General features: G+C 48.2%; 4 protein-coding genes, 1 long non-coding RNA gene and 1 pseudogene across 14 annotated transcripts; 4 read left to right on the forward strand and 2 right to left on the reverse strand.

The window, feature by feature from the left end:
- Positions 1 to 2416: 2416 nt before the first annotated feature.
- LOC103629081 (uncharacterized) lies at positions 2417 to 7984 on the forward strand. The gene is made up of 5 exons (XR_554108.2): positions 2417 to 2733; positions 2940 to 3802; positions 5478 to 5570; positions 5772 to 5854; positions 7062 to 7984. It is a non-coding gene; the product is annotated as an uncharacterized lncRNA (long non-coding RNA).
- A 3637-nt stretch (positions 7985 to 11621) lies between these two features.
- LOC103629082 (abscisic stress-ripening protein 5-like) lies at positions 11622 to 12627 on the reverse strand (annotated as a pseudogene).
- Positions 12628 to 20315: 7688 nt separating this feature from the next.
- LOC103629085 (apomucin) lies at positions 20316 to 23496 on the forward strand. Of its 4 annotated transcripts, XR_004850079.1 has the most exons (4): positions 20316 to 21163; positions 21239 to 21765; positions 21834 to 22473; positions 22553 to 23496. XR_004850079.1 is itself a non-coding variant. In XM_035959885.1 (3 exons), the coding sequence occupies exons 1-3, from the start codon at positions 20909 to 20911 to the stop codon at positions 22339 to 22341; spliced, it is 1290 nt and encodes a 429-aa protein (XP_035815778.1). In that variant the 5' UTR covers positions 20316 to 20908; the 3' UTR covers positions 22342 to 23496. The 4 variants fall into 4 exon arrangements, 2 of the variants coding, with proteins under 2 accessions (XP_035815778.1, XP_035815777.1); XR_004850078.1 differs by having other exon boundaries at positions 20316 to 21765; XM_035959885.1 differs by having other exon boundaries at positions 21834 to 23496.
- Positions 23497 to 24502: 1006 nt separating this feature from the next.
- Positions 24503 to 25762, reverse strand: LOC103629084 (uncharacterized). Of its 3 annotated transcripts, NR_158542.1 has the most exons (3): positions 25203 to 25445; positions 24987 to 25132; positions 24530 to 24898 (listed from the first exon to the last, which is right to left on the reverse strand). NR_158542.1 is itself a non-coding variant. In XM_008650293.4 (2 exons), exons 1-2 carry the CDS (start codon positions 25419 to 25421, stop codon positions 24808 to 24810), a joined length of 522 nt encoding a protein of 173 aa, XP_008648515.1. In that variant the 5' UTR covers positions 25422 to 25762; the 3' UTR covers positions 24503 to 24807.
- Positions 25763 to 27064: 1302 nt separating this feature from the next.
- Positions 27065 to 28781, forward strand: LOC126913097 (uncharacterized). Its single transcript, NM_001412166.1, has one exon. The coding sequence runs from the start codon at positions 27535 to 27537 to the stop codon at positions 28048 to 28050; it is 516 nt and encodes a 171-aa protein (NP_001399095.1). The 5' UTR covers positions 27065 to 27534; the 3' UTR covers positions 28051 to 28781.
- A 467-nt stretch (positions 28782 to 29248) lies between these two features.
- LOC100277837 (uncharacterized) lies at positions 29249 to 31657 on the forward strand. 5 transcript variants are annotated; one of them, NR_178055.1, is made up of 4 exons: positions 29249 to 29972; positions 30089 to 30196; positions 30568 to 30901; positions 31451 to 31657. NR_178055.1 is itself a non-coding variant. In NM_001412168.1 (3 exons), the coding sequence occupies exons 1-3, from the start codon at positions 29617 to 29619 to the stop codon at positions 30573 to 30575; spliced, it is 435 nt and encodes a 144-aa protein (NP_001399097.1). In that variant the 5' UTR covers positions 29249 to 29616; the 3' UTR covers positions 30576 to 31657. The 5 variants fall into 5 exon arrangements, 3 of the variants coding, with proteins under 3 accessions (NP_001399097.1, NP_001399098.1, NP_001399096.1); NR_178054.1 differs by having other exon boundaries at positions 30126 to 30196; NM_001412168.1 differs by having other exon boundaries at positions 30126 to 30196; positions 30568 to 31657.
- Positions 31658 to 70037: the final 38380 nt, after the last annotated feature.

Genomic DNA, 70037 nt, shown 5'->3' on the forward strand with positions numbered 1-70037 from the left:
GACTGTGATTTTCCTTCTAGTAAGAACTTCCCGGTTGGTCACCCATCCCAGAATTGCTCCAAGTTGAGCACGCTTAACTTTGAGGTTCTTTCGAACCAGGCTTCCAAAAAGAAAGGCAAACCATATTTATATGGATACGCTGTCAATCCTATTAAAACCTGACCCAAGATACCACAACCCATCCAAACCAGGATATCACAGTATTCCAGTTGTCTGGGTCCCACCTACCTGTTGTCTTATGTGACACAATAGGTAGGAACAGTTGCCACCAACATAAACCTCTGCTTAGGAACAGTCCAAAAATAATTCCTGGCACTCCGCTCAAAAATACATTTGTATCTTTGATTTTCCAAATATCCCCAAATATTCAAATTTTGGAATATTCCAGGAATATTCCTTTTTCTCTTTTTTCTAATTCCTATGATTGTAAAATCCAAAACTCCTCCGTCCAAACTCTGATTTCGACAGTTCTGATGTATAAGTTCTTATCAAATTACCCCCTATCCAACCAGGTCATCCCGTAAGCATGGCTCACATTCCAGAAAACTCCAAAAATACCCTTGTCCCATATTCTGCCTATAATTTCCCCATTCGAACTGAGTCAGACAGTTCTTTCACCGCTATTCTCATAAACAGTAAACTCTACCGTACTAAGCCATACGCACCCAGCTTTAAATACACCCAGAGTGTTACCCTCTCCCTTCCCACACCCTCAGCACCCTGAGCCAAGGCAAACCCCCCCACCCACTCGGTACCCCGCTCTGCCACTACAGTTCTAGTGTTAGTTCACCTCCAATATACCTTTCGGGTAAACATCTCTACTCCGTCAGCACAAACTCTACTCGAAACTATATTCACCCATCCACCACCATTCCTGACCACTATAATGAATATTTGTTATACTTGCTGGTTTGTATGCTTGTTCTTGTGCGTAGTTATCCGAGCATTCGTGCTGTCCCGAGAAGGCCAGTTCCGCGAGTCTACGTCAGACAGTGGAGCTAGAAGCTAGTACCGCGAGCTCTCACCCTTTCGCTGGTTAAAGCACGGCAAGCTCACTGGATCCCTTTGATGCATAAATTACCTATGTTTTCAAACACATCCCTCAGTCTGTTATTTTATGCATTATATGATTTTGCTACTAAGAGACATGTTAATATGGCCACCCAGACTTAGAACTTTGCCGCAATTCATCTTTATACTCCTTGACATTTTTATTACAAAAGGACTTGAGAAAAGGTGTGAGTTTTTCAAAAGAAAATGTTTTTCAAAATGAGTATGATGAAAGGTTGTCACCCTTGTCACCTTTGAGCGGGATGATCAGGGACTCCCTGGTTTGGGAGGGCCTTAAGGTGATGGCTCAGCCGGATTAGGTGTGAGCATGAAGGATTGTCCCTCTCGCATAAGGACCGGTTTGTCATCACTCTTTACCTATACTCTTATCAAGTACAACCACTCGAGACTGTATGGGCAGTCGCTTGATCCGAACTTGCACGGTCTGCACCCTAGGGTTATGGTGGCTAGGGAGCACCGAAAGGACAAGGAGGGGGAATAATTCCGTCCTAGTTTGGGCGAGGAGGTGGCCTTGTTCCTTTCGGTATAACCGTTAAGGTAAAGTCGTGCAGGGGAGGAAAGAGTTTTGGATTCGGGTCTCATTGGCCATGAGATCGCAGAGCTGGACTAGTGGGTAAAGTGTACACCTCTGCGCAGAGTTCAAAAATCTATTCGAATAGTCCGTGTCCACGGATATGGATGAGTTATAGCATGGATTTGACAATTAGTGTTTTGTTTTCCAAAATGTTTTGAAAAATGGTTTTAAAAGGTCCGGCGGTTGAGCCATGAGCTATGGTGGACGGAAAGTCCAGTAGCTGTTTTTGAAAATAAAAACCGGTGGGAAACTACCGAGATTCCTGGATGGTTTAGTCCAGGGGATTTGGTTCTATTTTGAAAAACTTACTGCTCCCTTGGGAGAGGATGCGCTTTGAAAATGATAAAATGTTTTACAAAATAGGCCTGCATCAGAAATTGCTTTTTCTGCAAAATACCCTGAGCTTCACATGCTCCATGCATTATATCTGAATTTCCCATTCCGTAGGTGAAGGTGGGCTGCCGGGTACGTAAATACTCACTTTTGCTTATTTGTTGTTTTTCAGAGAAGGAGGTCGCTGATCGGGTAAGAGTTACGCCTGTTTCCAACCATGCATGTGGCTGTTAGACCGCTGATTTGTTTCGCTGCGTATATTGGGCTGCTTCAGCCCCACTCTGATGATATGTCTCGAGTTGTGGACCAACTCTTAAAGTTGATCGCCACCTGTATAGGTTTGTCTCGTTTCAGCAGATCTAGAACCATCTGATGTATAAATAATTAAATATGTATACTAGTCTACTGGGATTAGTATTTCAGAGGATTGGGACGCTTCACAGGCCCACGCATCGAACCCCGTGAGTGTTCGCCGACGTGGCCCGGCGTCAGCGTCGCGTCGATCTCTCTGCCGAGGACCTCGCTCTCCACCAAGAGGCGGTCAGCGCTGCCCGACGGCACCGTCGCCTCTAGGGCATCGAACACCGTCGAGTAGTAGCCCATCGCCGCGGTCACCCGCTATGGCAGGTCATCGGAGCAGTCGTCGCTGCCGGTGCTGTTGGCTTCCTTCTCAACGATGGTCACCACGGCGGGGTTCATGGATTTAACCCACTTCAGGAATGTACCTTGACTTCGTCCGGGAGAAGCAGAAACTGGTACGGATTTGGCATGCTTTGGGGGCTTGGGGTTTTTGAGGCGTTGAAATGGTTGAATTTCTCCAAAATCTCAATGTGTTTTCAAATGTTCGGTAGAAAATTTGCTTTGATGCTGTGAGGTGTGAGCTGGGCACTATGAGTGGTGGGGGATTTTCGTGGGTTTCAGTTCAAGGACATGGCGCTGAAGGCATTGGGTGTGTGTACAGGCACTACAAGCTGTGCGTTGGCCGTTGGCTCGTCCTCCCCGCCTCCCCGGCGACGTCGCGGGGGCAGCAACCGTACTACCACGGCGCATATGCGGAGTCCGGGTCCGACCGCTTCCACTATGCGTACCAGCGCGCTGGTAGCTCCACAGCATCGGCGCTGAGGCTGCGCATGAGGGGCGCGATGTCCAACCGTAACATCACGCTGTCAGTCAGCGCGCACACCAACCTCCTTGCCGGCAACGAGGAAGGGAACGGTGAAGTGGAAATAGTGGCTGGCAGCAGTGAGGAGGATGAGGCAAAGGAGTGGAGACGGCGTACATCCTCCTTGTCGGGTGCCATGCGAGGGTGAAATGGGATCTGCAAGCCTACATGGGCCCTGATTGTTCTTTCCTTCTTCTTTTTTCAAGTACATCGGTTCGATTCAATCTCAGTACCAAGAAATGAATTTGCGAATCTGATGAGCCATCATGTGGTTTTCCCTACCTGTCGTGACATGGTCTCTGCAGAATCTGACATTCCTGTTTACAGTACATGTACTTACTGATCGACTCTGGTTCAGATGGCTTGATATTTTTAACGCTGACAAAATTTACCAGGTCTCGTGAATCCTTCTAAGCTCCTGACCAGCATTGACGAACAGATAGCGGAAAGCCAGGGAGGAGCCGTCCAGGAGAGAAATCATGGAGAAGATAAACAAGTGGCTGCTGGCTTGCGAGGAAGAGAAATGGCTGGATGAGTACAATATGGTAGGTCCAAAATGTGGGTTTGGATACATCGAACACTGATTTCAAATGTGGAAGACAGATAAAGACCAGGCAAACTATATTGAATGGGAGAGGATAAAGCCAATCAACATATGAGAGGTGATTATTTTAATTTGCAATTTGTCTACATAATAAATTAGATACGAAATTGTTTGTCATATATTCTTATATGTTGTGTTGTACGAATCATACTTTAGTTTTACATTTTACTTTTATATATGCTTACGCCTTTGCCATAATTTTTGCACCATTGATGTGGTGAGATTATGAACTCTTCCGTACATTATTATGCTTATCCCAAACATATGAAATCAAATAAGTACAAATTGATATGAGTCCGCTTGCATATTCTTATTCTGTACCTAGGGGTGAATATTCGGTTCAAGTGTATTGTTGGGTATGAGCTGATATCAATAAATTTAGCATTGCAAGTGAATGAAATACTGAATTGCATCCAAAGGGTCAGAATATAGGGTGCGGTTTGAATTCAAATACAATCTTACAGATAGCTAATGGACAGGGTGTATGTATTTTTGTCTAGATCGACTTACCATCTATGTGCTGATTCTTTGACTATCATTATGCATTCATACTTTTGACAACAGCTGCAAGTTCGGATAATAACTGAATCACAGATTGCTGTGAGCAAACTAATTAATAACAGCCCCAAAAGTTGACACCATTTTTGTGCCCGCACACTGTTCTGTGAATCAGAAGCAGTTTGAATTATCGAGTCCTGATGTTTTTGTCTCTGCTACCTCCAAGCCTGCAGATTCTATCAAGAAAAATTGATAGAATGTTTTTGTCTCTGCTAGCCTTGTCCATAACAGCCCCAAAACGTTTTTGTCTCTGCTACCATGGACCAAGTCTTTGGAGTCATGTCCTGACTGGACCACGTGAACACATGATACTGGGACCGCGTGAACGCAAGAACACTAAAATTGACATAGAAAAATTGATTATGTCATACTCCCTCTATTCCAAAAAATAGGGCGCATAATTTTTTTCACAAATATTAATGCAGCTCTTTACGATACTTTTCTTTTCTCTAATGCCCCTATGCTAGATTAATGGACATGGTGTATGGAATGGAAATTAATTGAGAGGAGGGCCTGTAATCGTTCCTGGCCTGCCTTAACGGACAAAGGACAAAGCATGCATGAGTGGAAAGAATATTGCGTCACGTTGTGTGTTCAGCCACATAAGGAAACATGCATGCACGGTAGGAAAATAATCATACATGCAATTAGGCTCCCACCACTTACTAAAATAATGCAAGGCGCCCAGCATCCAGGTAGAAGGGTAAGTGCGTCTAGAATAGGATACAAATACTAATACGCCTTGTTTTTTGAGACAAAATCCAAAACTTTATACGCCCTATTTTTTGGGATGGAGGGAGTATATATTATAACCCCAATATTTCCCCTTCATATAGGTGAGAATCCGATACAGATTTATTGTTGTATCATATTGTTTTGTGCCTTGGACAAATGCAAATAACAGTTTAAAATAGCTGTCACAGGCCCACAGCACTTAATGAAGTGTTAGGAAGTTTCACTGATCTTGTGAATGCTATGGACAACTGCAAATCTAAAGTGTTATGAAATTTCATAGGCCCTACTTGACGTTAGAGAAATGTTTTCTTGGATGTCAATATTTTTGACTTTCTGTATATTATGGTGTTTACTTTTGATTTACTTTCCTGATATTTTGTTGTTGTTGTTTGATTTGTCAAACTTGATCAGAAGTGCTGCACAAAATTATCTTTTGGCAGGTCGCCGTCGCAGGCTGCGCAGCAGGTGTCGCCCCAGCAGCAATATAGGCGGTGGTGGCTGTGCGGGCCCAGGCACTGGCCCAGGTGACGCGGGTACGAAGCCTCGAGATGGAGTTCAGCTTCCTTGTTTTTTTCAATTTTTGTTGCTTGCTCAAAAGCTCTTCTCATATTTTCTCGGTTCTCTCTATTTTTTTGTATTTTGTACATAACATTTTTATTTCGTATTACCTTGTTCAAATTCTGCAACTTACTCCCCCCAAAAATGCAAAATTTGTTGTTTTGTCGATTATACAGGCAAGCCAAAGAGGTCGGGCTGCAGGCTGTAGCTGCCGCCGAGCTGCTCCTGGCGCTTCTGGTTCCAGTCGCCAACTCATCAGGTACTGCTGAAACCTTAGCACACTCTGCAAGTTCAGATTTGCTTTATACTGCTGTGGTGGTCTGGGTTGTGATTGCTTTTCTTCGTCTTGAGATGCTCGACCTTGAGAGCTTTTTCTTTTTGACATTGCCTTTGCTTCTCCTTGCTCCTTTTTCTCCCTTTTATTTAAGGAACATCTCTGAATATATCGGCTTATCAACTGCATGCAGTGCATTTGAGTTGTATATAAGCTGTCAGCAAGATGCAGCTCTGCTCTTGATCTTTTCTGGTTGACGAGCATGTATGGTCCTTGCAAAGCGATCATAGGTCCAAAGCGACTTTAATCTGAGGAGACCTCCTCATTTTTAGTTTTTTTGGTATTTAGAACCAGAAGAATTTGTGCATACTCATTACTCCCTTGGTTCTGAAACAAATGTCGTTATATTGAATGAGTGGTTCTCTGATGCACTAATAACCTGATAGCCGGAGAATCACTAACATAATATGCAAGATCTTGATCTAAAAGCCAGTCACCATGGCCCCCTCAGAGCCCCGACATGCGGCAACTGAGGCGGCGTGTTGTGCGCAAGATCTTGATGAGTTATTCATTTAGAGTACTACTATGGCATTCTAATTTAAAAGATTAGGCTAACCCATTCCATTCTGAATCAGTTTGTTTTCCAGTGCATATTAATTATTGCTTCCATGCAATTGATCTAACTATTCGAATAGTGATTTTCATTATATACATTGGATTGATGCCACTTAACTGAATTCCAGCACCATTTGCAAAATTGGTTAGTTTAGTGCAAGTATCATTTTATTCAATCTGTTGTTTCTATTAGAATTCTGCATAAATACATGCAAGTGAAGATAACCACTGAAAATAAAAGGAATGGTGGATAGGATCAAGATCTGTGTAACTGTAACATACCATATTGAAATAAAATGAACACAACAATACCACTGAAAATTTATCATGATTTTTAGTATTCTTGTTCCCTTTTGTTTTGTTTTTTTTAAAAAAGGAGAATAGTATATGTTTTAGCTGCATCTACATCGCCAGTCTGCACTGCATCTGATGATTTGTTCAATAACTGGCAGGGATTGAGTTAGCTGGCAATAGGCCATTTCATTCCATCCCATTTTTTTGGGTGCATGTAGTGTATCATGTTTCTTTTACCATCTCTATTGATATCTTTAATAACCCTATCTTACTTTGCTTGCAGATGTACTATATAGATATAGACCGTGAACTTTGTATTGATGATTTTCTTTGTGGTGATGATTACAAAATAAATATTTCTGAACTAATGAAGATCAGTTCAATAACCTGCATGGGATTAGCCAATTGGAACATCAAAAGTCTGATGCCCTCGCCTTGTACCGTCTTGAGTACAAGTCCTCTAGCTCCAAAAGAAGCGTCAGGTCAAAACTGTCCAGTAGTCCACTGAATGAAATCCAGCAGCAAATGGGCAGGCTGACTGCAGACAGTCCTGTGGAGAACAAACGGACTGCTAGGAGCAAGCCAAAGGCTAACCAGAAGGATACCAATGCAAATATTCATCCCCATGTTAACGCCCCCAATCAAGTTAATGCTCCAAATGCTTATCAAGCAACACCGCAGGTGAACCAAATGACACTTATGAATGGGAACGTTGTTTATGGACCTCATCTCCCACATTCTGAAGACGTCATCTATGGACCTCATCTTCCACATGGATACTCAGCTGAAGGAAGCAGCTTCTTTTGGAACACAAGTGACTATCAATATACATAAAAGTTGCTAACAAAAACTATCACATTTTTCTCAAAGATCAGTTCAAATTAAAGTGCTCTTATTCTGTGTTTAAGCGACTTATTTCTGTATATTGCGGAATGTCTGAAGCTTATGTTCACTGTTTGATCTGCTGCTGCTGAATAATGTTGCCAGCCTAGGGTTCATGTCACTTTTCATCTGCATTTTTACTACAAGCATCCTAGAAATGAGATGGAGTGGTGTTGGAATTGATGACACATGTGTGCGATTTGAAAAACACCTGTTTTGTGTTGTGCTTCCTTGCATTCTCTACAACAATGTAATAGATTACTATGCCTTTTCTGTAATACTTTTTATCTGAATTTTTTTATAATATTTATATCTTACAACAAACTATCGCATAAATTTGGTGATTTTCTTTTTAATTTCCATGGCAAATTAATTTCCATGTCAAAGTACGAACATATACGAATATATTTTTTAAGGTATGTAAACCTCTTTAACATTTAAAAGACGCTAACAAGAGCATAGAATGATAATTAGTCCTTGTGTATCTCAATATATCTTAATATAACATGTTGACTCCGTAGCAACGCACGGATATATATCTATACTACTTATTAAGGCTGCAAGGGGTAGGCTGCCATTCCTTGTTCTGCCATTCACATTCCCTGTTCTGTCATTCATATCCTTGTTCTGTCATTCTCGCCTCCAAACCCTAGACCGTCTGCGGTTGCATCGCCATTCTCCCACGAACCCACTGTGCGCCGCCACCTACAAGCAGCTGCGCTCCACCACCGCGGGCTTCGACCCGGCACGCAAGCTCGGGGACGGCGACTTCGGGATAGTTTTCCTCGCGTACTACCCGCCGCCGTCAAGCGCCTCCACGTCTCGCTGCTGTCGCTGTCCCCTTTCTTCCCCTCCGCCACCATCACCAACATGTGGACCCTCCACCTCCTCCATCCGCATCATGGACTCCATGGCTAGCTATGCCCCGAGCTCCTCCTCATCTTCGTCGATCGGGCCTAGGCGAGCGCAGGCTCCGGCGAGAAGATCTGGCAGGAGGCCATGGCCACAGGCGGCAGCGATTCAGCCTTCTTCCCCGTGATTCTTGTTCTCCTCGCTTGTCGGGACCAACACGGCCTCCCCGCACCGCCACATCGCCATCGCAGGCAAGTGGACCGTGCAGAACTACCTCCTCCCCGAGAACGCCGTCGTGCTACTCCACGTGCGCCCCACCTCCGTCCTCTACAGCGTCGACTGGGGCTCCATCGCGGTCTCTGTCGCTGACGAGGGATCTATTTATTTGAACTGTAGGATCTATTTTTTGTATCATCTTGCTCTACCCTGTAACATACTACATCTTTTATTATCTTATGCCTGCTTTGTAACGCGTGGTGTTTTGATCCTTTCATTGCCTCATTTCACTATCAAGAGACGTTCAAAGTTTGTTTGCATGATTTATATTGAACAATGGTCTAAATATGTATTTTGTCAGTGCTGTTTTATTTTACATGCTGAATTTACCATTATTTCCTATCATCTTTGCACATTGTGCTATCCTTATTGCTTGTACCAAAGCAGACAGTAGTGGTTCCTTTCCTGGGTTCTATATTTGTTTTGTCAGAGTTGTAAGTCATGATATTTCTAACGCTTCTATGCTCTGCTTGCTGCAATGATCCAGAACTCATTTGCCTGACAGACGGTGCCAGCAAAGGTGTTATGCAAATGCTGAACACCAACACTAGAAACTAAGGATGGGGAAATAATTGTTCTTGAAAAACTAAAAGATGGAATGACAGGGTAAGATATGCTAAAGAGAAAACATGATGCGGCTAAAAGAAATAGCCCTTTGGACTTTGTAATGCAAAACTTTATTTCACAAACAATCATTTCCTTGTTGAACATCTGTTGTTTGAGATTTTGGTTTAGTGCATTATTTATAGGTTGAGCATTTAAGGCAGTAAGAAAATTGATATTATTCATAAAAATCATATCTCTACTCCTATTATTAAGGGGCAAAGGAGGGCAAGCACAGGGGCGAGGCCATGCCCTTGCCCTGGCGCCCCCTCGCCCCCATCCTCCCGATTGTCGTCCTCGCCCGCTCGTCCCCCCCCCAGAAACCTCGTCGTCGCCCTCCCCCACGAACTCCGCGTTGTCAATTCCGCCCGTCCCGCCTGTTCGGCTCGAGCGCTCGGCCGTTCCGTTCCCACCATTCTTCTCGTACACGGCCGATTGCGACCCTCGCCCTCGCCTCCCCACACCACCGAAACTACCCTGCCTCCGCAGCCACCGCCCGTGACTACTCGTCCTCCCCACACCGCCTCGGGGACGCCTTGGTCGGCGATGTGGCGGGAGCATGCTAGGCCTGCTCCTCAGGCTCCTCTCGGCGTGCGGCGGGGTCTGGCCCACCTCGCTAGCCCCCCGTGCTGCGACCTTCTCCGAGGACGACTCTGAGGGCCGCGACGGCCTGCTCTGGTGGCGCGACCTCACGCGCTGCCACACCGGCGACGTCGCCGTTGCCCAGGCCAACCAGGTGCTCTTGGACCTTTTCTCATAACAGTATAACACACATTTGTATATAAGTTATCGTGGTATTATATGTTCCCGTTGCAACGCACAGGCACTCACCTAGTCAAATAATAATAGCCATAGGATCTAATATGTTTAATAAAATTACCACTCTGCCATTATTAAAGAGGATTTAAAGTAAACCCTAAAGTTGTAATTAATTACCCACTACTATTATTAAAGATAATTTAAATTAGCCCCCTAAAATTGCGATTAATTACCCACACTGCCATTATTAAAAACGATTTAAAATAACACACTAAATTTCAATTTAATTACATACTTTCTCACTATTTAATATCATTTAAAATAACCCTTCTATACTAATTAGAAATAAAACGTTTCGGAAAAAAATAAAATCTGAGAAATGCTCAAAAAAGTCTCACGATTCATCGAGTAACCTCCAACAATAATAGTCATTGGATCTATTTTGTTTTCAAAAAATTATCCATTCTGTAATTATTAAAAATAATTTAAAGTAGCACCCTAAAGTTATAATTAATTACCCACTTTGCCATTATTAAAATGATTTAAAATAACATTTTAAGTTGAGTTTAATTACCCACTCTAAAATTATTTAAAACAATCCTTCTAAAATTGCATATAAAGTGTCCACTACAATATTATTAAAGAAGATTTAAATCAGTCCTCATACATTTAAATTACCATTACATTATAATATATTAAATAATATTTATAATAACCTCTAGATTTGCGTTAGGTATAGTTATGTCTTTGTGTTTCGTGGCCTTTTGCATCGCTTGAATCCTGAAGATACATCGCAACAATGCACCCTCAATCTCAATGCCATGAACAATGCAATATCTTTTACTTCATCTCACATGCACGGGAGAAAGTACAATAACCATGCTGGCTAGGATAATCACCATGTTGCGGTTATAATCTCTAAGCCTATCAACTCTTTTTAAAATATGTATGAAAGAAACATAAATCAAATCTACTCCTCAATAATCATGCTATGAATACTTCAATATGTGAATATATTCTACTTTGTCTCACATGCACCGGAGAAGCACACAACAACCTGATTGGAAAAACTATAACACGGCGATAACTATATAGTCTCCTAAGCATGTTATCTCTCTTTTAAGAAAATGCACGAATCAAACACAAAGTAATTAACTAATTAACTAATTGAAATAATTAAAATAGATAAATAAGACAAAGCAATGGTTTTAATTCTTAGTGTTTCATCTCCATGAAACACTAATTTCCTCTCTCTCTCTCCTATTAATTAGCTTGCCAAATCATCAGTTTTGCTGATATGTCACTACATATATTAATGAGACTGAAACCCCTAGCCCTAGGGAGAATTGCGTAATAGTTGGGGACTTAGGGAGGGTTTGCGAACTATGTTAGCCCCAAATCTTGGCGGGTTGTTTGTGAAATTTACTCAACAGACATTGAAGAAAACTCGACAATTAGACTCAAACGAGGGTAAAGTAACAAATAATTTGGATGAGGTGATAAATAAAATCGTGTTACATTAACACATCATCTCCATATACCAGTACAAAGAACCACAGGTACACATAAGGGCTTGACTTTGGGAGGGGAGGAGCCACACCCACACATGGCTCTCGCTTATTCAACGCAATTATACATGCAGAGAAAATCAAGCGCGTACAGGAACACCTCGACGCGCGCGGCCCCACATCTCAGTCTCACTCGCAGAGGTCCGGAAGGGACTTATTGTTAATCGTACGTCAAACATGCATGCAGGCATGCACTCAACGAAAACAGGCGGCGCGGCGCGGCGGTCGGTCGGTCGGTGACGGACCGGTGCTCTCGCCGGCCAGGTCATCAGCCGAAGAGGTGGTGGTGCTTCTTCTCGCCGCCGGGGGCCTCCTCGGCGCCTTGTGGTCCTTCTTTTTCTCGTGGTGCTCGTGGAAGGCGTAGCCGCCGGCGCCCACGGCCGCCGTGGCGGCGAGCTCCTCCTCGATCTTGTGCCTGTGCGCGTGCTCGGGGTCCTTCTTCGCCTCGTGCTTCTCGTACTGCAAAAACGAGAGAAACAACATCATCGATCAGCCGAGTTCATGACATGTATGTCCACGCTGTAGTGAACTAGCTAGTGTGATAGGTCAGCGCAACGAAGCATCGATCGATAGCTCTGCATGGACGACGACAACGTACCAGCCCGAAGGCGCCAGCGCCGATAGCGCCGGCCTCGCCGAGGTGCTGCTTGTGCTTGTGCTCCTTCTTGTACCCCTCGTACTCGTTCTCACCGTCGCCGGTGGTCACCGCCTCGGTGGCCACGGTCTCTGAGTACTCGCCGGCCGGTGGGCTGCTCCTCGTCCTTCTTGTGGTGGTGGAATAGGTGGTGGTGCTTCTCCTCCGACATGGTTGCCTATCTAGCTTTTGGTCAAGGAGCATGCTTGGCTAGCTCTTTGTGATGAGAGTTTGTGACAATCGGATGGTTGGCCTGTTGGGTGGTGTGCCTTGCCCGCTGGGGCTTTTATAGGCGGCGAGGCCACTGTCGGAGATGACCTTTTTTATAAGTTTGGGAACTATTATACCAAGTTGATTATTCACAAACAGCGCGCGCGCACACACCATATCGTACTCTCTCTCTCTCTCTCTCTCTCTCTCTCTCTCTCTCTCTCTCTCTCTCTCTCTCTCTCTCTCTCTCTCTCTCTCTCTCTCTCTCTCTCTCTCTCTATCTCTCTCTCTCTCTCTCTCTCTCTCTATATATATATATATATATATATATATATATATATATATATATATATATATATATATATATATATATATATATATATATATATATATATATATATATATATATATATATATATATACACACACACACGGGGTCCTGATCTTGTACCTTTTCTTTTGGGTAAAGATGAATATGTATGATGCGAATAAGCTGCAAGGTGTCTGTCGGCCACTTGATCCAACTCCAAAAATATCTTCTCTATACTATCCACACTTGAAGGCGACCCCCCTTCTATCAGGAGCGGTCCACGTTGTCCTCGATCATCAGGCTAGCTACTTCGAGACACCGGCCTTGCTTGGGCCAATTACTAACCGCGCGCAAAGCTAGTGGTCGGCAGCTGTTACCTGCTATGTGTGTTATAAATGAATGCGACACAAATAGGATCAATCACAGAGGAGACACGGATTTAACGTGGAAAACCCCTCCAAAGTGAAGGGGAAAAAACCACGGGCGCCGGCAGGCAACTTCTCACTATTTTCGGGTGGTTACAGATCGCAGGAGATTTTCAATTGAGATAGATATCTCCTGCGGCTTACAAAGATATTTATAGGGGTGAAACCCTAAAACGATCCGTACCGGGGGGGGCTCCGCCCCCCCCACCCCCCCAGGCGTCCCTGGGCCGCGGGAAGGCCAGTTGGCCTCGCTGCGCTCCGACCCAAGCCTCCCGGCGACGGGCCTCCGCTTCGCTCGCCAACTTGGCCGCCTTCTTCAGAATTTGGATCACAGACTCAACAATGTGTATCCAGCGTCCAGGTCAGGTCATAACTTGTGACGATATGCTCTCGACTCGTGTAGGGCTCATGTCGATCTTCTTGTCTTGTCATGTGAACCTCGTCATTTCTCTTCGTTATCCCTTGGCGTAGGTGCCTGATTCTCAGATCCGCTACAATTTAGATGAGACTATATATCACGTTACGTAATTGACTAAATTGATTCTAGACCTCACATAATCGCGATCAGAGGTTGCAGATCGATCATGTATATGAGTGAACGAATATGTTTCCAAATGGTCCCTCCGGTCTAGAATACATGATGCTTCCGACAGGATAACTGTACGTGAGTTCGAGCGGTGGCTCGTCTACGATTTCCACCAACAAACTGTGTTGTCTCTCACGGATGTGCGTGCTACCATTGTCGCCATGTCTCTCGGCCATGTGTCGACCTCTAGGTATATGTTGTAGGTGTAGCTTGTGCACAGAGTAGGTGTGTGTGATTGGTGTGCGTTTGGGATGTGCAGTGCGTGAGTTCAGGGTGGGGCAATAAAAAAGAACTACAGAGTTCCACTTCACTTTCTCCTCTCATACCTATTAGCCGAAACCAACACTCCATCTGCACAACACCACCTCTCTTCTCCAAGATCACCAAGAAGCTTCTTTTCTAAGGACTGCAAGGGTATACACCAGCAAGACAAGGTAGGAATTTTCTCTTGCCCTAAATCTTCTAGTTCTCCAATTTTTCCCCTGAATGAAATTAGGAAACCTGAAGCAATATCAGTGCTTCAGTTAGATGTGGCTATTCATGCATTCTTTTTGCTATTCCTCGACTTGTTGAGTACCTTTGTACTCATTCCGTTTTGTATCCCTCCTTGTATAAATTTTGGTTGCATGGAGCTGGTAGAGGATGACTATGTTAGGTGTGACCCCATCTAACTCGACCTAGATGATTTTGTTGGTGATAGTCAAGAGTGTGATCCATTTTATAGTAAGGTTGATCCATATGAAGACAAAGGCATTAATATGATCTTGAGTTGAAGTCCGGTATTGTAATTAGTGTGTTGTAGTTGGCATGTAACTAGGTACAATTGTTTGGAAGTCAAACTACTTTTATGAAATAAACCACCTAACATGCTTCTGATTTGTGCTACTCTGATGTGAGATATTGTACTGTAAAACAAATAATTACAGTGTAATGACTTCAAAGACTGGTTATACCCCTCGTGAGCACAAATGTTGTGTGTCACCGTTGTGACGGGACCGCCCAATCTATAAAAGCACAAGTACCAAAAACATCTTCTTCCACAGTTGTTTTAGCATACTTGAACCTATATAGATCCGGTAGACCACCGAGTATCCCGGAGGACCTTGGTAAATCAACTCACAACCAAGATCGTAGATTAAGTAAATACACCTTCACATACGGGAGTTTTGCTGCGGAAATAATATTACAAAGAGTTTATAAATAATAAGTTGAGAGCGAGTACAAAAATCTGATTTCAAAGTAATACAGCTTTAAACAATATAGATATAACATAGTTTTGAAATATAGTGCTAGCTCGATGACAATCCTCCAGGAGAAGCATAGATGAGATAAGTATATAGAAGGCCGAGCCCACCGGCGCTTATCCACCATCCTTAGTAGGCCTAGATCTTCACCTGCAACATGGTGGGATAAACCCTGAGTACTCGAATGTACTCAGCTAGACTTACCCGTCCAAAACCAGAAAATAAGAAAGTAAAAGACACCAAGGATCATGCAAGGCTTTATCTGGAGCTGGCTCTTTCTTTTTGGAAGAGTACAAGAATTAATGTAGTTATTAGCAACTTAAGGGGTATCATGATGATTATTCATCTTTTAGCAGTTCATTTTCTTTTTACCTATTCTGCAGCAAATCTAGGTTAGCACCTAGTTAGCTAGATGACAATTGTCAATTCACTATAAGTCTAGTTATAGCTTTAGTGAAGAATCAAGTTGAGCAATTCTCTTAATTACTATACAAGCAAGAGTAACCCAAACCCTTGATTATAATTATTCATGTCATCATACTTAATCAATATCATCATCCTCATGATTACCATTGTTCTTACTACGATGAGATAGCTCAAGTCAAGTGCTCACTGTCCAGGAGCGATGGCGATTCGAATCGATTCCTAACCAGCTGGTGGGGTATTCCTAACACAAACCATACCCACAGTACTTCGTGAGATATGATCACCACCATACGTATTCTAGAAGCAGCCCGGCTGCACATCGCGGTTCGACAGGGGCCACCATATCCAGGGACCTCCCGACTACCAGAGGGCCAGGTCGCCGCCATGACCATGGGTTAACTCGCCGTGTCCCTGTCGCTCCTCATCCACACCAATAGGTGCACCCAGCGAGGTCGAATCCGGCTAGAATAGTACTCTGGCTTCGCGGTCGAAACGAGTTATCCGGCTAGCTAAGTGATTAGGCATGCGTTCAACATGACTCGAGGGACCCCAACGGTACGGTCCTTAATCGACATAGACGGGGATAAGTAGACAACCAAGACCTCCCTGCCCTGTTGTTTTCCTATCTTCATCCCGTCCGGTCTCATATTAACTTTCATACTATTCAATGATATTTCTCGATGACTTTACCCAAATCAAGCATAAGGTAACACGTACCTTGCAGGCGATAGGAAATCACCCGACTTCTAACGTCTAAGCAAGCCTAAGCATTTAAGCGTACTTAAATTACCCAGGTGACAAGGATAAGGATTAACAAAGGTAATCAAGGATAAATGCAGCAATTATTTCCAAACAATCCCTACAACCTAATGCAACAATCATAGGCAGGTAGGTGAATAAAACAATTATTGCAAACCATGGGAATTAGATGTCAGGGCTTGCCTAGAATCCAACACTACGTTAGTGTTTGGTTAGATGACTCCCGCTTGACGAACATCCACTTGATTAGTCCACCGTCTTCGGGATAAGTTCACCACACCTTCTTGAGGAGTAGTTCCAAGGCCACGTCTTTCACGTCCACGTGCTCAACATCTAGCGTACCTAAATGAGATGCACGATGCATATGTATGAGCATAATGAAAGGTAACACAAGACCATACGAGTCACACAGTAGTGAACTAAGCACCAAATAGTAAGGCATTGCAAACAATCATACGCAAGCACTAGCTAATTCTACACATTATCGGGCACATAAATCTACCACTGAAGACATGGGATACTCAAACCTATACTTAACCAACACAATCAAGGCATCACAATTAACAAACGTATATCCATTTTACTCCTAACATTTCATTTGCTCTACTAATTATTATAGATAGTTAAGTGTACACATACCTGCTATGACTTCTAAACGTCATATAGATAGACTTAATGACTTGGTCAAAATGGAATAATCGTGCAAACGTGTTCTAACAATTATTCACAAGATTCGGATACATGCGTACACACCAAACAGAACATATAGGAGGTGATGGCCTATCCAACCAATACTTGTTGGACTATTCTACTTAGGCTGGTTATTCCATAGCAATCAGTATTAGCGGCACAAGCAATAGAAGGTAGCAACATATATTACCAAATCCGTTTCTTCAACCACATAACTACACTTGCTAAGTAAATGTTGATTGAAGCTAACTACTTACTATACTTCGACAATTTAAGTTACTAATCTTAGTGAGACGTGCATAAAAATCAGAGAAACTTAACCAAACAGCAAGCAATCTACAAATAGTCTACTAATTAACATTCTAACCAAATTGGAGCACTAGAGCTACAACATATAATTAACATGCAAGTAATTACATTTTTCCTACTTACAAGATTTAGCTAACACATCAGAAGACACTAAACACATTATAAGTTTATATTTTCCTTAGTTAGGGAATGACACTGTCGTGGTTTCAGAAACCAGGGGGACAATAGATTTGTGTTCGGCGGGGATGCAAGCGCGGACTCACTCCGAATGGTGAATCACGGGGATTCGAGCTAGGGAGCTAAGACACGGGTGGTTATACTGGTTCAGGCCGGGGCCCTAGTCCAGTGTAGTGCTGAGCGTAGTATTGCTTGGGGTGTGTTACAGCTGAGTGCTTGTGTGTAGAAGATGGGGATTGTCTTGCCCTTTTATAGCCCAAGGGTAGACTTTATAGTGAGGACTGGTATTCATCCAGGGAGGAGTTCGGCCTGCTGCCTCGGGGTGGCGCGGCTCCTCTGATGTTGTTGGCCGGGTCATGCGTCGTCGTACCCTAGTATGGCGCCGCGTCTCGTCCGTTTGCCATACGGGCTCCTGTAGCTATTCTGATGCTGATGTAGCGGTACCTAGCGGGTCCCGTAGAGCAGACTTGCGGTGAGGTTCAGGGATGTCTTTAGTACAGCTTCATCTTCCGTCATCCCCTCTACGTCATCTTCCAGCATGCGTAGGCGCACGCTCGGTATGGCGTACTGCCCCGTCCCCTTCTAGAGTACGGGTCACTGTAGAGACCCCGATGCGGAGGTCCCTGCGACCGAGGTTGACTGGTCCCACCAGTCAGCGGGGGCATGTCTGAGAACGTACCCTGAGTCGTGTTTTGACAGAGGCCCTTTGGCACTGCTCCCATGATCCGGTCGTGGTTTGGTGATGGTCTGTCTTGTCGTGCTGACGTATGCCAGCTGCGTTGTCCTGGGCTCCTTCTTTGTTGGTCTGCTTGGCGGGGACTTGGTCGTTCGCCCCGCCTCGTAGACTTGCTCAGCGAGGGCTTGCTCGTCCGCCCGCCTCGCGGACCTGCTCGGCGGGGACTTGGTCGCTCGCCCCGCCTCGCAGACTTGCTCGACAGGGCTTGCTTGTCCGCCCTACCTCGCGGACTTGCTCGGCAAGTGGGCCAAAAAGGGGTCACAGGCCTCACCTTCGGGTACCCCGTTCCTAGGTACCCGACAGCAGCCCCCGAGCCTTCGTGCGACTTCTTGGAGTCGGGCGGAGGCTTTCTCGGGATCAAAGCCCTTGGTGCGTCCAAGCGCATCAGTATGATGTAGCCCCCGAGCCCCCGAGTAATCCGTGAGGATTTCTTGGGGGTTTACTTTGGTTCCTAGCAAAACTTTGGTCCTTTGGGTTGTCCGCCGGAGCGGAGCATAATCTCCGGGGACGGACCCACATGGAGTTGCAAAGGGGCGGCGCTCGCCGGAGTGGGACGTGGTCTCCAGGGGCGGACCCATGTGGGTTTCCCATGGGCGGTGCTCGCCGGAGCGGAGCGTGGTCTCTAGGGACGGACCCGTATGGAGTTGCCCATAGGCGGTGCTTGCCGGGGCGGGGCGTGGTCTCCAGGGACGGACCCGTGCGGAGTTGCCCATAGGCGGTGCTTGCCGAATCGGAGCGCGGTCTCCAGGGACGGACCCGTGCGGAGTTGCCCATAGGCGGTGCTCGCCGGGGCGCAGCGCGGTCTCCAGGGATGGACCCGTGCGGAGTTGCCTATAGGCGGTGCTCGCCGGAGCGGAGCGCGGTCTCCAGGGTCAGACCCGTGCATAGTTGCCCATAGGCGGTGCTCGCCAGAGTGGAGCGTGGTCGCCAGGGACGGACCCGTATGGAGTTGCCCATAGGCGGTGCTTGCCTTGCCGGGCGTGGCCTGAGTGCGCGCAAGCGCATCAGTATGATGTAGCCCCCGAGCCCCCGAGTAATCCGCGTGGGTTGCTTGGGGATTTATTCTGTTCTCAGCTAGGTCTTCGACCTGCCCTCCGTCGTCTTCTCCTGATCTTTCGGGCCGTAACGGTCACCTACTCGTCTTGCGTCGTGACTTCGGGAACGGTCTTTTGATCTGGTTGTCGTTGCTTGCTGGTTGCTGTTATGCACGCATCTCCCCTCGGGAGGGCTTTTGGGCCCTATTGAGGGGAGGGCCGTCTTCCCTAACCTAGTCGGCGCGAGGGAAGAGGCCGTCGAGCTACAAACGGGTTATCCAAGTGAGATCCGACCGCCTGTTCTCAGGTCTTAGTCTCGGCGAGCGGTCCCACTGGGGGGGGGGGGGCTCGATCTGATGGGGGAATCTCATCAAGTCCTTCCTTATTCTATCCCATATTGGCCCTCCGGTCAGTCTGGCTGTCTGGAGGAGGGCCCCGTGGCCACCCCGTCAGCCAGGTTGCCGCGGGAGAATGTGAGATACGACCTTGGACGTGGGACCGAGCAAATGACTTATGGGCCGGTCACCTGACTTGTGACTCGCTGGGAGCTTGCTCGGCCCACCCCTTGCTCTACGTGAGGAGTCGGGGTAGGTTTTGGTTTTTACCTGGCGTGAAGCAGTTCCGGCGGCGTGGTAAAAACGCGGGGTTCATCATGGCGCTTCTCGTCGTGGGCGGCTTGACGGGACGCGAAACGGCCCACTCTCCGCATCCTGTATGTGTGGCGTGGTGGTGTGGTTAACCTTCCTGTCCGTTACTGACGCCTTTCTGCCACGCGGTCCCCCGGTGCCTCGTCCGAAGCGGCGCGAGCTCTGCAAAAAGTATGATTTTTCTTGCGGCGCCCGAGGCGGGAGGGATTCCGATGCGATGGATTCCCTATGTCATCCGCGGGGTCCCACCTTCCAGGCACCGGCTGGCTTCCCCGTACCTACGTACAAATAGGACATGGAGGCGCTCGGGGTCGATGCCGCTTACCGTGTTTTCTTGCCCGCGCATCCGCCGCCTCTTTCCTTGGAGAGTTTCTTGCGTTCTTGCGCTAGTCCTAGCATCTTCCTCGCAAAATGGCGTCGTTTCCACCCTGTTCGATCCGGGATAGTTGCCTTCTTGGCCTGGAGAAGAAAGGGTTCCTCCCCCCCAAGGGGATCTCACGGTGGAGGTTGGAGAAGGAGGGCGACGTGTCGCTTCCCCGGGATGATGAGGTGGTCGTGCTCGCGCCCTTCTATGAGCGCGGGTTTGGGCTCCCTCTGCACCCCTTCGTGCGGGGGCTGCTTTTCTTCTACGGGCTGGAGATTCAGAACCTTCATCCCAACTCCATCCTGCACCTGGCGTGCTTCATCACCCTGTGCGAGGCGTTCCTGGGGGTCGACCCCCACTGGAAGCTGCGGCGATACCTCTTCAGTGGTCGGGTAAGCCCGGGCTGTGGCGCCCAACTGTACCGTTGGTTCGGCCAACTTCCAGCTTCGTTCTGGCCGGAAGACGGTGTACTTCAAGATCCCACTCCCTTCCTCCGTGCGGTACGAGGGCGAGTGGTTCTATGTCTGGAACACGGCCGGCAGCGCCCCGCGCTTCACTGGTCGGGAGCCGGTGTCGACGGACAATGGGGTGGAGCCTAGTCTGAAGGATGAGGTGGAGGCTCTTCTGTCGGCTCTCGAGATGCTGAAGCGGCAAGGTCTTACCGGCGCGAGGCTAGTGCGCAACTTTATGCATCGTCGAATCCAACCTCTGAAGGCTCGCCAGAGGCCAATGCATAGGTACTCCGGCGTCAACGACCCCGACCGCCACTCTTTTGAACCGCTTGCGCTGTCCGAGATTGAAGCGCGAGTCAAGGTCGTCACCGCGCTGTCGTCAGGATCCTTCATGGATGAAGATTCTCCTCACCCTCTTTCTGGAAAGGTTTCGAGCGATTTGGTGAGCTCTCTCTCTCCTGCTCTTCTTGTTCCTCTGTCTTCCTCTGTTAGTAATGTTCGGTCGTGGCCCCTACAGGGGAACGGGCCCCTGGCGCCCAGTCTTCCGCCGCTCCCCGAGGTGCTCGCCGTTCAGGCGGAGCGTAAACACAAGCGGAGCGACGGGGAGACTCTGGGGGCGCGCATGAAACGACTCAGGGCGCAGAAGAAGGGCAAGAGGGTCATGCGCCCTTCCAAATCAAGCGAGGGAGCCACCTTCTCCTCTGACTCGAATGATGCGTCCTCCACGGCTTCCAGCTGGGAGGACCTTGCGGCATTGACGGGTGGCCCGATGTGTCGTGGCGACGCCGTAGCCAGCTCTAACGTCCCGGTTGAGGCGGGCGGGCCGGCCGCGGATCCTCCCCTGGTCGCGGCGTCCTCTGCCGATGGTGCGGGAGTTGCTGCCGCGAGTGAAGTGGCACAGCTCTTCACGGGTGCCGGAGGCATCACGGAGGGCGGCGCGACCCATCCAGCCGCGTTGGAGGCGGCTTCCTGGGCTACACCGCGATCCTTTGTTCCTTCGTTGGTTGCTCAGGGGAAGGTGGTCACTAGGAAGCGCTCCTCCCGGTATGTTGACTCACTTGTCTTCTTGTTCCTGGCTTTTACTCGTTGCCTTATGTTTTTTTTCCGGCCAGCGCGTACGTGTCGCATAAGTCCGTGAAGGACGCGTTCCTGGTGGCAAGAGGGGCTCCTCTGCCTCCTCAGGCCTTCGAGCCGACGCTGCTGGGGGGAATGCCCCCTCCGGCTGTCGGGGTTGTCCCGCTGGGCGTCGTGTCATCTGCCTCCCCCGCGGTGGCGACGCCGTCGACCCAGGTCATCCTAAAGGCGGCGGGTGCGGCCACCCCGGACGTGGTTCTTATCGATTCGTCACCATTCGCGTCCGCCTCAGGGGAGGCCCCGGCGGTCGGGGCAGCTGCCCTTAGCGACTCCTTGTCGGGGCAGCCGGAGGCTTCGTCCCTGCCCTTGCCTGCCCCCGCCCCTCCGCCATCAGTCACCGTGGGGGCGGGTGGTAGCCCTAGGGTGTCGCTGCCAGCCCCGGGTTCCGCCGGCCTTCGGGAACAAGCGGTGCTGGCCGTGGTAGCCGGTGGGAGTGCGTTGCCTGTGCGGCCTGTAGGGGGCGACGAAGCAGAGGTGGAGGAGTGACAGCGATTAGAGTTGGTCCTGCTTCGAGCTGACGCGGGCCTGGAGACCATTGAGCGGATGCTCAGTGGTTTCGGGGAGGCGATCTCGATTGCCGAGGCATCGGTGACGGCGGACTTCATTCCCTTTGGTCGGGTGAGTGTTTCTTCCGTCGTCGTCCTTTTCGCCATCTTTTGCTCACGCCGGTCCTTGTCCGCTTGGTTCGCTCTCCCAGCGCCTTCTTGTGCGATCGGAGGCTCGGGCGGAGGCGCTGCAGGCCCTTTCTTGCGCCTCGTCGGAGTCTGACAGTGTGGCTCGAGCCGTCCTCGAGGAGGTCGAGGACGGATGCAGGCCGGCGACCGACGACGGCCACCATAGTCGATGGTGGATGACTTCCGCTTGCTGCCTAGCGGCAGCGGCGAGTTTGTTGAGGCGCCGCTTTTGAGCGGTGGCGCGCCTTCTGAGGCGCTGCTTCTCCGCCTTGGTTTTGGTGGAATGCCTGGGCCCCGGGCCAGTGGCACTAGCCATGCTAGGGCTGACGAGACGGAGCTCTCCGGTCTTCTCGGCGAGGAAGTCGAGAGAGCCGAAGGTGATCTTGCTTCTGGGAGCGAAAGACTCACCCCCGGTGAACGCTGAATAGCCGGCCATCGGAGTAAAAAAAAGTCGCTTTGGCACGCTTAAAGTCCTCTACCTGGCGCGCCAACTGTCGTGGTTTCGGAAACCAGGGGGACAATAGATTTGTGTTCGGCGGGGATGCAAGCGCGGACTCACTCCGAATGGTGAATCACAGGGATTCGAGCTAGGGAGCTAAGACACGGGTGGTTATACTGGTTCAGGCCGGGGCCCTAGCCAGTGTAGTGCTAAGCGTAGTAATGCTTAGGGCGTGTTACAGCTGAGTGCTTGTGTGTAGAAGATGAGAATTGTCTTGCCCTTTTATAGCCCAAGGGTAGACTTTACAGTGAGGACTGGTATTCATCCAGGGAGGAGTTCGGCCTGCTGCCTCGATGTGGCGCGGCTCCTCTGATATCGTTGGCCGGGTCGTGCGTCGTCGTACCCCTGGTATGGCACCGCGTCTCGTCCGTTTGCCATACGGGCTCCTGTAGCTATTCTGATGCTGATGTAGCGGTACCTGGCGGGTCCCGCAGAGCAGACTTGCAGAGAGGTTCAGGGATGTCTTCAGTACAGCTTCATCTTCCGCCATCCCCTCTACGTCATCTTCCAGCATGCGTAGGCACATGCTCGGTATGACGTACTGTTCTATCCCCTTCTGGAGTACGGGTCACTGTAGAGACCCCGATGCTGAGGTCCCTGCGACTGGGGTTGACTGGTCCCACCGGTCAGTGGGGGCATGTCTGAGAACGTACCCTGAGTCATGTTTTGATAGAGGCCCTTCGGCACTGCTCCCATGATCCGGTCGTGGTTTGGTGATGATCTGTCTTGTCGTGCTGACGTAGGCCAGCAGCGTCGTCCTGGGCTCCTTCCTTGTTGGTCTGCTTGGCGGGGACTTGGTCGTTCGCCCCGCCTCGCAGACTTGCTCGGCGGGGGTTTGCTCGTCCGCCCCGCCTCGTGGACCTGCTTAGCGGGACTTGGTCGCTCGCCCCGCCTCGCGGACCTGCTCGGCGGGGACTTGGTCGCTCGCCCCGCCTCGCAGACTTGCTTGGCGGGGCTTGCTCATCCGCCCTGCCTCACGGACTTTCTCGGCAAGTGGGCCGGAAAGGGGTCACGGGCCTCACCTTCGGGTGCCCCGTTCCTAGGTACCCGACAGACACCAAAAAACTAACGAAGGTTAGGCTCATCATTTTAGGCCACTTAAACTTAGACTATGGGTAGAAGCAATTTAACTAGCTCTCTAAATCACTTTACTAGGTTAACTTGCTTGACGCATCAACTAAATAAACATTACCTCTTTCTTTGATCTAACACATAGAGCATTATCACATAGCATAGAACTCCACAATACTACCACTTGAACACCTACGGACCTAAAGCACTCATATACTTAGTTCATCGGATCATTCTTCGATTTCCACGGAAACATACCTATCAGTACTACTCGCTCCCAAATGATTTTAGGCAACGATAATACTCATACAGAACCTCTAACCGATGTGGCATTTAATCACCCGCTAGATATAAAATGTAGTGACTTGTTAAAACGAAGCATCAATTCGCCACACAACAAAAATCAACACAATAGCACTAACAGAGACTATCAATTAACCGTTTTGAAACACTAAACTTATTTCGCATTCACCAACAAAAATCACACATCGCATGCATGGGACCATACACTCTTTGCGAGGAGGCATTTTCAACACACATCCAATACAACCACAATCCTCTGAAAACCTAAGAAACATCCGGGTTCTTTTCTACTTCGCTTTCTTCTCCTTCCCTAACTCGAATCCATACAAACATATTCACACACATATATATGCGACATCGACCAAAGCGTAATTAGAGTAGACCACAAAATACAAATCGAACAACCTAGCCGAATCGGGTTCGAGACCCGCGTGCTGTCCGTTGGTTGGGCATTTCGTCGAACGCTTGGTGCGCGTGGCACAGCGTCAACATCTAGCTGCGATTAACAACACACAGTTTACTAATTTGGCAATTTCATCGAGCACAAAGAATGCGCAATGGAGGGGGACAGTGGGATGCCTCACCGGGTGGACGACGTCGCGCAGGGGCTGCGCAAATCGGGGTGGAGCGCACGACGTGAAGACATCGGGGTTGCTGCTGTCTACTGGGCTTGACAAAACCGCAAGCCGGCGGAGCGCGGAGTTGCTGTGGCTGCTGCTCACCGGCGACACTGCACAGGCCGGCGTGAGCAGGGAGGAGTCCATGCGCGCGCTGGAGAGGGGGTTGGGCGACGGTCGAACCTGCTTGTCTGTAGGGGACGTGAGGGAGAGGAGCTCGCGGCTGACGGTGAGCCGGTCCTGGGGGAGAAGGCGCTGCTTGGAGCCACGCCGAGTGCCAAGGTCAGCAGGGGCCGATCGGAGCTCCTGCCATGGGAAGGATGGTGGCCGGCGTAGGGAGCTCGGGCGCCGAGCACGGCGTCCAAGGACGGCCGACGAAGGTGAGGTGAGCAGGGACGGCATGGGGGGGGGGGGGGGGGGGGGGGGAGCTATCGAGGCTGCAGGAAACGGTGGTCGGCTTCGCTGCAGCAGGGAGACGAGGCCATGGGAGGTGGCTGAGGAGCTGAGGGCGGCGGCGGCTGTGGGAGATGGGAGCAGGGGCGGCCGGCCACCTGGCAGAGTGAACGAGGAGAGGAGAGAGTGGCGAAGAAGCCAGGTGCAGCGGCTGGGAGTGGAGAGATTTGGGGATTTTTACCATTTTTTGCTAGAGAACTGCTATTTATATGCGTGTGCTAGGGTTAGGGTTTTGAGTGGGCTTAATGGGCCTAAATGGGCTGGGCCCAAAACACAAATTGGGCTACAACATTTATTTCATTTTTATAGTGTTTAATTGACGCGGATAATCGAAATCGGATACTGCCTGCTAGCACTCGCGCCACAAATGTTTATCCTAATTTCATTTCAAATTTGGACCGGATATAGGGTATTATCACGTCGCGTCGCATTACAAAGAAGTCAAGCCCTTTCCAAACGCGGCGTTATATTCCATCTCCAAACGTGGAACCGAATCGACTAATGATTTAATCGAGCTCGGTTGGTTCGGTTAATTTCGCTCGGGTAACTTTTGTTGTCGGATTCTAATAAATTCGTTTGGAGCAAAATCACGAGACGGGGTTGACATTTGAATTCGCATTCGCCTCATCGAGTGATTCGAGTAGTCACCAGACTCGTTATTTACTGTGACGGAATAATTTCGAACTTCGCAAAATCCTTGATATAACCAGAATCGATGGAAATGGATGTGCGATACAGAGATCGGATCCTCACGGACTTACTTAGGTTCACAATCGCGGTTTAGCTCGGGACGAACACCTGGGGTGTTACAACCATGCAGACCAAGTATACATGCTTGTATCAGCGATAAATATATATATTTTTATTCTTTGGCAATCATAAAAAATGCTCTTTTAATGATATACCAATGACATTGTTAACTCATTTCAAATTATATTAGTACTCTATAAAAACAAATTGTGTAAGTTCTTACTTTAGATAAATTTATATATTTTGATTGAAACATTATAACATATCTTCCCGGTAAGTTAATTGTAAGCATTTATAATTTTTAGAAAAAAAAACACTACTACACACATACTTTGCTAAAGAAAAACCAACATTTCGAACATCGTGGTCTAGACTGAAATAACTATTTATGCCATTGTAGTAACAAAGAGTGCAATTTAGGCACTAGAATCCATTGTTGAAAAAAACAAAAAGACGGTCCATAGAAGTTATAATAAGAATTTGTTTCAACTAAACATGTGGATAAAAAAACAACTAAATAAGATCAAATTTTCAAAGCCAAAATCCAGATTCATACGTGACGACACATGCGCTACAAAAAGCGCTGATATATGTAAGCTAGCGTTTTAATTAAACTCGTTTTATGAAGACCCATGGAGCTGCGATGCAAATGGTCGAAATTATGATTATAGATGGTAAAACATATATAGTAACCCATTAGTTTATCACAACCAACAGAGAATACAAAGTATGTAATGAGCATTATGTTAGCAAATGAACACAATACGGAGAGAGTGTTCTTAAATATAAGTAATTTTCAGTATTTGTAGATATTAAATGTATCCACAAACTTTTAATACCTATATTTTCTAAGATTCTAGTTGTTGAGATAGGAGGGCCTCTGCGTCGCCCTCAAGGGCGACTCGGGGGCGACCCGCTCGCACCGCCGCCGCCAACCCCAAAAGCAGTACAGCCCGGCCGCCGCCGCCTCTCCTCCGGCTACCGGCGGTGGCAGCCAGCGGCGGCGCCCCAAAAAGGGCCTGCCCCGCACCCCTTCCTCTCCTCCCTCTCTCTCCCACCCACCCCCCCCCCCCCCCCCCCCCCCCCCCCCCCCCCCCCCCCCCCCCCCCTCACTGCAACTCTTGTGCTCGATGCCCGGCCGCCGGATAGCGCGGTCTCCGGCCTCCTGGCGCGGATCTGGCCTCTGCAGCCCTTGATCCGGTCTCTACGGCCCTAGATCCCGGTCTAGCCCCCCGCCGGCGACGATGCTCCGTGGTGACCCCAAGTGGTGGCCAGCTGGGGCGGGAAGAGCTTCTCGCGCTTGCGCGAGACAATGCCGCCACCAGCTGCACAGGCAGCAACCCGCTCTAGGCCACTGCTCCCCCGCCGGTCTACATGGGGCTGCCCCGCAGGTCGAGAGTTTCGTGCTCCCTCCGGTGGCTCCGATGACCTGGCGTCCAGAACCGGCTTACCCCTGGCCGGATCTGGCCGTTGTGTTGCCGGCGCCCCGTGGTGGTTGCTAGCCGGGCCCGTACAGGCCCTCGGCGGCCAGGCGGGCGTGGCTGGGGTCCGCGTACACCCACCCCCACTGTGTTGTGCTCTGCTTCGTCCAACTACAGTGCGTCCGCGTGTCTGCTCCTTCCTGTGCAGCTCACCGCCGGTGGATCCGGTATGCCTGTGCCTGGATCTAACCCCTACGAAGCGGACGAGGATAGCCATTGCCGAAATGCAGCGGGGCCCTCTCCGGCGGTCTCTGCCAGCTGGGTCGGGGCAGGACGCCCGATCTGTTGGTGCTCCGCCGAAGCCCACCATTGGCGGCGCCCTATCGTGGATGTGGTGGCAGTCCTGAGCAGCGAAAGCTCTGTGCCCGGTGCGCGGGGGGTCCTATCACCTTCGCTCGGTCTGCTCCAATGCCCATTCTCGGCGGTGCCATGACCTTGGCGGGACTGGGCTCCATGGCGGTCTCCTTGCAGCGAAAGCTCCATGTCAGTACGTGGAAGGTGCCCACCTTTGCAAGGCCCACGTCATGGCTTGGTCGTCAGGGTTTTCTTTGCAGGTCTCTTTGTCCCTATTGGCACCTCTGCTCCGTCAACGCTCTTCTGTCAACAAGGGACACATAGATCTTATGTCGGGTCGGTGTTTTCCGCCTCTCCTGCTCTCGTACGGCGCTGGATGGTGGCATGCGGAGCCCGGATGCGCTGTCGGGTGTTGCTGCCGGCTTGAAGGGAGATCATCGTCTCTGGGATCGGCTCACGCTTGCGCGGTCCCTCACCTAGAGGGCCGCACGGCAGTGGAGCGACGTTGCTACGAGGGGCCATGTGGATGCGCAATGGTCCTCATGTGCTGGCGAGTATGTTGTTCTCTGGTGGTGCTAGTCGTCGATCGGCTGTTGTCGTCCTAGCCGTTATAGCCTGCGTCATGTTTGTGTAATCCGACCGGGCTGTGTTGGGCCATTGGTATTGTTCTCCCCTTTTGTAATCTCCGTTCTGCTTTGTGTAATCCTACGGCCCATTTTGAGCCATTGATCTAATGAAATCAGGTGGGGATGCTCCCCCCGTTGACCGTCAAAAAAAAAAAAAAGATTCTAGTTGTTTCAATGCAAGAGCACGGATTGACGTACTAGTATGGACAAATAGAAGAATAATGAAGAAAACCTATGTTGGTCTTGATGCAGGCAAAACTAGGACTGAACTGAAAATCTTTGCAAGGGTGTGTTTAACTCATGACCCCAATATATGACAAGCCAAAATTTGGCCATGCCCTTAATATTTAGCCTCCATTTGGTCAGTGATTGTAGCTAGCCAATACTTAGTGACGTGTTATAAAATACACGTCTCTAATAAAGATATTATTTGTGATGTGTCTGTCCACATCAGTGACGTCTCTAATAATGCTTGTTCGGCTGTCCTTGCTGCGGCTGCGACTTCTACAGTATTTTTGTCTCTATGGATTGCAGCTGCTACTTTTGCAGCCGCTACAGTGCCCAAATAAGGGCAGCCGAACAACACCGAATAAATCTCTGGTTGCTTGAATAAATCGGAGAATCTAGTCACGGGCTTCTTCGTCACCGAGCCTTCTCGTCCTCGCGGACTTGTGACTTGTGACTCCAGTCCCTTCCAATCAACAAGTTGCTATAGTAGTCCCTTCCAAAATCCACACTGGAACCGGAACCTCCATCTCCAATCCAATCCAACTCCAGATCCGCCTCCCTGCTGCATCCCCATCCCGCACGAGCACCACCCCTTGTCCTCTCCGCCTCTACATCTCATCGGCTGGTGCACCTCCTCCCTCCTCTGCTCGGCCCCTCCCTCCCTTCTCGTGCTACGGCAGCGTGGATGCACGAGACTACAGCTGTGGCAAAGCGGAGATCCGGCGGGAGTGCAGCGGCCGGCGTGCCTCTACGTGGTATGGTGACATGAAGATGCGAGGCGAGGCGAGCAAGGCCAGCTCCGGCTCCGGCTCTGGCTCCAGCGAGGATGGTGAGCGAACCGGCCCCGTGCCTTCCCCCGCTCGTCGCGCGCCGCCCATCCGCATCGACGTCGCCATGGGCTCCTTCTCCGCATGTCGCCGCCACGAGATCTGCCCGCGCGTCTCCTTCGGCAGCCGATGCCCGACGGCCGTCCGACCTCCGACGCATCGTCGCCGGTCCGGTCCTCTTCGCCCCCTCTCCGCTGCGTGGCGCCACCCGTCGTCACCTCCGCCCCCTTCACCGACCTCTCCTGGGTCCTCCACACACTGCTCGTCACCATCGTCATGCGCGAGGCGCTCAAGGTAACACCATCCTCTCCGTCCGTCCAGCATCTCCCTCCTTGCAGATCTCCCTGTTTCCCCTTCCCTAATTCCATTTAGTCCCGCCATTATCTGATCCGTACACAAGATGATGTTAGGTAGTTGAATTTGATGGCAAAATCGACTGCTTGCTAGGACTGGTGATTGCGGTGTGTTGGTTGAGGATGCCAGAGATGAGCTGAAGCTTCTAGCATTATGTACAAAAGGTATTTGTCGAATTACCTGGATGGGATTTTGCTATACTTCACTTGATTTATCATATTTCCTTTGCTCATCAGTTCTGAACAAGTGACCACGTCTAACTCACAACTCTCCCATTTCTGGTTGCGCGAATTTCTTCAATTCTTTCAGAAATCAGAATTGCATGACTTTTATCTTAACATAAGTTAGAGTAGCTGTGCATAAATGTGGAGAATATTGATCAGAGTTTATGATTTGTTCAAACTGAAACTCACTAAATTCTTGCAATTAAGGACTATCGGATGGTCAGCATCCAATTTATCTATGTTCAGCATAATGGCATCAAGTTTTTGCTAATATGACTGTAGAGTCTTAAGACTTCAATTAATTTTTGCAGGGGATTGACATGCTATCATTTGTATCAATTAAAACTAGAGCTGTTCTCTTGATATAAGGGTTTTCTCCATATTTGAGATGGATTGAACACTGTATCCTTTACCTGCAGCATTTTTTCTGTATCTCGTGATAATTTTTCAGTCACTCTAATCTCTCTCTCCATGCAGCTGATAGGTTTTCTCCATATGTTGCTTGGGAATGCTTGATTTTTTTTCTAGCTGCATAAAGCTTTGTATCATCAAACAATTCATAAAAGAGGCTGACCTGTTCTAGTTATTGGTGTCAGATTTGACTGCAGTCCCATGATTTTTTGCTTCAGATGGGACTGGACTTTGGTAATCCATTTCACAATTATTTTCCAATGCTGTTAGTATTTCCTTTCCTTTTGTTCTCAAGTCTTTCTAAGAATGTCACTCATAACTAGTAATAGTATTTCTTTTCCTTTTGTTCTCAAGTCTTTCTAAGAATGTCACTCATAATTGGTAATAGTATTTCCTTTCCTTTTGTTCATAAGTCTTCTAAGAATGTCAGTCATAGCTGGTAATGGTAATCATGGTTGTAACCTGATTTGTAGTGAGAGACCAGTAACCATATAATGAGCTATGTTCTTATGAGATAAAAGCTGGAGACTTTTTTTTGACATGGTTCTTCCTTTTAGAATGATAAGAAAATAATCTTGATGTCTATATGCACTTATTGAGACCATGTAAAGAGAATATAATGCAACATTTGATATGTTTGAAATATCTCTCTGCCTATATTCTAAGCTAGAACAATCCATACTCCATATGCTTGAATTATCCTTTCTTAGATGATTGACTCAGATTCGTCTTTGTACTTGTATTATAAATATAAACGAACTTCTTATTTTTCTTCCCTTCCAGGTTCAGAGTTTGAGATAATCAATCTGTAGTCTAAAAATTGTATGTGTTTGTAGTTGATGGGAGCACCTCTCAGGAGTTACCTTAGTGCTTTAGATGTAATAATTGTTCTGTAACTGAATAAACATTTGCATTTGTGATGCATTTTGACTATATATGTGAGATGTTTATAAAAACACGTGCAATATATATAATATTGGCTTTCCTCCATGTTTTTTTCCAGTTTTTCATTTAGTGACGCGTCTCGGCGAGACACGCCACTGATTTGGGGCGCTAGTGACGCGTCTCGGCGATATACGTTACTAATTTGGGGCGCTAGTGACGCGTCTCGGCGACAAACATCACTAATTTGGGGTACCAGTGACGCTGTTTTATGGATACACGTCACTGATTACGGTTAATCAGTGACGCGGTTTTATCAATACACGTCACTGATTACGGTCAATTAGTGACGTTGATTTACACGTCACTAAGGAGGTCGACATCAGTGACGTAAAATTAGTGACGCGTGTGTTCAGTGTCACTAATGGACCTTTAGACACGTCACTGAATTGTTTGACTCCCATGGCGACGCACGAGCATCGACCTAGGTTGGTGTTCGATGAACTGGAACCAAGGGCGTGGAGAATGGCCATTCCTCATGCTTTTCGGTTCACAATAAATCTAAAAAACACGCTTTGGTTTACGAGCAAGGCAGGCAGCCAGCCATATTTATTAACACACTTAGATTGTGTTGGTTAAGAACTTGCATCTTGCTAATGATAAGATATCGCAATTCGAGGATCCGGAGAGGTGTTTTCATAGTCATCTCCGAATATTTTCGATTTCATTTTTCTATGATATGCCTAAGTGAGAAGCAAAAATGTTCTGATAAAGACGTTCCTCAGCAATATCATCATGACTTTCAAAATCATGTGCGGTAGCAATACCAAACCAAATACGACGAGTAGTGGGGTCCTGAGCTAAGCCTTGGCTAAACCTAGGAAATCTTAATTTCATAATGCCTTTCAAATCACTAAAAAATAATTAGTTATAAATACGAATGCTCACCCGGAGCGGCAGACTTGAACTTAGAGCAATTTCCATCGTCACAAATCACAATGAACACAATCTAACTCTATGAGTAACGACAAACACCAATGTGCTTTGATGGGCCGTGGCAAAAAGAGAAGCGGCCCACACTGCACAAAATGGTGCTTTGATGGGCCGTGGCAAAAAGAGAAGCGGCCCACACTGCACAAAATGGCCCGTTTGCTCGGGCTCGGCACTGTCAATCAACAAAGTTGAACTGCGCCCCTCCGAAGAGAAACTCGTCCGGATCTCTTAGTCTTCTTTTCCCCTTGCTACAGTTCAGACTGGCGACTCCAAGGGTGGAAATCTTCTCCGTCAATTTGCCGGCGACCTTGCCTCTGGCGCCCTCAGCAGCGTTGGAGGAGGGGGCTCGGACGGATTGGTGGCGGATTTGTACAGTTCTACTACGTAGCTTACCTAGTACTGCCTCCTCCGTTCTCGGATATTTGTCGCCCGCTAGTTCGTTTTTGAACTAAAACGCGACAAATAAAAAATAACGGAGGGAGTAGTAGTTTGGATGTCCCGGTGGCGATTGAGAGGCGTCTACCGGCGATTTTGTCCCTCCAAGGTAGTTCGAGTGACGGCCATGTTGGCGGCTTCAGCATCGGCACAGCCTCTCACGGAGAGTACCTTGTGAGGTATGGTGTCCACCTATTCGTGTGTTTTTGGTTCCGCTTCAGGCCTTGTTTGGATACTCTCGTATTCACCTCAATCCATGTGTATTGAGGTGGATTGAGGTATAACTTAAACTAATTTACACTCCAATCCACTTCAATACACACGGATTGAGGTGAATACGAGAGTATCCAAACAAGGCCTCATGGGTCCACGGTTCGTCGATTGGGATCGGCTAGCGAGGCGACGGGCGTCTGATCTCCTTCCTCCTGACGAAGCGACAGCGGCTAGCCATCCGCATTCAGTGATTCAAGCGCACGTCAAGATGCTTGATGTGCCACTGATGGCATGTCTAAAAAGTGAAGCTTCTTTGTCGATTCGGGAGTCAGCCTTGAGCTTCTTCCTCGGCATGCTTCTTTGCTGTTGGTGGAGTTTCGAGCTGCAGCTGTTACGTTACGATCAGTGATGGCGAAGACCACTGGGAGCACCTCCATATTACTTCCATGTAATTTTCTAGGGATGAAAGCGGATCGGATCAGAGCGGATAGTGCTCTTCCCATATCCTAATCCGTATTTTTTTGTCGGATTCGGAGCGGAGCGGAGCGGATATTGCATGGATACGGATATGGATGCGGATTTTTTCGGATGCTGGAGATGGTGCGGAGTCGGATCGGAAATGGACTATATGCGGATTTAAATAGTAGAATTTTGAGCTTGTTAATACTTCACAAACTAAAGTTAGGGAACATGACTAAAACATAATTCGCATGCTATAGAAAGTAAAACTATGTCCTCGTTAGAAAATAGAAAACACCCATAGTTAAACATGTAATGTTAGCAAATTAAACCCTTAAAATCTTGGTGAATAATTGGATAATCCTATTATACGACACGAATAATCCGCTTCTAATTATCGGATAATCCATATCCGTCGGATTTTTGTAATACCATATCCTACACCACATCCGCACATAATTGGATTCGGATTATCCATATTCGCATGGATATCTAAAATTCTTTCCCACATCCTCAAAATTCGGATTCGGATCGGATATGGAAATTATCCACACCACTTTCACCCTAATAATTTTCTTTTCTTTGTGGGGTGCCTTTGCAAGGGGTTGGATGTAAAACTACCTTTCTAATAATATAATCCAACCCGTCTCCATCTCAAAAAAAAATATTTGCGCCACTCCGCGCCAAAAACGGGACCAGAATTCTTAGCGTCAGTCTAGGGATGGCTACGGGTAGGTGTCGGTATTTGGTACCGACTGCGCACTACGGGGTGGCCCTCACAGTGCTTTTGGGAGGACGGCGACGTCGATCGCTGCTCGATGGTACGTGCGGATGCACGTCGGAACACGAGGTTTATACAGGTTCGGGCCGCAAGAATGCGTAACACCCTACGTCCTGTACGATGCTGGGTATGTAATTGCTTAGAGTTCGCAAATTACAGATGGTGGTGGTGGGTGAAAAGAGTTCCTATCAGTCTAACGAGAGTTTGAGAGAGTTTTTTGGTAGGGGTACCTCTACAGCCTTATATAGCCGACTGGAGAGATATCCTCTTTTACAAATCGTCTGAGTCTATCTCTTTCAACTGCGCATACACCTATTTCTCTGGTGTTCGGTTGCTGCCTTCCGAGTTGTCTTCCGAGTGGTTTGCTATCTGGTCGCGTGCATGACGCGTTCCAGATCTCCAGCAATCCCTCCGTAACAAACTCGTATGGATAGCGTTCTTGCGCCATGCACTTCGGGATTGCCTCCAGCTTGGCGCATCATCTCTTCGGTAGGTATTACTCTGCCTGGATGCGGCCCAATTATGTACCCTGTTGGACGACTTATCAGGGGCCTGCCAGGCGGTGTAATCACCCATAGGATATCTATCTCCCACAAGCCCCCGAGGCTCAAGCCAATTTTAGAGAATAATTGGCCCGAGACTCCAAGAATGAACCATGCCATTTAATTGTATTTCTTTTGAGTACAGTTCTTTCTTTTATATGCTCTTACTCGTTGGGTGCACCGTAGGTGCACCCAATGGGTGTAGCTCCCGAGCTTCGAGCTGATTTGAGTATCAATCAACTCGAAGGTCCCCAAGATCTTGCCTTTGTAGGATTTATTTTACTTCCCTGGTTGCGAGTAGACCATGCTTCTGGTCTGGTGGTGTCTATCTAACTGACTTTGGCTTGAGGACTATTTGGCCGACTGAAATCTGGCCGACTGAAGCCTGGCCGACTGAAATCCAGCCAGGGCGCGTTCGGTCGGGGCTTGTTAAAGCAGCCGACTGAACTCAACCGATAGAGATCCGGTTGACTCTGGTTTGACCGATCTTGAGTTTGTCGTTTTGTGGGTATCTCATAGATTGAGTTTTTCAGAAAATCCGATCTGTACACCCAATGGGTGCGCCCAATGGTTGTGTATGCCATCTTGTCTGCAGAATAGTTACCTGAAGTGACGGGGCATAATAATGCGCCTAAGCGGTTGATTTACTGGTCTCTGGTGCCGTGTTACGCCAACGGATGACAAAGGCATGCAGTTTCTTGGAAATTTAAACGGCTCTTGAAGGCTTGCGACTGTTCGTCGTACGGATGAGAGCCGAAAGGGCACCCTTTGGCTTCTTTAAATAAACCGTCCGTCTGCGGCGTACTTCTGCACTCGCCTTTGCTTCTTCTTTCTTTCTTCTCCAAAAACTCCGATGGCGGGAAAGAAGGACGGCAAGGGCAAGCGCGGCAAGAGCAGCGAGTGGAAGCGCCCTCCGACCCTGCCGTCGGAGGACTTCGGAGACTCCAAGTTCTCGGAGGAAATACTTTCCTCCGAGGACGAGAAGTCTCTGCCACCCCCTCCTCGGTCGTCCTCGTCCGAGGACTCTATGGGTCTCTCGCATGGCGAGAGGGCCTACATCCGGTCCGTTGAACGGGCCGGATTGGAGGGCTCCGATGACTCGGACGACGGCTCCGAGGAAAGCTTCGAGGAGGAGGACCAAGACGACGACGACGACAGCAAGGGCGGCGGCGGCGAGGACGGCGACAAAGGTGACGGTGGCGAGGGTGGCGACGGCAATGGTGGCAGCAGCAAGGGAAGCAACAGCGGCGGGGGCGGCAGCGACGACGACAAGGGCAAGGGCAGCAATGGCGGTGGCAAGGCGCCACCAGCTTAGATATGTAGCGTAGTTGTAGGGGTAGTAGGCAGGTGTGATGGTAGGGGTAGGGGGCTTTTGCTAATGAACTGATTCTGCTTAATGTAATGATACCCCTTTAACTAAAGTTGATGACTCCCTCCTTTGAATTCTGAGTCTCCAGTTTATGTTTCATGTTTGAAGTCTTGTTGGTATTGAACTCCCTATTTTGCTCAGTTTTTGTGTCCTTGCTATTTGATTCTAGTGACTTATCTCTCTCGGCCGACCTTTACTCCGAAGCAAATTCTCTGTCCGACTCCACTTGACTGACTTATCATCCTTTCATTCAATCTGAAAAACTGCTCCCCTTGTGCTGATGCTGTGATAGGTCTGGGGTATACAGGTTCTACGCCTGACGGTTTCTGGCGAAAACCCTAGTTCTGTTTTCGCTGTAACTTCCTCTCGAAATTCTCATGCCTCCGCGACTCCGCGCCCGATTCCGTTCTCGCGTGAAACCTCATGGCTCCCAAGAAGAAGCAGGGAGCCTCAACAGCCGTCATCCCTCCTATTGATCCCAACAGTCAGCTTCCCTTTTGCGGTAACCATGCTTCCCTCATTTCCGAATCCGATCTGCTGCATCTTGTCCAAATGGGTGTTCTTCCCTCGAAAGAATTGAGTTCGTGGCGGGTTTGGGAAGGGATTACCGTGCCCACAGAGGACACCCATGAGTCCGTTGTCTTCGTTCCTTTCTTGATTCGGGGTCTAGGTTTACCCGTCTCCCCCTTTTTCCGTGGCCTTCTTGATTACTATTCCCTTAACCTGACCCACTTGAATCCCAATTCTGTTCTTCAAATTGCCATTTTCGTGCACCTTTGTGAAGCCTTTCTTAGGATTAGCCCGCATTTTGGATTGTGGAGGTATCTCTACCATTGCAAACTGGGGATGGCGAGTGGACAGCATCAGGTAGTTGGTGGGGCCAGCCTGGAACTTCGCCGAGGCAGGAAAGTTGAATATCTGGATATCCCCCTGAAAGACAGTATTAAGGGATGGCGTCTTGAGTGGTTTACTATGGAGAATCACAACAATTCCCTACCTCCCCGCTCTGGGAGGCAGCCTGATGTGCGAGTACCCAGTTGGATAGAGGGTCCAACTAACTCTGAAGTGACCGAGGCAAGGGTTCTGTTAGCTGAGATTGCCAACTTGAAAGACAGAGGTCTGACTGCCGAAGCCGTAGTGATCGACTTCGTATTCAAGAACATTCAGCCTTTGAAAGACAAAGTTCATCCTGCATATGTGTATACCGGGGTCAGAGAACCCTCTCGTGTGATGAACAGGCGAATCTCACAGGAGGATGTCTTGAGCCGAGTCGAGTTGATGCTAAGGGGTGCCATTGTCAATGATGGTGCTCCTCGATCTTATTCTGCCTGGAATCTTCCTCCTCCCGTAAGTTTTGATCACCTGATTTCTTATTGACGATCGCCGAGTTACTCTGTGGCTTATGCTGATGACACTGTCTTCTTGTTGCATAGTTCTTTTCTCGAATTTGTATCCAACCCTCCCATCCGTGGAGAAGGTAGCGGTTCTAGCCATAGAGCATGACTTTCCTTGGATGAGATTGAGGCCATAGTTACTGCCTACCGGGGTCTGCCTGAAGAGGATAAGCAGACCCATATCTTGATACAACGATCGGCTGATGACTCCGAGATTGAAGCCGTTCTTAGCATGTTAGCGGGGGAGTCTTCTGAGTCAGCGCAGCTTGAGTCGGGGGGCGGAGCCCTCGAGAAATCGGGTGCTACCAAGAAAAAGGTAAGTAGCCTTGCGAGTCCTAGGCGCAAATGGTCCAGCCAATCGGATGCCCCGACGGATGCTCCAAAGGTCAAGCAGAAGAAGAGAAAGCTTCGTCGCACGTCGGATATGCTGCCGGTGCTTGCACAAGCCGAGCTAGCACTTGGCGATGATGTGGTGGATGCCGATCTAGTTGATGATGTGGAAGGTGGTGGTGTTGCCAGACCAGCCAGATATGTTGTAGAGGAGGCGGAGGAGGATGAAGATGAAGAGGAGGAGCTCCCGCTGGTGCGTCGTGAGGTGCGCTCTAAAGCTCGGAGTGATGCTTCATCCCTTGCTTCTTCAGTGAGGATGACGAGGATCCAAGGCTTGAGCATGTCAGCCGTGGACTGTAGCCTTGAGGAGGCTGTCCCAGAGGCCTTTCTTCGTGATTTACCAGAAATTCGGGTTATGGATGTTTGCATCAGCCGCTCGGAAGAGCCTTCTGCGGTTGGTCTGTTGGTTAGGCCAGAGATAGGCCCGATAATTTCTCATGAAGCCTTCGCAGTGGTTGATCGCCCATCTGACCTAACCCCAGCCCCCGAGGGTGCCTCAGCCCCCGAGGGTGTAGCGGTAGGATGCTCGCCTGCTGCTTCGATGGAAGTTCAGGTTGGATCACCGCTGCCCCGGGATGATGACACTATAGCGGCAGGTGCCGATCCTCCTGTCGAGCCAGCACGAGGCGCTCCAATCACTTTGGAGGTCAGTGACGTGGATGCAACTGTGGTCACGCCGACTGAAACGATTGCAGTTGAAGGGGCTATTCCGTGCAACACTCCTGGTAGTGCTATTCCTGTCACGGAACCTTCAGTTGATGAGGGAGTCCCAATGGCAGTTGCACTTCAGTTGGGGGTCTTGGAATCTTCAGCTCTCGTTCCTGCTACCCTTGTGGCTTCTGCAAGTGTTACTGTTTCCGAGAGGGCTTCATCTGCTCTGGCTCTACCTCTCCCACTCTTCTTGGTCAACTTGCAGGTTGCTGTTTTGTAATCCTGCCTCTTTTTTACACTTTCTTTTAACAGGTATCTTACTTGTTGATCTTTTGCTGTACAGAGTGTTTTAAATAATGTGGTCGTCGAGTTGAGAGATCAAGCCATTCAGGTCCCTGGGCAGCTATCTACTTTGTCACAATCTGATGCCGCTGTTCTTCAGAAGCAGATTGATGATTTAAAAGCGCAAAATGCGGGTATTGTGGTCGTCTCTCCTTGTTTGGATTGCTCTTGCTTCCTCATGTGCCTGACTTCTGCGTGGTGTCTTTCAACTGCGGCCCGACGGTATTCTGATATTGAAGAGAGGCTAGCCCGGAGCCAGGCGGAACTCGATCAGGTCACTGGATTTCTCGATGGGGCGCGGGCGATGAACACCTCTTTGCAATCAAAACTGGATATGGAAAAGAAAAGTCACGAGGTAACTCGCCGAGAGCTCCAAGTGGCATATTCCATGTTATCAGCCTATTACCAAGAATATTCCCATCCGCAGGATGAAATCCGGAAACTTAAGGAAGAGAATCAGGCGCTGACTTCTCGCGATAACTTGGAGGGGTTATATAAACATGCTACCAGTTCCCTCTCTTCTCTTGAGAGGAGTCACAAGTTTACCATGAAAGAGCTTCAGAGTAAGAGGGATGAGCTGAAGGAGTCCCAAGATGAAGTGCTGGCGCTTGACAACTCACTGTCTTCCAGGGATTCCATCATTAAGGATCTGCGCGTCTCAAAGAAACTCTTGTCCCAGGAACTGGACCCTGCTAAGCACAATATTGGGGTCTTAGAGGATGACCGTGAGATTCTGAAAGCTAGTTATGACAAAGCGATGGACAAGGCGATCCGCGCAGGTCGCCTTTTGATGAAGAGGCCTGATGTTGTTGTTCGTGAAGATATTCTTTCTGATGTTCTCTCGGCGTCGAGGACTGCAGCCAAAACTCCCACGCCTAATGATCCCAAGACTGATCCTGCTCCCAAGGATACCCATACTTGAGCCGTGCGATGTGTTGCGAGAAACTCTGTTGATCATTTGTTATTTGTATGGTGAACACTTCTTTCTGTTCAGTGCATGTACAAGTCTATTGTATTGCTCTGAATTTGTCACTTAGTGTCCCTTGATTTATGAGATCATTCTTCTTCCCTATGTGTGAATTTTGTGCCATTGTCTCAATTTGATTGTTGTGCCAGTAGGACCCAGTGGGTGTCCCCTTATGAGTGTATGAGCGTATGGCACCGAATTAAGTCAAGTCCGACTTAAGCCGATCGCTCTGTTAGTAGGGTTTAGTGAGTACCCTATTTCTGTATGCGTGAGCATGTAACACCGACTTAAGTCGGCTCCCGACTTAAGCCGATTGCTCCATTTGCAGGGTTTAGTGGATACCCTGTTTCTGTATGCGTGAGCATGTAACACCGACTTAAGTCGGCTCCCGACTTAAGACGATTGCTCCGTTTGCAGGGTTTAGTGAATACCCTATTTCTGTATGCGTGAGCATGTAACACCGTCTTAAGTCAGCTCCTGACTTAAGCCGATTGCTCCGTTTGTAGGGTTTAGTGAATTCCCAGTTTTTGTATGCGTGAGCATGTAACACCGTCTTAAGTCGGCTCCCGACTTAAGCCGATTGCTCCATTTGCAGGGTTTAGTGAATACCCTGTTTCTGTATGGGTGAGCATGTAACACCGACTTAAGTTGGCTCCCGACTTAAGCCGATTGCTCTATTTGCAGGGTTTAGTGAATACCCTGTTTCTATATGCGTGAGCATGTAACACCGACTTAAGTCGGCTCCTGGCTTAAGCCGATTGCTCTGTTTGCAGGGTTTAGTGAATACCATGTTTCTGTATGCATGAGCATGTAACACCAACTTAAGTCGGCTCCCGACTTAAGTCGATTGCTCCGTTAGCAGCAAATATAAATATGAAATAGCACAAAAGAGGGTAATATTAGTAATGGGAATCATGCTTTATTGGAATTAGTTACTGAGTACAAGTGGTAGCATTCCATCTAGAGCTCATGGTGTTGCTACGGATAAAACTTTCGGAGATGCTCGATATTCCAAGAGTTCCCAATCGGAGTACCGTCCATTTGTGATAGCCGATAGGAGACCGGTCGAGTGACCTCCGTCACCACAAAGGGCCCCTCCCAGGGTGGTGATAGCTTGTGACGTCCTTCTCCTGACAGTATCATGCGGAGCACTAAATCTCCTACTACGAAGGATAAAAAACGGACCTCCTTGTCATGGTAGCGCCTTAGAGTTTGCTGGTACCTAGCCGATTGAATAACCACATTCAATCGTTCTTCTTCTAACACATCAATCTCTTCAAGCCGAGTTGCCTCCGCTTCTGCGATATCTTTGAAAGTAAGTCTCGGTGCTCCAAACGCTAGGTCCACCGGTAGCACTGCCTCTGAGCCATACACCATAAAGAAAGGGGTGTTTCCTTGCAGTGCTCGGCTTGGTTGAGTCCGAAGGCTCCAGACCACGTACGGCAACTCTCTGATCCATTTCCCTGCCAGCTTCTCGTTTTTGTCAAAGACCTTCTTCTTGAGTGTTTCCAGGATCATTCCATTTGCTCTTTCCACCTGTCCATTGGCTCTTGAGTGTGCTACTGAGGCGTACTTCAGTTGGATACATTTTTGTTCGTAGAAGTCGAAGAATTTTGCGCTTGTGAAGTTGGATCCTAGATCTGTGATGATGCTGTTTGGTATCCCGAATCTGAAGATGATTTCCTGAATGAATTATACTGCTTTAGCAGCAATAAAGGAAGCTATAGGCTTGTATTCTATCCACTTTGTGAACTTGTCAATGGCCACCAGTATTTGTGTGTATCCTCCTTGAGCCTTCTTGAATGGTCCGATCATGTCCAGCCCCCAGCATGCAAAGGCCCAAGAAACTAGAATGGTCTGCAGGCGCTGTGCTGGTAAATGTTGTTGCTTGGCTAGGAATTGATAGGCTTCGCACCTTTGCACTAGGTCAGCCGCATGTCTCTTCACCATTGGCCAATAGAATCCTGCTCGGAATGCTTTCCCAACCAACGTTCTTGACGCTGCGTGAACTCCACATTGACCAGCATGAATTTCTTCCAGCAGGTGCTTTTTCGTGCTGGTGTTGATGTATTTCATGAGAATACCTGCAACCCCTCTCCTGTACAGGGTGTCACCTAAGACTATGTAGTGGGCCGACTGCCTCACGAGTCGCTCAGCGGCCGACTTATCATCCGGCTCTTCTTCATCTCTGACGTACCTGATAATCGGCGTCCTCCAGTCGTCTGGGTCTTGCTCTGCAGGTGGTTTTGCTTGTTCTATTGCTTTACATTCTTCTCTGGGACCTGATGAAATGCTGGGTTGCTGTACTTCCTGAACAAAGACATCTAGTGGTGCCTGAGCCTGGCTTGATCCTAGCTTGGATAATGCGTCAGCTGCCATGTTGCGGTCCCTCCCTACATGGTGGATCTCCAAGCCTTCAAACTTGCCTTCAATCTTTCTGACGGTTGCACAGTAGTCACTCATGGATTCCATAGAGCAGTCCCAATCCTTGTTGACTTGGCTTATTACCACTAGGGAATTTTCGTATACCATCAGCCTTTTTATTTTGAGTGACATGGTAATGCTGAGCCCATGTATCCGAGCTTCATATTCGTTTGCATTGTTGGAAACGGGAAATAGGAGTTGCAGCGCATACTTGAGTTGATCTCCTTTCGGGAAGATGAAGAGGATGCCAGTCCCTGCTCCTTGCAGCTTCAGCGACTCATCAAAGTACATCTTCCATACTACCATCCGCTCTGGATTCTCTGGGCCCTGCTGCTCGATCCATTCTAAAATGAAATCCACCAGGGCTTGGGTCTTGATAGCTGTTGTAACGCCCTGAATTTGGGGGTAGAATTTTTTCTTCTTTTCTTTCACCAAATTCAGGCGTTACCCTTTTCTTTTTCTCATTCCCTCGCTAAACCTTGACCTTTTCCAAAGTTTTAGCGGGATTCGGTTTGGAATTCCCGTGTAATGAAAAACCCTAAATACTTTATGTTGTTTGATGCACCATGCCGAACCTTGCATTTCTTTTGATTGCTTTGAAAGTGCAAATGCATTCATGTAGAAAGATCGGATTTCAAAAATGGGGAGAAGATCTTTTCTTTCTTTTTCTCTCTCTTTCTCTCTCCTCTTTTTCTCTCTCTCCCGCGCCGTGGGCCGACCCCGGCCGGCCCAGCCGCCCCTGGCGCCCCCTCTTGGGCCCAAAAGGCCCAGCCGCCCCCCCATCCCCCCTTTTTCCCCAAACCCTCTCCCTCTCCCTCTCATTTTCCCTCTCTCTCTCCCTAGCGCCGCCCCTACCCCCTGCCCAACCGCCGCCCTGCCCTAGCGCTCGGTCGCCGCTCCCCGCCGTCGGCCGCCCCCGCCGGTGAGCCCCCCCTCCTCCCTCTCTCCCTCCTCCCTCCCTCTCCCCTCTCCCCTCCTCTCTCCTCAGCAGCCCGTGCCCGGCCGCGCCGTGGCCGCTGGCCGCCCTGGCCGCGCCCCCAGCCGGCCGCTGCCGCGCCGCCCTGGCCCCCGGCCAGCCCCAGCCGGCCCCGGCCCGCCCCCTGGCCAACCCCGGCCGCCCCCCCGGCCCGCGCCCCGGCCGCGCGCCTGGCCGGCTCGGCCGCCTGCCAGCCCGACCCCCCCCCCCCCCCCCCCGCGCGCGCCCACCTGGCCGGCCGGTTCAACCGGGCCAGCTCGGCCGCCTCGGCCCCCAGCTCGGCTGCCCGCGCCCGCGCCAGCCCCCAGCTCGGCCGCCCAGCCTAGGGCCGGTTCAACCGCCCTAGGGCCGGTTCAACCGCCCCCCCCCCCCTCTGTTTTTTTATTTATTTTATTTATTTTATTTTATTTACTTTCTGTGATCATAGCTATTTTATTTTAGGTAGGCTAATCATTGTTCATGCCATTGAAATAGGAAGTTTAATTTAAAATTTCGTTATGCTAATTGATTCATGTAGTTAATTGTTTATCTCGTGCGATGTTGATCAACTTAAAATGAATAGGTTTCTGATAGTCGCCTAGAGGGGGGGTGAATAGGGCGAAGCTGAAATTTACAAAGTTAAACACAACTACAAGCCGGGGTTAGCGTTAGTAATAAAGAAACGAGTCCGCGAGAGAGGGCGCAAAACAAATCACAAGCAAATGAGGAGTGTGACACACGGATTTGTTTTACCGAGGTTCGGTTCTTGCAAACCTACTCCCCGTTGAGGAGGCCACAAAGGCCGGGTCTCTTTCAACCCTTCCCTCTCTCAAACGATCCCTCGGACCGAGTGAGCTTCTCTTCTCAAATCAAAGCCGGGAACAAAGCTTCCCCGCAAGGGCCACCACACAATTGGTGCCTCTTGCTTTGATTACAATGGAGTTTTGATCACAAGAACAAGTGAGAAAGAAAAGAAGCAATCCAAGCGCAAGAGCTCAAAAGAACACGGCAAATCCCTCTCTCTAATCACTATGGCGTTGTGTGGAATTGGAGAGGATTTGATCTCTTTGGTGTGTCTAGAATTGAATGCTTAGCTCTTGTAAGTGGTTGAGAAGTGGAAAACTTGGATGCAATGAATGGTGGGGTGGTTGGGGTATTTATAGCCCCAACCACCAAATGTGGCCGTTGGGGAGCCAGTCTGCTCGATGGCGCACCGGACAGTCCGGTGCACACCGGACATGTCCGGTGCCCCTGCCACGTCATCAGTGCCGTTGGAATCTGACCGTTGGAGTTCTGACTTGTGGGCCACCCTTGATGTCCGGTGGCGCACCGGACAGCTCCTGTTCATTGTCCGGTGCGCCAGTATGGGCAAACCTGACGTCTGCGCGCGCTGCGGCGCATTTAATGCCTCTGCAGGTAGCCGTTGGCGCGGGATAGCCGTTGCGCTGGAGTCACACCGGACAGTCCGGTGCACACCGGACATGTCCGGTGAATTATAGCGGACGAGCCGTTGGCTTTTCCCGAAGCTGAAGAGTTCCTGAGGCCGCTTCTCCATGGCGCACCGGACACTGTCCGGTGTACACCGGACAGTCCGGTGAATTATAGCGCGAGAGCCCCTGGAAATTCCCGAAGGTGGCGAGTTCGAGCTGGAGTCCCCTGGTGCACCGGACACTGTCCGGTGGTGCACCGGACACTGTCCGGTGGCACACCGGACAGTCCGGTGCGCCCAGACCAGAGGGCCTACGGTTGGCTCTTTGCCCTTTTGTTGAACCCAACACTTGGTCATTTTATTGGCTATGTTGTGAACCTTTGACACCTGTATAACTTATACACTAGAACAAACTAGTTAGTCCAAAGATTTGTGTTGGGCAATTCAACCACCAAAATTATATAGGAACTAGGTGTAAGCCTAATTCCCTTTCAATCTCCCCCTTTTTGGTGATTGATGCCAACACAAACCAAAGCAAATATAGAAGTGCATAATTGAACTAGTTTGCATAAAATAAGTGCAAAGGTTGCTTGGAATTTAGCCAATGTAACTACTTCATAAGATATGCAAGGATTGTTTCTTACTTATAACATTTTGGACCACGCTTGCACCACATGTTTTGTTTTTGCAAAACTTTTGTAGATCTTTTTTTTTAAATTCTTTTGCAAATGGTCAAAGGTAAATAAATAAGAGTTTGCAAAGCATTTTCAAGATTTGAAATTTTCTCCCCCTGTTTCAAATGCTTTTCCTTTGACTTAAACAAAACTCCCCCTAAGTGAAATCCTCCTCTTAGTGTTCAAGAGGGTTTTGAGATATGATTTTGAAATACTACTTTCTTCCCTTTTGAACACAAGAAGATACCAAATTGACAATTTGAAAATTATATTTTAAAAACCGGGTGGTGGTGCGGTCCTTTTGCTTTGGGCTCAATCTCTCTCCCCCTTTGGCATGAATCGCCAAAAACGGAATCATTAGAGCCCTTGAGCTAATTTCTCCTCCTTTGGTCATAAATAAAAGAGAGAAGATTATACCAAAGTAGGAGTCCTTTTGCTTTGCTCTTTCTCCCCCAAGGATAGAGAGCGGCTTGGAGTGCCGGCGAAGGATGAGTAGTGGAGTGGAGTGGAAGCCTTTATCTTCGCCGAAGACTCCGATTCCCTTTCAATACACCTATGACTTGGTTTGAAATAGACTTGAAAACACATTAGTCATAGCATATTAAAGAGACATGATCAAAGGTATATTCATGAGCTATGTGTGCAAGTTTAGCAAAAGAAATTTCTAGAATCAAGAATATTGAGCTCATGCCTAAGTTTGGTAAAGGTTTGTTCATCAAGTGGCTTGGTAAAGATATCGGCTAATTGATCTGTAGTATTAATGTAAGAAATCTCGATATCTCCCTTTTGTTGGTGATCCCTAAGAAAGTGATACCGAATGGCTATGTGCTTAGTGCGGCTATGCTCGACGGGATTGTCGGCCATTTTGATTGCACTCTCATTGTCACATAGCAAAGGGACTTTGGTCAATTTGTAACCATAGTCACGCAGGGTTTGCCTCATCCAAAGTAATTGCGCGCAACAATGTCCTGCGGCAATGTACTCGGCTTCGGCGGTAGAGAGAGCTACTGAATTTTGCTTCTTTGAAGCCCAAGACACCAAGGATCTTCCCAAGAACTGGTAAGTCCCCGATGTGCTCTTTCTATTAATTTTGCACCCCGCCCAATCGGCATCCGAATAACCAATCAAATCAAATGTGGATCCCCGAGGGTACCAAAGCCCAAACTTAGGAGTATAAGCCAAATATCTCAAGATTCGTTTTACGGCCGTAAGGTGGGATTCCTTAGGGTCGGATTGGAATCTTGCACACATGCAAACGGAAAGCATAATGTCCGGTCGAGATGCACAAAGATAAAGCAATGAACCTATCATCGACCGGTATACCTTTTGATCCACGGACTTACCTCCCGTGTCGATGTCGAGATGCCCATTGGTTCCCATGGGTGTTTTGATGGGTTTGGCATCCTTCATCCCAAACTTGGTTAGAATGTCTTGAGTGTACGTTGTTTGGCTGATGAAGGTGCCCTCTTGGAGTTGTTTGACTTGGAATCCTAGAAAATACTTCAACTCCCCCATCATAGACATCTCGAACTTTTGTGTCATGATCCTACTAAATTCTTCACAGGTAGATTTGTTAGTAGACCCAAATATGATATCATCAACATAAATTTGGCATACAAACAAATCATTTGCAAGAGTTTTAGTGAACAAAGTAGGATCGGCCTTGCCGACTTTGAAGCCATTTGTAATAAGGAAATCTCTAAGGCATTCATACCATGCCCTTGGGGCTTGCTTGAGCCCATAAAGCGCCTTAGAGAGCTTATAGACATAGTTAGGGTACTCACTGTCTTCAAAGCCGGGAGGTTGCTCAACATAGACCTCTTCCTTGATTGGTCCATTGAGAAAGGCACTTTTCACGTCCATTTGATAAAGCTTAAAGCCATGGTAAGTAGCATAGGCTAATAATATACGAATTGACTCAAGCCTAGCTACGGGTGCATAGGTTTCACCGAAATCCAAACCTTCGACTTGGGAGTATCCCTTGGCCACAAGTCGTGCTTTGTTCCTTGTCACCACACCATGCTCATCTTGCTTGTTGCGGAAGACCCATTTGGTTCCTACAACATTTTGATTAGGACGTGGAACTAAATGCCATACCTCATTTCTAGTGAAATTGTTGAGCTCCTCTTGCATTGCCACCACCCAATCCGGATCTTGAAGTGCTTCCTCTACCTTGTGTGGCTCAATAGAGGAAACAAACGAGTAATGTTCACAAAAATGTGCAACACGAGATCTAGTGGTTACCCCCTTATGAATATCGCCGAGGATAGTGTCGACGGGGTGATCTCGTTGGATTGCTTGGTGGACTCTTGGGTGTGGCGGTCTTTGTTCTTCATCCTCCTTGTCTTCTTCATTTGCATCTCCCCCTTGATCATTGCCATCGTCTTGAGGTGCCTCAATTGCTTGATCTTCAACTTCATCAACTTGAGCTTCATCCTCATTTTGAGTTGGTGGAGATGCTTGTATGGAGGAGGATGGTTGATCTTGTGCATTTGGAGGCTCTTCGGATTCCTTAGGACACACATCCCCAATGGACATGTTCCTTAGCGCTATGCACGGAGCCTCTTCATCACCTATCTCATCAAGACCAACTTGCTCTACTTGAGAGCCGTTAGTTTCATCAAACACAACGTCACATGAGATTTCAACTAGTCCAGTGGACTTGTTAAAGACCCTATATGCCCTTGTGTTTGAGTCATAACTAAGTAAAAAGCCTTCTACAGTTTTAGGAGCAAATTTAGATTTTCTACTTCTTTTAACAAGAATAAAGCATTTGCTACCAAAGACTCTAAAATATGAAATGTTGGGCTTTTTACCGGTTAGGAGTTCATATGATGTTTTCTTGAGGATTCGGTGTAGATACAATCGGTTGATGGCGTAGCAAGCGGTGTTGACCGCCTCGGCCCAAAACCGATCCGATGTCTTGTACTCATCAAGCATGGTTCTTGCCATATCTAATAGAGTTCGATTTTTCCTCTCTACTACACCATTTTGCTGAGGGGTGTAGGGAGAAGAGAACTCATGCTTGATGCCCTCCTCCTCAAGAAAGCCTTCAATTTGAGAGTTTTTGAACTCCGTCCCGTTGTCGCTTCTTATTTTCTTGATCCTTAAGCCAAACTCATTTTGAGCCCGTCTTAAGAATCCCTTCAGGGTCTCTTGAGTTTGAGATTTTTCCTGTAAAAAGAATACCCAAGTGAAGCGAGAATAATCATCCACAATAACTAGACAGTACTTACTCCCGCCGATGCTTATGTAAGCGATCGGGCCGAATAGATCCATGTGTAGGAGCTCCAGTGGCCTGTCCGTTGTCATGATGTTCTTGTGTGGATGATGGGCACCAACTTGCTTCCCTGCTTGGCATGCGCTACAAATCCTGTCTTTCTCAAAATGAACATTTGTTAATCCTAAAATGTGTTCTCCCTTTAGAAGCTTATGAAGATTCTTCATCCCAACATGGGCTAGTCGGCGGTGCCAGAGCCAACCCATGTTAGTCTTAGCAATTAAGCATGTGTCGAGTTCAGCTCTATCAAAATCTACTAAGTATAGCTGACCCTCTAACACACCCTTAAATGCTATTGAATCATCACTTCTTCTAAAGACAGTGACACCTATATCAGTGAATAGACAGTTGTAGCCCATTTGACATAATTGAAAAACAGAAAGCAAGTTGTAATCTAAAGAATCTACAAGAAAAACATTGGAAATAGAATGGTCAGGAGATATAGCAATTTTACCAAGACCTTTGACCAAACCTTGATTTCCATCCCCGAATGTGATAGCTCGTTGGGGATCTTGGTTTTTCTCATATGAGGAGAACATCCTTTTCTCCCCTGTCATGTGGTTTGTGCACCCGCTGTCGAGTATCCAACTTGTGCCCCCGGATGCATAAACCTATAAAACAATTTTAGTTCTTGACTTTAGGTACCCAAATGGTTTTGGGTCCTTTGGCATTAGACACAAGAACTTTGGGTACCCAAACACAAGTCTTGTAGCCCTTGTGCTTGCCCCCAACATACTTGGCAACTACCTTGCCGGATTTGTTAGTCAAAACATAAGATGCATCAAACGTTTTAAATGAAATATTACGATCATTTGATGCATTAGGAGTTTTCTTAGGCAACTTGGCATGGGTTGGTTGCCTAGAGCTAGATGTCTCACCCTTATACATAAAAGCATGATTTGGGCCGGAGTGAGACTTCCTAGAGTGAATCTTCCTAATCTTGCTCTCGGGATAACCGGCAGGGTACAAAATGTAACCCTCGTTATCCTGAGGCATGGGAGCCTTGCCCTTTACAAAATTAGACAATCTTTTAGGAGGGGCACTAAGTTTGACATTGTCTCTCCTTTGGAAGCCAATGCCATCCTTGATGCCAGGGCGTCTCCCATTATAGAGCATACTTCTAGCAAATTTAAATTTTTCATTTTCTAAGTTATGCTCGGCTATTTTAGCATCTAGTTTTGCTATGTGATCATTTTGTTGTTTAATTAAAGTCATGTGATCAACCATAGCGTCAATGTTAATATCTCTACATCTAGTACAAATGGTAACATGCTCAGTGGTAGATGTAGATGGTTTGCAAGAATTAAGTTCAACAATCTTAGCATGTAATATTTCATTTTTACTTCTAAGATCGGAAATAGTAGCATTGCAAACATCAACATTTTTAGCCTTAGCAAGTAAATTTTCATTTTCATTTCTAAGGCTAGCAAGACAAATGTTTAATTCTTCAATCCTAGCAAGCAAATCATCATTATCATCTCTAGGATTGGGAATTGAAACATTGCAAACATGTGAATCAACCTTAGTATTTAAACTAGCATTTTCATTCCTAAGGTTGTCAATTATTTCATGGCAAGTGCTTAGCTCACTAGATAATCTTTCACATTTTTCTATTTCTAGAGCATAAGCATTTTTAACCTTAACATGCTTTTTATTTTCTTTAATAAGGAATTCCTCTTGAGAATCCAAGAGATCATCCTTTTCATGAATAGCACTAATTAATTCATTCAATTTTTCTTTTTGTTGCATGTTGAGGTTGGCAAAAAGGATACGTAAATTGTCTTCCTCATCACTAACATTATCATCACTAGATGTTTCATATTTAGTGGAGGATCTTGATTTTACCTTCTTTTTGCCGTCCTTTGCCATGAGGCACTTGTGGCCGACGTTGGGGAAGAGGAGTCCCTTGGTGACGGCGATGTTGGCGGCGTCCTCGTCGTCAGAGGAGTCGCTTGAGCTTTCGTCGGAATCCCACTCCCGACAAACATGGGCATCGCCGCCCTTCTTCTTGTAGTATCTCTTCTTTTCTCTCCTCTTGCCCTTCTTGTCGTTGTCCCTGTCACTATCACTTGATAATGGACATTTTGCAATGAAGTGACCGGGCTTACCACACTTGTAGCAAACCTTCTTGGAGCGGGACTTGTAGTCTTTCCCTCTCCTTTGCTTGAGGATTTGGCGGAAGCTCTTGATGACGAGCGCCATCTCCTCATTGTCGAGCTTGGAGGCGTCGATCGGTTGTCTAGTTGGTGTAGACGCGTCCTTCTTTTCCTCCGTCGCCTTGAATGCGACGGGTTGAGCTTCGGATGGGTCACCAAGCTCGTTGATCTTCCTCGAGCCTTCTATCATGCACTCAAAACTTATAAAATGTCCAATAACTTCCTCGGGGGTCATTTTAGTATATCTAGAATTACCACGAATTAATTGAACTTGAGTGGGATTAAGAAAAATGAGAGATCTTAGAATAACATTCACCACTTCGTGGTCGTCCCACTTCTTGCTCCCGAGGTTGCGCACTTGGTTCACCAAGGTCTTGAGCCGGTTGTACATGTGTTGTGGCTCCTCCCCTTTGTGAAGCCGGAACCGACCGAGCTCCCCCTCGATCGTTTCCCGCTTGGTGATCTTGGTGAGCTCGTCTCCCTCATGCGCGGTTTTGAGTACATCCCAAACCTCCTTGGCGTTCTTCAACCCTTGTACTTTGTTATACTCCTCTCTACTTAGTGAGGCGAGGAGTATCGTTGTGGCTTGAGAGTTGAAGTGCTCGATTTGAGCCACCTCATCCTCGTCGTAGTCTTCATCCCCTACGGACGGTACCTGCGCACCAAACTCAACAACATCCCATATACCTTTGTGGAGCGAGGTTAGATGAAATCGCATTAAATCGCTCCACCTAGCGTAATCTTCACCATCAAAAGTTGGTGGTTTGCCTAATGGGACGGAAAGTAAAGGTGTATGTTTGGAAATGCGAGGGTAGCGTAGGGGGATCTTACTATACTTCTTGCGCTCATGGCGCTTAGAAGTGACGGATGCCGCGTCGGAGCCGGAGGTGGATGGTGATGAAGTGTCGGTCTCGTAGTAGACCACCTTCCTCATCCTCTTGTGCTTGTCCCCACTCCAATGCGACTTGTGGGAAGAAGATTTTTCCTTCTTCTCTTTGTGGTGAGAAGAAGATTTCTTCTCCTTCCCTTTGTTGGAGGAGATCTTCTTCTTCTCCTTTCTCTTGGTGCGGGACTCTTCCGATGAAGTGCTCCCGTAGCTTGTAGTGGGCTTTTCGCCGGTCTCCATCTCCTTCTTGGCGTGTTCTCCCGACATCACTTCGAGCGGTTAGGCTCTAATGAAGCACCGGGCTCTGATACCAATTGATAGTCGCCTAGAGGGGGGGTGAATAGGGCGAAGCTGAAATTTACAAAGTTAAACACAACTACAAGCCGGGGTTAGCGTTAGTAATAAAGAAACGAGTCCGCGAGAGAGGGCGCAAAACAAATCACAAGCAAATGAGGAGTGTGACACACGGATTTGTTTTACCGAGGTTCGGTTCTTGCAAACCTACTCCCCGTTGAGGAGGCCACAAAGGCCGGGTCTCTTTCAACCCTTCCCTCTCTCAAACGATCCCTCGGACCGAGTGAGCTTCTCTTCTCAAATCAAAGCCGGGAACAAAGCTTCCCCGCAAGGGCCACCACACAATTGGTGCCTCTTGCTTTGATTACAATGGAGTTTTGATCACAAGAACAAGTGAGAAAGAAAAGAAGCAATCCAAGCGCAAGAGCTCAAAAGAACACGGCAAATCCCTCTCTCTAATCACTATGGCGTTGTGTGGAATTGGAGAGGATTTGATCTCTTTGGTGTGTCTAGAATTGAATGCTTAGCTCTTGTAAGTGGTTGAGAAGTGGAAAACTTGGATGCAATGAATGGTGGGGTGGTTGGGGTATTTATAGCCCCAACCACCAAATGTGGCCGTTGGGGAGCCAGTCTGCTCGATGGCGCACCGGACAGTCCGGTGCACACCGGACATGTCCGGTGCCCTTGCCACGTCATCAGTGCCGTTGGAATCTGACCGTTGGAGTTCTGACTTGTGGGCCACCCTTGATGTCCGGTGGCGCACCGGACAGCTCCTGTTCATTGTCCGGTGCGCCAGTATGGGCAAACCTGACGTCTGCGCGCGCTGCGGCGCATTTAATGCCTCTGCAGGTAGCCGTTGGCGCAGGATAGCCGTTGCGCTGGAGTCACACCGGACAGTCCGGTGCACACCGGACATGTCCGGTGAATTATAGCGGACGAGCCGTTGGCTTTTCCCGAAGCTGAAGAGTTCCTGAGGCCGCTTCTCCATGGCGCACCGGACACTGTCCGGTGTACACCGGACAGTCCGGTGAATTATAGCGCGAGAGCCCCTGGAAATTCCCGAAGGTGGCGAGTTCGAGCTGGAGTCCCCTGGTGCACCGGACACTGTCCGGTGGCACACCGGACAGTCCGGTGCGCCCAGACCAGAGGGCCTACGGTTGGCTCTTTGCCCTTTTGTTGAACCCAACACTTGGTCATTTTATTGGCTATGTTGTGAACCTTTGACACCTGTATAACTTATACACTAGAACAAACTAGTTAGTCCAAAGATTTGTGTTGGGCAATTCAACCACCAAAATTATATAGGAACTAGGTGTAAGCCTAATTCCCTTTCAGTTTCCATTAGTGCATATAACAGAATTCTTTTGTTAAGAACCAATCGTAATTGATCGTTAGTGCATAAGATTTAACCCCCTGCGAGACCCTTTCCCGTTTCTTTCTAACCATAACAAATGCGATGTCGAATGCCATACTTGATGCATATTCACTTTTTTTGTTCCCTTGCATGGTGTACTGTTCTTTTGTATTAAATATGTGGATGTATGTATGTATGTTTGCGCTCGCATAGAGAACGATCCGGTCGAAGAGCCCGAGGATTTCGCAGGAGAAGCCCCTGAGCAGCAGTCGGTTGGTGGAGGCAAGTGTCCTTTGACCTATCTCTGTCCTAATCATTCTTTAATTCACCTCCCGCATTACACATTTATGCCTAAGGATTGACTAGCTTCTGTTATCCATGTCCTTGTTTACCTATTTGGGTCAGATTATTACTGCTTAGTTTGATGCTATTGCTCAACTCTAATCAATGAACATGATGTGATTATCTATGATACGCTGTTTTCCCGTTCTTATTTATGATTATACTTGTGGCATTTAAGGGGACTCGAGCGGATTCTCGAGTGCCTCTCCGTAAGGACCTGTTCAATGGATGACCGCCCGGGAAAACAGTGCAACCATGAGGGTGGAATGGGGTGCCCTTAGCTAAATAATTAGAGGATCCGGGGTGTAGTTCGCTTCGCCGTCGTGCCGTCAATGGGGCTCGGTGTATGCGGCTCGCTCTGCCAAGGTTGATTTGTCCCTTGGGGAGGAGTGCGGTACATTTAGGAAACCTAACGGGTGGCTACAGCCCCGGGGAATCTTTGTAAAGGCTTCGTAGTGAATCCCTGGCCATTCACCTCGGGAGTGAATAAGGGTCTTGCAAGCCCGGGCCAGAGAGGGAATCACGGCTTGTGGGTAAAGTGCACAACCTCTGCAGAGTGTTATGAAACTGATATATCAGCCGTGCTCACGGTTATGAGCGGCCAAGGGAGCTCCAGAGATTAGTGATACTTGATCAGAGATACTTTGGTACAGGTGGCAATGAGATTGATGGTTCTGATTATGATTATGGTGTTGGTAAGTGGTATTCTTTCCGTTTGGAAAGGATACATTGGGCTAATAACTTGGGTTAATGTTAAAACCTGGCTTTCTACTAGTAAGTAATAACCTGACCAACTAAAAGCAACTGCTTGACTTATCCCCACATAAAGCTAGTCCACTACAGCCAAACAGGATACTTGCTGAGTATGTTGATGTGTACTCACCCTTGCTCTACACACCAAACCCCCCCAGGTTGTCAGCATTGCAACCACTGCTCAGGCGAAGATGAAGCTGTGGAAGGAGACTTCCAGCAGTTCCAAGACTACGACGAGTTCTAGGTGTGGGTTAGCGGCAACCCCCAGTCGGCTGCCTGTGAAAGCCGCGGTTATCTACGTTTCGTTTTCGCACTTTGATTTATTGTAAGAACTATATGGACGTCTCAGACGTATGATGTAATCGACTATTATTCCCCTTTTAATACTATTTTGAGCACTGTGTGATGATGTCCATGTTATGTAACTGCTGTGTACGTGAATAACTGATCCTGGCACGTACATGGTTCGCATTCGGTTTACCTTCTAAAAACCGGGTGTGACAGCTGTGCGAGGCCAGAATTCTATATCATGAGCTCCGAGTTCGCACGCCCATTTGGCTGTTCTCCCTACTGCCTCCCTGTTGCGAAGTATGTCCCCTATCGAGAACCCGGTAACTACTATGACTTTGTGGTCGTCGAAGTAGTGGCGCAGCTTTCGTGCAGTCAGGAGCACAGCATACAACAGCTTCTGGACCTAGGGATTTCTGACCTTGGAGGGTCCGAGGACCTCGCTGATGAAGTACACTGGATGTTGAACTGGATGTGCATGTCCTTCTTCCTTTCGCTCGACTACCAACGCGGTGCTTACCACGTGAGTCGTGCACGAAAGGTACAGTAGCAGATCTTCGGCCGGCTGATCGGCGGTGGCTCGGTTGGGTGATTTGAGGACTGGCGGGGTTGTTAGGAATCTCTTGAGCGCCTCGAATGCCTCTTGAGCCTCAGGGGTTCACTGGAACCTGTCCACCTTCTTGAGCAACTTGTAAAATGGCATGCCTCTCTCACCAAGTCGCGAAATGAAGCGACTCAGTGCTGCCATGCAGCCAGTAAGCTTCTGGACCTTCTTTTGCGATCGTGGTGGCTCCATTCTTAGGATGGCTTCGATCTTCTCTGGGTTGGCCTCAATTCCTCGGTGGCTGACGATGAAACCGAGCAGCTTCCCGGCTGGCACCCCGAACACGCATTTGTCCGGGTTAAACTTCCAGCGGTAGCATCTCAGGCTGTTGAAGACTTGCTGAAGGTCGTCGATGAAATTTTCTGAGTCCTTGGTCTTGATCACCACGTCATCGACGTAAGCCTCCACGCGCTTGCCCCAGTGGTCGGCTAAGCATGTTTGGATGGCTCGCTGGTAAGTTGCCCCAGCGTTCTTCAAGCCAAACGGCATCGAGGTGTAACAGTACGCCCCGAAGGGCGTGATGAACACTGTTTTCTCCTGATCTTCCTCCGCTAAACTGATCTAGTGGTATCCAGAGTAACAGTCTAGGAAGGAGAGCATGGAGCATCCGGCGGTGGAGTCGACCACTTTGTCTATCCTAGGGAGTCCGAAAGGATCCTTCGGGCAGTGCTTGTTTAGATCGGTATAGTCGACGCACATGCGCCAATCCACTTTATTCTTTTTGAGTACAAGAACAAGATTCACAAGCCATTCAGGGTGTGTTACTTCTCTAATAAAGCCTGCAGCTACTAGGAGGGTCAACTCAGCTCATATGGCCTCCCTTTTATCTGGCGTAAAGCGGCGCAGCTTCTGCCGGATAGGCTTTGCTTGGGGATACACCTTTAGTTTGTGCTCGACCAGCTCCCTAGGGACTCTGGGCATGTCCGCGGGTTTCCATGCAAACACGTCCCGGTTGTCCTGTAGGAAACGGACGAGTGCGTCTTCCTATTTGGTGGTAAGGCTAGAGCTGATGGTCGTCGTCTTGCGCTCGTCAGCAAAGCCGAGGTTGGCTTTCTTGGTTTCTTCGACCGGCCGCATGGTAGTGGCCGGGGTTGCTTCTGCCATTGGGATCATGAGGTCCTCCCTTATTGATGTGTCGGTGCCCGCCGTCGGTTGCTGTGGTGCCACCGAGGGGCCAGCGGCGAGGGCCGTCTGGATGGCCCCCCGGTAGCACTCTGCTGCTCCCTGGAAGTCGGCTCGGACAGTGATAATGCCTTGAGGTCTAGGCATTTTAAGCACCATATACGGGTAGTGGGGGATGGCCATGAACTTGGTCAACCCTGGTCTCCCGATGATGGCGTTGTAGCCGCAGTCGAACCGGGCCACCTCGAAGCGCAGGAACTCGGTCTGATAATTATCGGGAGCCCCAAAAGTCACCGGCATGTAGAGGTGGCCCAGCGGATATTCCCCTTCAGTCGGGACGATCCCGAAGAAGGGAGTGTCCGACCTAGTGAGTTCGGTGGTTGGGATCCCGAGAGCCTGAAGTGTTCTGGGGAAGGTGACGTTGATGCTGCTGCCACCATCCACTAGTACCTTCTTAACTCGGCTCTCCAAGATCACGGTGTCGACGAGCAGAGGATACTTGCCCGGGTGGTCGAAGTTGAGCCACTGATCAGCTCGGCTGAAGGTGATCGCCTGCTCCGACCATCGGTACGGCGTCGGGGTGCTGTGCATGGCTACCAGGACTTGCCGGACAGTCAGCTTTTGCTGCCTCCTGTTCTCCTGAGAGCCATGGCCCCCAAAGATGACATTGACCTCCCTGTCGACGCGAGGGAAGGCCCGACCTCCGCCTCCCTGCTGCTGAGGTTGCTGCTCGGGAGGGGCTTGATCCGCCCGTGGTGGTGGTGGGGGGAGTGGCTGGAACGGCCGACCGTGGCCGATCGAGTTCTTGAAGTCCCTACAGTTATGCAGGGTGTGGCGCATCTCCTTGTGGTACGGGCACTGGCTATCGAGTATTTCGTCCAGTGTCCGCACCTGATCACCGCGGGGTGCGCCGCGAGCCCGGGCCTTTGGTGGCCCTACAGCGTGCACTTCTTCCCTCGGCCTCTTGTCCCATCGCTTGTCCTGCTGCTGACTCGCCTCCTTCCTTGGCGCTGGGGGTGCGGGCTTCGGCAGACCAATGAGGTCCCGAGCCCGCTCGTCGGTGGTGATGTAGATGTCCGCCTCCCGGAAGACCTGCTTCGTGGTCACCGGGGCCTTCTGGAGGATGGCTCGGACGAAGGCCGAGTCATTGGACCCACGGTAGAAGTCCTCGATCACAGCTGCCTCGGCTACGTCGGGGATGCGGTTCCTCATGGTTTGGAAACACTTCAAGAACGATCGAAGGGACTCGTCGTTCCGCCGCTTGATGGATTTGAGGTCCCAGGGCTGCGCCGATTTGTTGGAAAGAGACTGGAAATTCGCAACAAACCGGTGGTAGAAGTCGGTCCAGTCGTTGATGAAGTGGCGGGAAGATGCTGGAGCCAATGGAGTGCATCCTGGCCGAGTACAATCGGTAGGTACGCGGTCATGACGTCCTCCGTTGCCCCCATCGCCTGGGCAGCCGTGGAGTAAACGGCTAGCCAGCCACTAGGGTCCTGCTTGGGTTCATATTTGTCGACGTTCGAAACCTTGAAGTTAGGTGGCCACTGGGCCTCTCGAAGCCGGGGGGAGAAGGCCGAGACTCCGCAAATCCCCCGGTCCTTCGGGTGGCCCTCTGGGGCGTCGTCGAGGTGACGATCTCGAGGCGACGACTGATGTCGCTGGTCTCGCAGTCTTTCCTGCACCGACCGCCCTAGCGCCAGGCTGTTCGTGGAGGCCGCCGCGAAGTCTGCTCCTGTTGTGCGGCTCCACGACGGTGCGCCATGGTTCCGATCGTACTCTTCCCGCCGCCTTAGCTCGCTCTCGTGACGACGATCGCGCGAAGCGTTGATGTTGCTCCGCGCGTCTCGTCGACCATTGATGATGTAACGCATGTCGTCCACCAGATGAGCGGGGGAAGGAGGTGGTTAGCCGCCTGAGTGAGGATCTGCCGGTAACCCTCCGTGTCTGGTGTATGAGGCAGACCGTTTGCGATCTGGGCCAGAACCCCGCCAATTTCACTCGGCGTTTGCATGGCCCGAGCGAAGTCAGGCAGTAGGTTTCGCGGAAGAGGTAGGAGGTCGCGCCGGTCCCTAGCATTGCGTTCCGCCAGTTCCCGCTCGCGGTCTAGAGCGAGACGGCGGTCTCGTCGTCGTGAGTTCCGTCGCTCGCGGGTCGCCCGCTCGTCCGGGGTTTCCCCCGCTTCGGACGCCTTGTCCTAGGACACGGGCAGCGTGGGGTCCCGCTCTCCTGCTGCGTGATGACGCCGGGCGTTACGACGCCGATTTCGACAGAGGCGTGCCTCACGTTGCGGATGCTCTTCCCCCTGCATGGTTGGTTCATCGTCGGAGATGGGAGCGTCCTCCATGCTTCCGTGGATGAAGAGGATGTCTGGGAAGTAGGGCCGCAGCGCCATCTCCTGGAGTCCGGCCGTTGCCCCTGCAGGTGGGGTAGCCGGAGTGGTCATCGGAGCCGCCCTGATGACCGCGGGGGCATCAGGGGCCCTCATCCCTTTCTTCCGAGTAATCCGAGTCCACACTCGGGTGGGCGAGGTGGACAACGGAGTCCGCCGCGTCGGAGTAGTTGCTTCAGTCAGTCGGGGCACAGGCACGAGCGTGGTCTTGGCCCCGGGCGATGTGCCGACCGATCGTCACGGCGCGCGGACGAGCCGAGGCCTCTGGGGCCCGCCACTCATCGTCGTGGTTCGTGCGGTGGTCGATTGGGTCCTATCTGTAGCTGCGAGCAAGGGCGTCTTTGACATCGGTGAGGACTTCTTCCCGGCCGTGTTGATGATGCGGGTGCAGGACTCCTCCCCTGCGTCCGCGATGCGGTGCAGGACTCCTTCTCGGTCAGCGAAGCAGGAGAGGGTTCCGAAGTGGAAGACCTCCCCGGCATTGAAGATGATCGCAGTGTCGAAGGTGATGGCCATGGAGCTGTCGTGAAACGGCGTCACACCCCCTACCTGGCACGCCAGCTGTCGGTGTTTGGTACCGACTGCGCACTACGGGGTGGCCCTCGCAGTGCTTTTGGGAGGGCGGCGATGTCGATCGTTGCTCGATGGTACGTGTGGATGCACGTCGGAACACGAGGTTTATACAGGTTCGGGCCGCAAGAATGCATAACACCCTACGTCCTGTGCGATGTTGGGTATGTAATTGCTTAGAGTTCGCAGATTACAGATGATGGTGGTGGTGGGTGAAAAGAGTTCCTTTCAGTCTAACGAGGGATTGAGAGAGTTTTTTGGTAGGGGTACCTCTACAACCTTATATAGCCGACTGGAGAGATATCCTCTTTTATAAATCGTTTGAGTCTATCCGAGTTTATCTCTTTCAACTGCGCATACGCCTATTTCTCCGGTGTTTGGTTGCCGCCTTCCGAGTTGTCTTCCGAGTGGTTTGCTATCTGGTCGCGTGCATGACGCGTTCCAGATCTCTAGCAATCCCTCCGTAACAAACTCGTATGGATAGCGTTCTTGCGCCATGCACTTCGGGATGGCCTCTAGCTTGGCGCATCATCTCTTCGGTAGGTATTACTCCACCTGGATGCGGCCCAATTATGTACCCTGTTGGATGACTTATCAGGGCCTGCCAGGCGGCCCGTGGAACGTATCCATGTTGTAATCACCCATGGGATATCTATCTCCCACAGTAGGGTATTGTTCAGATACAACAATATTCTATCCAACATTGTACCCGTTCCTGTTGACAATACCCGTACCCTAAAAGCTTAACGGGTAAAATATTTTATCCGTATCCATGCCCACCGGGTACCCAATGGGTATCAGGTATCCAGTGGGTATTATGCTTGTTCACTAAATACTACACCATCAAGGTTGTGATAATAATTAAAATAAGAATTTAGTGTTGTATTTTGCATCTAAACATCAACATCTTGACAGCTATTGCAAATAATAACACTTAGATTACATGTTGAACTCAAATCCCTACTACTAATTAAGCACCTAATGTGGGCGCCTGGCGCTACCACGGCTACGCCCCGCCTCCCCCTCCGCGCTGCCAGACCGCGCCTGCCCCACACACCCCCGACTCCCCCTCCACGCAAATGGTGCATGGCTCCGACCCGCCGCCCCCCTCCGCGCACGCCCCTGCCTCCGTGACCCCCGCGCGCCGCCCCCCTAGCAATCTCGCTTCGTGACCCCCACGCCCCGCCCCACCCCCAATCTCGCTCTGTGACCCCCCCGCCGTCGACATATTGATCTTGCCTCCCCCGCCGTGACAACCGCCTCGGCGTCCTCACCGCAGCTCGCGATGCCCCCGTCGATCCATTCATCCGCGTCCCCCTTCCTCCCTGCGCTCCCTCTTGAAAGTCGCCTAGAGGGGGGGTGAATAGGCGAAACCTGAAAATTACAAACTTTGAACACAAACTTGATCCGAGGTTAGGGTTAGAACGAGTAATAAAGAAATCGGAGTGTGGAAGAAAGTTCCTCTTGCCAAGAGTTACTCAATCAATGCGGATAACTTTGGGAGCCAACTCAATATGATCACGGGCAAGAGAACTAGAGAGAGGATAGAGGGAAGAAGTAAATCGCAAAGTATTAATCAACACAAATGAACACAACGATTTGTTTCCTGAGGTTCAACCCCAAAGGATGTACGTCCCCGTTGAGGAGGCTACGTAGGTCGGGTCTCTTTCAACCCTTCCCTCTCTCAAACGGCCACGGAGACCGGTTGAGTTTTTTCCACTAATCACAAGGACACTAAGTCCTGCAAGGACCTCCACACGAAGTATTCGGATTCTATTGCCTCGCTTTACAACAATTGAAAATGGGGAAGTGAGAGCAAGAGTGAAAATCCAAATCAAGAGCACAAGAGAATGCAACACTCTAGAGCATAAGCGCTTAAGCTTCTAATCACTCAAATCAATCGAATCCGCGCTTGTATGGCTTTGGAGACTTGGGAGTTATTGCACTTGAAGTATACGACTTTGTGGTAGCTCTTATGTCTTTAATGTGCTGGTTGGGGGTATTTATAGCCCTCAACCACTCAAATGGCCGTTGGAGAGAACTGCCAAAAGCTGGCTGTCAGGTGGTGCACCGGACACTGAACAGTGTCTGTCCGGTGCACACCGGACACTACGCAGTGCGGTCGCCAGAGGCCGTTCTGACGGGCAGAAGCCATTCTGATCGCTTGCAGGTGACTGTTGCTGCTGTGGTCAGACTGTCTGGTGCACACCGGACAGTCCGGCGCTCTTCCCCTAAAAATTCCCGAAGCTGCTGAGTTCCTGGGGTCGCCGCTATAATTGCGACCGGACAGTCCGGTGCCTTCCTCTGGCGCTGGCGGCTTCTCTGGTGCTTCTCGGGTTGGTCCCTATGCCCCCACTGGACAGTCTGGTGCCCCTCTGGTAGCAAGCTGAAATTCTTCTTTTCTTCAAACTTTCTTCAAATTGTTTTGGCTGTTTTTGAGGATGTTCCTAGGGCTTAGACAAACATATTTGCTAACTATCCAACTAGTCTAAGTCCCAATTCTTGAACTTTTTCCATTCTCCAACTTGTAATTCTTATTTTGCTCAAACTAGCTCCAAAAGAACGATTCTTTAAATTTGAGCTATCCAACCAGTCTTGATGTATCAAAAAGGTTCCTAGGGGTGTATGTAACTTATCCAATGTGTGAAACTAAGTGATCTTTATGTTTTCTAAGATTTACCCCTCTATGGTTGGTTTTGAGCTATTTCTGTCTTAGAACCGAGTTGAGTGGACTTATGCAATTGTGAATTAAAAACTAGGCAAACCAGTTAGTCTATTTGGTTGTGATGGTCATCAAGCACCAAAATCATTTATAGAAAATGGTTAAGGCCATTTCCCTTTCAATCTCCCCCTTTTAAGTGATTGATGCCAACATCAACCAAAGCAAATATAAAGTGCAGAAATGTAATAAGTTTGCATTTTTGACAGATGTGCATAAGTTACTTGAATTGAAAGCAGTTCTAAGTACATGAGTATGTTTTGACATACTTAAAATTTTGGACCACATATGCACCACTTAGCTTGTTTTTGCAAATCTTTTGGAAATTCTTTTCAAATTCATTTGCATTTGGCCTAAGGTATAGAAATAGATTTTTCAAAGATATTTTTAAGATTTGAAAGATTCTCCCCCCTTTTTTTAAATGCTTTTCCTTTGGCCAAATAGAAGATCCCCTGAATAAGTTCTCCCCCTTTGGCATAAATAGTTTTTCTCCTCTTAGCTGTCAAGAGGGTTTTCTCAGAAAAGTACCAATTTGGAAGACTTAAAAGTTTTTGAAAACAGGGTGGTGGTGCGGTCCTTTTGCTTTGGCCTATTGATTTCTCCCCCTTTAGCATTAATCGCCAAAAACGAAGAAACCTGGAGGCCTTTACAAGAAAGATATGAATTTAAGTACATGAGTTGGGCAAAGAGGTCTTTGATACCAACGGAGATGCAGTGGAAGCTTTGCCTTTGCCATCAACTCCATTTCCCTTTCAATCTAAGACTAAGGATGGAAATACTCTTGGAAGCACATTAGTCTTAACTTTGGCACAAGAAGAAATAAGAAGTATGCATTTGTACCAAATGAAAGAGATATGCCATGATCAAAGGTATTAAATGAGCAAAGTGTGCAATATTTCAATCAAGGTTCCGAGAATCAAGTACATTTAGTTCACTCCTAAGAAGAAATAAGAAGTATGCATTTGTACCAAATGAAAGAGATATGCCATGATCAAAGGTATTAAATGAGCAAAGTGTGTAATATTTCAATCAAGGTTCCGAGAATCAAGTACATTTAGTTCACTCCTAAGCTTATAAAACCTCTTTTCATCCAGGGGTTTGGTAAAGATATCGGCTAGCTGGTTTAGGGTGCTAACATGGTCAATTGCGATATCTCCCCTTTGTTGGTGATCTCTCAGGAAGTGATACCGGATGTCTATGTGCTTTGTGTGGCTGTGTTCAGCAGGATTATCCGCCATGCGGATTGCACTCTCATTGTCACATAGGAGGGGGACTTTACTCAACTTGTAGCCATAGTCCCTGAGGGTTTGTCTCATCCAGAGTAATTGTGCACAACAATGTCCCGCAACAATGTACTCGGCCTCGGTAGTGGATAGAGCTACTGAGTTTTGTTTCTTTGAAGCCCAAGACACTAGGGATCTCCCCAGAAACTGACAAGTCCCTGATGTACTCTTTCTATCAACCTTACATCCGGCATAATCGGCATCTAAATACCCGATTAGATCAAAGGTAGATCCCTTGGAGTACCATAGCCCAAAGTTAGGAGTATGAACTAAATATCTCATAATTCTTTTCACGGCCCTTAGGTGGCATTCCTTAGGGTGGGCTTGGAATCTTGCACACATGCATACAGCAAGCATAATATCCGATCGTGAAGCACATAAGTAAAGTAAAGATCCTATCATCGATCGGTAAACCTTTTGATCTACTGATTTAGCTCCCATGTCGAGGTCGAGATGTCCATTTGTCCCCATAGGAGTCTTGATGGGCTTGACATCCTTCATCCCAAACTTCTTGAGTATGTCTTGAGTGTACTTCGTTTGCCTGATGAAGATGCCCTCTTGGAGTTGCTTGATTTGAAATCCAAGGAAATACTTTAACTCCCCCATCATGGACATCTCAAATTTCTATACCATAATTCTACTAAACTCTTCACAAGATGACTTGTTAATAGACCCAAAGATAATATGATCAACATAAATTTGGCATATAAACAAGTCTTTGTCAATAGTTTTAGTGAAGAGAGTAGGATCTGCTTTGCCAACTTTGAAGCCATTAGCAATAAGAAAGTCTCTCAGGCATTCATACCATGCTCTTGGGGCTTGCTTGAGCCCATAGAGCGCCTTTGAGAGCTTATAAACATGTGAAGGATACTGGCTATCTTCAAAGCCGGGGGGTTGCTCAACATACACTTCTTCCTTGATAGGGCCATTGAGGAAAGCACTCTTCACGTCCATTTGATACAACTTAAAGCCATGGTAAGTAGCATAGGCAAGTAATATACGAATTGACTCAAGCCTAGCTACAGGTGCATAAGTTTCATCAAAATTCAAACCTTCGACTTGTGAATATCCCTTGGCAACAAGTCGGGCTTTGTTCCTAGTCACCACACCATGCTCATCTTGTTTGTTGCGGAATACCCACTTGGTACCTACAACATTTTGGTTAGGACATGGAACTAAGTGCCATACTTCATTCCTTGTGAAGTTGTTGAGTTCCTCTTGCATTGCCACCACCTAGTCTAGATCTCTAAGTGCGTCCTCAATCCTGTATGGCTCAATACAAGACACAAAAGAGTAATGTTCACAGAAATGAGCAACTCGAGAGCGAGTGGTTACCCCCTTTTGAATATCACCAAGGATGGAGTCGACGGGGTGGTCTCGTTGAATTGCTTGATAGACTCTTGGGTGAGGTGGTCTTTGAGCCTGAATCTCTTGCTCATCCTCCTTGTCTTGGTCATCTTCATCTCCCCCTTGATCAATGTCCTCTTCTTGAGGTGGCTCGTTGTCTTAAACTTGATCTTCATTTTCTTGAGCCAGATCCTCATCTTGAGTTGGTGGAGAAGCTTGTATGGAGGATGATGGTTGATCTTGTGCTTGTGGAGGCTCCTCGGGCTCTTGTGGGCACACATCTCCAATGGAAATGTTCCTAAGCGCGATGCATGGGTCCTCCTCATCATCTAGCTCATCAAGATCAAATTGCTCTACTTGAGAGCCATTAGTCTCATCAAACACAATGTCGCGAGAAACTTCAACTAATCCTGTGGACTTGTTGAAGACTCTATACGACCTTGTGTTTGAGTCATAACCAAGTAAAAAGCCTTCTACAGCTTTAGGAGCAAATTTAGAACTTCTACCTCTCTTAACAAGAATAAAGCACTTGCTCCCAAAAACTCGAAAGTAAGAAACATTGGGCTTTTTATCGGTGAGGAGTTCATATGATGTCTTCTTGAGGATTCGGTGAAGGTAGAGTCGGTTAATAGCGTAGCAGGCGGTGTTAACCGCCTCCGCCCAAAACCGATCCGATGTCTTGTATTCATCAAGCATGGTTCTCGCCATATCCAAGAGAGTTCTATTCTTTCTCTCCACAACACCGTTTTGCTGAGGTGTGTAGGGAGAAGAGAACTCATGCTTGATCCCCTCATCCTCAAGGAATCCTTCAATTTGAGAGTTCTTGAACTCCGTCCCATTATCGCTTCTTATCTTCTTGATTCTCATTTCGAACTCATTTTGAGCCCGTCTCAAGAATTTCTTCAAGGTCTCCTAGGTTTGTGATTTTTCCTGCAAAAAGAACACCCAAGTGAAGCGAGAATAGTCATCAACAAAAACAAGACAATACTTACTCCTGCCGATGCTTATGTAAGCGACCGAGCCGAATAGATCCATGTGGAGTAGCTTAAGTGGTCTCTCGGTCGTCATGATGTTCTTATGTGGATGACAAACTCCAACCTGCTTCCCTGCTTGGCATGCACTACAAGTCCTGTCTTTCTCAAAATGAACATTTGTTAGTCCTAAAATGTGTTCCCCTTTAGTAGTTTGTGAAGATTCTTCATTCTAACATGGGCAAGTCAGTGATGCCAGAGCCAACCCATATTAGTCTTAGCAATCAAGCAAGTGTCTAGTCCAGCTTTGTCATCATTAAAATCAACTAAATATAGCTGGCCACTTAACACTCCCTTAAAAGCTAGTGAATCATCACTCCTTCTAAAGATGGTAACATCAACATCAGTAAATAAACAGTTGTAGTCCATTTTGCATAATTGAGGTACAGAAAGCAAGTTGTAGCCTAGAGATTCTACAAGAAATACATTAGAAATAGAATGGTCAGGTGATATAGCAATTTTACCCAATCCTTTGACCAAACCTTGATTCCCATCCCCGAATGTGATTGCTTTTTGGGGATGTTCATTTCTCTCATATGAGGAGAACATCTTCTTCTCCCCAGTCCATTTTGTTCCTCTGGATGCATAAACCTACAACATAAAATTTGGGCCTTGTCCTTAGGTACCCAAATGGTCTTGGGTCCTTTCACATTAGAAACAAGCACCTTGGGTACCCAGACACAAGTCTTTGGACTCTTGTGTCTGCCCCCAACATATTTGGCAACTACTTTGCCTGATTTGTTAGTAAGCACAAAAGATGCATCAAAAGTCTTAAAAGATAACTTAGACTCATGAGATGCATCAACAATCTTCTTTTTAGGCATTTTATCAATTTTAGCATGTGAAGTACGATGCCTAGAGCTAGAAGCTTCATTCTTGTAAATATAAGCATGATGAGCAACAGAATGAGATTGTCTAGCATGAATTCTTCTAATCTTATACTCAGGATAGTTCTCGGGATATAAAATGTAACCTTCTCTATCTTGAGCCATAGGAGCCTTGCCCTTAACAAATTGAGAAATTTTGTTTTCATAGGCATTAAGCTTGGTGTTGTCTTGACTCCCATGTTGGAAGCCAACACCATCCTTAATGTCAGGGCATCTCCCATTATAAAGCATACTACGAGCAAATTTAAATTTCTCATTTTCAAGTTCATGCTCGGCAATTTTAGCATCTAACTTAGCTATGTGATCATTTTGGTTTTTAATCAAAGCAAGGTGATCACTAATAGCATCAACATCAACATCTTTACATCTAGTGCAAATAGTAACATGCTCAATAGTAGATGTAGAAGCAGAGCAAGCATTCAATTCTCTAATCTTAGCAATCAAATTTACATTTTCAGATTTAAGACAAGAAATTGAATCATTGCATGTTTTTAGCTCATTAGTCAAGTTTTTGCATTTTTCCTTCTCATGAGCTAAGGTCTTCTCTAATTTGACATATTTATCATGTTCCTTAGTGAGAAGTTCTTGGCATTCCAAGACATCATTCTTTTCATTAACCGAGGTTACTAATTCATTGATTTTATCAATTTGTTTTTGAGAAAGGCCTTTGAAGAGCAAAGCAAAGTTTTCTTCATCATCACTAGAATCACCCTCATCATCGGAAGTAGTATACTTGGCGTGGTTCTAGGTGTTACCGTCCTTTTGCCCTCCTTGTCCATGAGGCACTTGTTGCCGATGTTGGGGAAGAGAAGTCCCTTGTTGACGAGGATGTTGAAAGGGAAATGTGCCCTTGGACCATTTCTAAGTGTTTTGGTGATTAAGTGCCCAACACATCACTTTGATCTAACATGCCTTCTATGAGTGTAAGCACAGGAATAAAGAAAGCAAATTGAAGTGATCAAGTCCAAATGAAATGAATTGGAGGACCAAAGTGCAACTTGTTTAAAGCCAAGATGGAAATATGGTTTGAGTGTTCGATAAGTTGCATATTCCCTCGCCTTTGTATTTAGCACTTTGTTTTGATCACTAACCCTGTTATGCAAAGAAAGTGCATATTGGACTTAAAATGGAACATATTGCAAAACCTTTGGAGAAATGGATAAAGGTATGTCTCTAGCACTTAGTCAATTGTTTTGATTGCTAACTATGTTCATCTAAGTGCTAGGTAACTCAACAAGTCAAGCAAAATTGAAGAAAACAAGTTTGGCAAAGGTTGGCCAAACTTGGCCAAGTCTGGGCAGCACCGGACTGTCCGGTGTGCACCGGATTGTCCGGTACCCTGCCCTAGTCAATGGTCAACTCGAGGGTCGACTCAGCGGCCGTACTGGCCGCTTTCGGGAAAAGAGCCAGGCGACGTGGCTCAAATTCACCGGACTGTCCGGTGTGCACCGGACTGTCCGGTGAGCCAGCAGCCAACGGTCGGGCGCAATCAGCGGCGGCCACGTGGTAGGCGCGTCGCCGACGCCAACGGTCAGCGGGTTGCACCGGACATGTCCGGTGCGCCAGGCGGGGCTCGGCTGCCAACGGTCGGCTCGGCCCTGTATGGAAGGAAATCGACACTGTAGAGTGTCCGGTGGCGCACCGGACTGTCCGGTGCACCACTGCGCAGAAGGCAGATAGAGGCTTTCCAATTGGAGGAGCAACGGCTCCTTAGCCCCTTGGGGCTATAAAAGAGGCCCCTAGGCGCCTCTACCAGACACCCAAGCACACTATGAGCACACTACAACTCCGAGACTCCGCGACCACGCCTTTTGATTCATTAGAGAGAGAATTGAGCGCGTTCTTGAGCTGTGACTCTGTCGTTTTGTTTCTTGCGCTCTCTTCTTGTTTTGTGTGCGTGTTGTTGCTGTGATTGTGCTCTTGTGTGCGTTGCTATTCCCTCCCTTACTCTTGTGTTGATCGAGATCATTTGTGTAAGGGTGAGAGACTCCAATTTGTGGAGATTCCTCACAAACGGGATTATACTATAAGGAAGATAACCGTGGTACTCAAGTTTGATCTTTGGATCACTTGAGAGGGGTTGAGTGCAACCCTTGACCAAAGGAGGTCACCATAACGTGGATGTAGGCATTGGCCGAACCACGGGATAAATCGCTTTGTCTCTTTTGTCCATTTACTTTATTGAGATTATTGTTCTTCCTAGCTCTTTACTTCACTTTAATATTGCTCTAAGTTTAATACTCACCTTGTGAGAGCAATTAAGTAAAGAAGTCCTCTTTCTCCTCTCACTTTTCTCATTCGAACTTAGTTTAATTTTCACTAATCCATATTTGGACCAAGTTTGTTTTGTTTAGAGCTGTTTTTATAGGATCACCTATTTACCCCCCTCTAGGTGCTCTCAATTGGTATCAGAGCCGTTCTCTTCATCAAGGGACTAACCGCCCGAAGAGATGGATCCTAAAGGCAAGGGGAAGGTGACCGAGGAGACGGAGAAGGAGACCGTCAACAACGAGCCAAAGGGTGAAGAACTCATCGACTCAGGCTCAAAGAAGAAGGACAGGAAGAAGAAGAGGCGCATCAAGAAGATTGTCTACTACGATAGCGACGACTCTTCTTCTTCACCAAAGGAGGACGACGACTCTTCCTCCAAACAAAAGACGGTTAAACAAAATTATTCTCATATGTCTTTTGATTACTCCCGTATTCCGTACAATTCAAATGCTAATTTTTTGCATATTCCTCTTGGAAAACCCCCTCATTTTGATGGGGATGATTATGCTTGTTGGAGCCATAAAATGCGTCATCATCTTATTTGTCTTCATCCTAGCATTTGGGAAGTAGTAGAGAATGGGATGCATTTTGATAGTAGTGATAATGCTAATTTCATTCATGAGCAAATTCACAAAAATGCCCAAGCTACTTCTGTGCTTCTAGCATCTCTATGCAGGGATGAATACAACAAAGTGAGTGGCTTGGACAATGCCAAGGAGATATGGGACACCCTCAAGCTCGCTCATGAGGGAAATACCGCCACAAATCACCAAGATGGAGTTGGTGGAAGGAGAGCTGGGGAGGTTCGCCATGAAGAGGGGTGAAGAGCCAACAGACACATACAACAGGCTCAAGACCCTGGTGAACAAGATCCGAAGCTATGGGAGTACAAGA

This window comes from Zea mays, chromosome 6 (genome assembly GCF_902167145.1).
Source record: "Zea mays cultivar B73 chromosome 6, Zm-B73-REFERENCE-NAM-5.0, whole genome shotgun sequence".
NCBI lineage: Eukaryota > Viridiplantae > Streptophyta > Magnoliopsida > Poales > Poaceae > Zea > Zea mays.

Bases quoted from the DNA above. Each gene is read 5' to 3' on its own strand.
- LOC103629085 (XM_035959884.1), top strand. From the start codon at position 20,909: ATGCTGAAGCGGCAAGGTCTTACCGGCGCGAGGCTAGTGCGCAACTTT. The intron at 21,766-21,833 runs GTATGTTGACTC...TTTTCCGGCCAG, and splicing joins ACTAGGAAGCGCTCCTCCCG to CGCGTACGTGTCGCATAAGT.
- LOC103629084 (XM_008650293.4), bottom strand. From the start codon at position 25,421: ATGCCGTCCCTGCTCACCTCACCTTCGTCGGCCGTCCTTGGACGCCGT. The intron at 24,895-24,986 runs GTGAGGCATCCC...AATCGCAGCTAG, and splicing joins TGCGCGACGTCGTCCACCCG to ATGTTGACGCTGTGCCACGC.
- LOC126913097 (NM_001412166.1), top strand. From the start codon at position 27,535: ATGCCGCCACCAGCTGCACAGGCAGCAACCCGCTCTAGGCCACTGCTC.
- LOC100277837 (NM_001412169.1), top strand. From the start codon at position 29,617: ATGAAGATGCGAGGCGAGGCGAGCAAGGCCAGCTCCGGCTCCGGCTCT. The intron at 29,973-30,125 runs GTAACACCATCC...ACTGCTTGCTAG, and splicing joins TCATGCGCGAGGCGCTCAAG to GACTGGTGATTGCGGTGTGT. The intron at 30,197-30,733 runs GTATTTGTCGAA...CTCTCCATGCAG, and splicing joins TCTAGCATTATGTACAAAAG to CTGATAGGTTTTCTCCATAT.